Source organism: Metopolophium dirhodum, chromosome 3, assembly GCF_019925205.1.
Source record: "Metopolophium dirhodum isolate CAU chromosome 3, ASM1992520v1, whole genome shotgun sequence".
Lineage (NCBI taxonomy): Eukaryota > Metazoa > Arthropoda > Insecta > Hemiptera > Aphididae > Metopolophium > Metopolophium dirhodum.
The window spans coordinates 30,701,450-30,773,538 of record NC_083562.1 but is presented as its reverse complement, the minus strand read 5'-3'; the positions used below and the strand labels follow the sequence as shown (position 1 = coordinate 30,773,538).

General features: G+C 30.2%; 6 protein-coding genes and 1 pseudogene across 8 annotated transcripts; 2 read left to right on the top strand and 5 right to left on the bottom strand.

Annotated features, from left to right (window-relative positions):
- Positions 1–5,944: 5,944 nt before the first annotated feature.
- Positions 5,945–6,415, bottom strand: LOC132940232 (histone H4). The gene has a single exon (XM_061007707.1). It carries the CDS (start codon positions 6,369–6,371, stop codon positions 6,060–6,062), a length of 312 nt encoding a protein of 103 aa, XP_060863690.1. The 5' UTR covers positions 6,372–6,415; the 3' UTR covers positions 5,945–6,059.
- A 111-nt stretch (positions 6,416–6,526) lies between these two features.
- On the top strand, positions 6,527–6,954 carry LOC132940222 (histone H3). Its single transcript, XM_061007697.1, has one exon. The coding sequence runs from the start codon at positions 6,531–6,533 to the stop codon at positions 6,939–6,941; it is 411 nt and encodes a 136-aa protein (XP_060863680.1). The 5' UTR covers positions 6,527–6,530; the 3' UTR covers positions 6,942–6,954.
- Positions 6,955–12,385: 5,431 nt separating this feature from the next.
- Positions 12,386–18,352, bottom strand: LOC132940628 (uncharacterized protein MAL13P1.304-like). Its single transcript, XM_061008345.1, is given in 9 exon segments — positions 12,386–12,451; positions 12,512–12,596; positions 12,598–13,705; positions 13,795–13,861; positions 14,408–14,617; positions 14,675–14,919; positions 14,982–15,630; positions 17,539–17,676; positions 18,029–18,352. Coding segments are annotated over 9 exon segments (2,892 nt in total).
- Positions 18,353–34,379: 16,027 nt separating this feature from the next.
- LOC132940262 (DNA mismatch repair protein Msh2) lies at positions 34,380–51,468 on the bottom strand. The gene is made up of 16 exons (XM_061007752.1): positions 51,120–51,468; positions 47,999–48,048; positions 40,801–40,924; positions 40,598–40,731; positions 40,415–40,528; positions 39,244–39,600; positions 38,427–38,608; positions 38,147–38,344; positions 36,763–37,108; positions 36,522–36,696; positions 36,235–36,456; positions 35,905–36,137; positions 35,330–35,421; positions 34,984–35,206; positions 34,832–34,900; positions 34,380–34,773 (listed from the first exon to the last, which is right to left on the bottom strand). Exons 1-16 carry the CDS (start codon positions 51,151–51,153, stop codon positions 34,651–34,653), a joined length of 2,676 nt encoding a protein of 891 aa, XP_060863735.1. The 5' UTR covers positions 51,154–51,468; the 3' UTR covers positions 34,380–34,650.
- LOC132940264 (uncharacterized) lies at positions 34,660–45,698 on the top strand. 3 transcript variants are annotated; one of them, XM_061007755.1, is made up of 3 exons: positions 42,935–43,116; positions 43,203–43,469; positions 43,833–45,698. In XM_061007755.1, exons 1-3 carry the CDS (start codon positions 43,099–43,101, stop codon positions 45,546–45,548), a joined length of 2,001 nt encoding a protein of 666 aa, XP_060863738.1. In that variant the 5' UTR covers positions 42,935–43,098; the 3' UTR covers positions 45,549–45,698. The 3 variants fall into 3 exon arrangements, with proteins under 3 accessions (XP_060863737.1, XP_060863738.1, XP_060863736.1); XM_061007754.1 differs by lacking the exon at positions 42,935–43,116 and adding an exon at positions 34,660–34,792 and having other exon boundaries at positions 43,203–45,698; XM_061007753.1 differs by having other exon boundaries at positions 43,203–45,698.
- A 2,361-nt stretch (positions 51,469–53,829) lies between the features above and the next one.
- Positions 53,830–61,973, bottom strand: LOC132940485 (uncharacterized). The gene is made up of 5 exons (XM_061008127.1): positions 61,789–61,973; positions 59,814–59,867; positions 57,727–57,903; positions 57,430–57,621; positions 53,830–54,043 (listed from the first exon to the last, which is right to left on the bottom strand). The coding sequence occupies exons 1-5, from the start codon at positions 61,917–61,919 to the stop codon at positions 53,830–53,832; spliced, it is 768 nt and encodes a 255-aa protein (XP_060864110.1). The 5' UTR covers positions 61,920–61,973.
- A 5,565-nt stretch (positions 61,974–67,538) lies between these two features.
- LOC132942214 (phosphoglycerate mutase 1-like) lies at positions 67,539–71,571 on the bottom strand (annotated as a pseudogene).
- Between the last annotated feature and the right edge of the window lie 518 nt (positions 71,572–72,089).

Sequence of the window (72,089 nt, the reverse complement as noted above, 5' to 3'; positions counted from 1 at the left end):
TTAAGTATGTTAAGTTTTGTTTTCAGCGGAACGGGACTGGTACGGTTAAGTAAGGGGTAAAGCATACCACGGACGCGGGTAGCTTTTTTGGTTACGTCTTGAATGTGTTGGTTGAATGTAAGTTTACGTCCAATCGTGACGCCTAAGTATTTGGCCTGTTTTGACCAGTTAACGGGTTGGTTATCGATGGTTAGAGGTGGAATGTGGGTTGTATTAGAACGCCCGAAGAGGACTCCTACTGTTTTGGTCGGGTTTATTTTGATTCGCCACCTGTGGAACCAGTTGGACGCGAGGTTGAGTTGGTGTTGTAGTTGTATGGTTGCACGTTTGGGGTTTTTGTTACTAGTAAAGAACATCGTGTCGTCAGCGAAGAGCGAGAGGTTGGCTTTAGGAGTCGTTGGAATGTCGTTAATGTACGTCAAGTATAGCGTCGGTGAGAGACAGGAGCCCTGAGGGACTCCTGCGAGTACGTGTCTGGTAGTAGAGAAGGAATGTTCGATTTTAGTGGTAAAAGTACGGTCGGTGAGAAAGGATTGGATGATTTTTACGATTTCTAACGAGATGTTGAGTTTGGAGAGTTTGTAGAGTAGGCCTTCGTGCCAGACGCGGTCGAAGGCTTTCTCCACGTCGAGGAAGACGGAAGCAGTGTTTAAGTCGTTGTTAAAGTTTTCGCTCAGTTGGTGGGTGAGTTTGGTCAGTTGTAGTGTGGTCGAGTGTTCGGGTCTGAAGGCGAACTGTTCGGGACGGATTTTGTTTTTGAGTTTGTCTTGTAGGTGGGTGAGGATGAGTCGTTCGTAAATTTTGGACAGGGAGGAGAGGAGGGCGATTGGTCTATAGTTTTCGGGTTGTTTATGGTCTTTGCCAGGTTTGGGAATGGAGATGATGACTGCTTTTTTCCAGGCAAGGGGAAAGTAGCAGATTCTGAAGGCGCTGTTGATGATCCGAGTAAGGGACAGTATAACGTTGTTCGGTAGGAATTTAAGAGCCGTGTTGGTGATGAGGTCGTCACCTGGGGCTTTCTTTTTGCGAAGGTTGCGAATTATGTCTTGTATCTGGCCGGGAGTGGTAAAGAGGTTAGATCGGGTGATGTCAAGGCCTTGTAGGTACTGGGAGTGAGCGGTTACGTCTGGTAAGTCGGGGCCGGGGTTTGTTTGAAATTGACGTTCGAGCGAGTCGGCTATCAGCTCTGCTCGTTCGTTGGCCGGAAAAACTAGGCCGTCGGGGCCGGTTAGTGGGTGAGATGCTGGACGTTTGTGTAAGAGACATTTGTTGAGTTTGTATATTGAACCGTCTTGGTGGTCTAGTGAGTTAAGAAAGATGTCCCATTGGTCAGTATTGTGCGTTGCGAGTAAGGTACGTATGAGAGATATTTTGGCGTTTAGTTGTCGTTTAATTGTCGGGTCGCGGTTTATTTGCCATTCACGGCGTATACGGTTTTTGTCTTGTATTTCCAGTTTAATGTAGTCTGGTACTACAGTGGACGGGTGTTTGCGTGTCGGTACGTATACGCTGGATTCAACCGCTTGTTGGATATGTTTTGTGAGGTTTTCGATTGCCAGGTCGATAGACTCGCGGTCGTTGGTCGGTTGAGTGGTTGAGTTCGGTAAGTTCGCGAGAGTTGTCGTGTATTTTTTCCAGTTAATAAACCGATTCGTAACCGGTGGAGAAGAAGAGATCGGAGTGCAGAGTGTATCTAGAAGAATGGGGTTGTGGTCGGAAGATAGTTCGTTGAGGTTAGTGATTTGGGTTTGATAGGGTAGTCGTACGAGGGCGATGTCGAGTATGTCAGGTCTGTATCGTGTGCATGTCGGGAAATGTGTGGGAGAAGAGGGAGCAGTTACAGAGTAGTCCGATTGTTGTGCGTGGTCAAAGAGGACACGGCCGGCAGCGTTAGTCGTGTGGCTATACCACAGCGGATGTTTGGCGTTGAAGTCGCCTGCCGAAATTTGCCATTCGGCACTCTTTGTCAAAAGGTCGAGGTCGTTTGTCGTTAGTAGGGTTCCGGGTGGTTTGTATACGGCTGAAATAAGTACTTCGTGGCCGTTGAGTTGTACGAGGATGGAAGAGGTTTGGATGGTTGTGTTTAGAGTAACTGGTTGGTGAACGATACGTCGGTTGACGAGAACGGCCGTGCCTCCGTGGGCGGGCGAGCCCCGCACGGGCGGCAGGTCGTTCCTGTACGTAAAAAAGTTAGGAATGTGAAGTCTGGCCGAGGGTTTTAGGTGGGTTTCGTTAAGTAGGATTATGTCGGTTTTCAGTTTTAGTGCTAAAGAGCGCAGTTCGTCAAGTTTGTGGTTAATGCCGTTTGAGTTCCAAAATAGAATTTTTAAGTTATCCATTTTGGGGGGATAGTATGTTTAAGAATGATTGTATTGCTGTTTGTATCAGGGTTTTGGGGTCCTGGTTGTTTACTATGGCTGTTAAGAGGTTGGTCAGGAGGTTTAAAATGAGGGACAGGTTAATTTGTGGGGCTTCGGGACTGGTCGGTTTTGGTGGTGGTGGTGGTGGTGGTGGGGGCGCTTGGCCGGTGGTGGCTGCAGCGTACGAGCGGGTTTGGGGTTTTATTGTAGTTGTTGGTGGGGGCAGGGGTGGTGTAAAAGATTGAGTTGTCGGTGGCAGGGTTTGGGGTTTGGTTGTTGGTGGTGCGATTTTGGGTTTTATCGTCAAGAGATGTGGGCATCCGCGGAAATTAGCCGTATGAGGCCCGCCGCAATTGCAGCATGTCGGGGTTTGGTCGGGAGTTTTTTGGCATTCAGATGCCAAGTGATTTCCTGCGCACTTGACGCATCTGGGTGGGTGGCCACAGTTACGGGAACCGTGTCCAAAACGTTGGCACGAAAAACATTGTGCCGGGCCGGAGGGTTTAAGGGCTTCTACCGAAATCGTAAGATAAAATAGGGAGTTGAGAAGGAAGATATCCTTGGCGTTCGGGGTTGCCGCAATGTGTACGAGGCACATGGGCATCGGTTTTTCGGGAGTACCGAAACGGCGGATGTATTTTGTTTGGAAGTTTAGGGTTTCTAGTTCGGATTTTAGATCGTCAGTGGTGATGTCGATCGGTATGCCCTTTAGAACGACCTTAAGGGAACGATCTTCAGGGAGGCTGAAGGTATGGAATTCAGTTTTGCTGTCAACTAGGACTTTCTGAATTTGTCGGAAGTGGGTGGGGTCGGTAGTTTGGACGGTTATTTGTCCATTGGATGTGGTTTTGGCTGTAATTGCCGATGGAGTGAAGTTCGGAAGTTTGTAAATGGTTGGTGCGATTTTTCGCCAGGACGCAGAGTTTAAGATTAAGGGGTGTGGCCTGATTTGCTTGGGTTTGGCTGATGTCGGGGTTTGTTGTTCGGATGTTTTGGCTGGTGGAGGTTCAGTAGTCGGGGCGGAGTGTTGGGCGGATTTGTTTGATTCGGTGTCGGAAGAGGAGCAGTTTGACGACATTGATATTGATGAGTCGGTCGACGGAGTTGGAGAGGGTGGGGAATCCCTCTGTGGACCTTTTAGGAAGGTGGACGGTGGGGATGGTGAGGCACGTGGACGTCCCTTCTTGGAACTCCCGGGTGTTTGCGCGGGGCCCTTCCGCTTGTTAGCTGTTTTGCCCATGGCAAGACCGTAACAAACTCAGGGTTTTAACACTGTAGCTCTGAAAAGAGCGATTTTCTGGTGGTGTGACGGGTGGGTTTTAGGGGGGTTTGGTTTGGTCAGGGATGGGATTCTGCGGCAATGAGAGGGCGCGGCCCCTCGACAGATAAACGGTGGGAGGTGGATACCCGTCGCTTTCGCGACGGCTTACCTTGGGCGCTAGTGCCCTGTCGGAGTAGCGGTGAAAACGGCTGTTTTGAGTTGAAGGTTCGTGGTGTGAACCGTGGGCGCTGGAGCCCTGTTGAAGCAGTAAGAACGGCTGTTTTGTGGTTGAAGGTTCGTGGTGTGAACCGTGGGCGCTGTTGCCCTGTTGAAGCGTTGAGAACGGCTGGCTGTAGAGTAGTTGGCAGAGGACGTCTTGCTCGGATGTGAACTGAACGTGAACTGATGAGTGATATGATTACCAAGTGTGTTAAAAAAAAAAAAAAAAATGTGTAAATATATACAGTGCACCGTGCCAACTAGTAAACCAGTGTGATTCGCGTCGTCCTCCGAGCTACGGTTGTACAATCGTTTTTCACAATATCTCAACGGGAAATGGTGGTAAAAATCTGGCTTTGAACTTTTTGGAAAGCTAACTAAATTCTAAACGATCGCCAATGATTATTGCATCGCCACCCAGTACCACGAAACCACCACAAGTCGTTATTTCCACACTTCCGACCGGGTTTTCGTAAACCGTATTTGAAGGTCTGCCGTATGACTGAAACCAGACGAAAATTTACAAAAATATTTTGGATTAATTCTCCACGAGTTTCCCGAGACCATAGAATTTGCAGATTTCCAATCGACCGATTTCCCGACGAACAGCGGCTGTTCGAATATGACGGTTTTAGGACTCTGCTACGGCACGGCGTCACCGGCGTTTCTACCTGAAATTTTAACGAGGCAGACTTTATCAATAAATCTCGTCTTCATCGTACTTAACCGAAATCATGTTGAATAAATAATTATAATGACACATTGTCAGAGGACTTCGGTCGAAACTCAATGCAGATTACCAACAATTTATGTTCATTTGTATGCACTTTTTGTCCCGACCTACCGATGGACCTGATAGCGTGATAAGACGTTTGAAAACTGATTTGAATACATTAAAATATTTACTTGAGATCGATAACAACACATTTTCTCGTTCCTAAACTCCTGACGTTAGGTTAGGTTAGGTTAGGTTAACGTTTCCTAAACTCCTGTCGATTTTGTTTAAATATTTAATGTTTTCCAAAATTTTAAATTCAAATAAAATAAATAAATAATCTTAAAATGTGTGCTGATCGACCTCAAGACAAGTAGTCATATTAACAACTGCAAATAGGTGTTCAGGAGTCTCATCGCGTTATATCTGGATAGACGAAAAGTTAAAAAAATAAAACAAAAAATGAACGTGAATTGTTTACGGTTCACCTGCGCAACGTCGTGGCCTGTACACGTACACGCATTTGTTGTGTCCGTCTTACAAGTGATAAAGTACATGAAAAAATTCACGCAATGCCCTCAGTTAATTCAAAGTTTCGTTGTAATTAGTTAAAATAAAACCATGGATTAAGAATTTCCCAAATGAAATTTTATTTATAACTGCATCAATGATTTAACTTATAATGACGTTTAATTACGTCGAGATATTATTATTATTCCCCGTCCCGGTATTTCTATAGAAACAAATTTTCTGAATTTTAGTTCCTACAACAATAGTTTACATTTTCTACGTGTTTGGACACCCTTTTTGCCAGTATTCTCAATATCGTTCTTTGAGGTTTTTCATTGGTGAGTTATTTTTAGAATGTTTTCACCAAATTGTTTGTTATCGACGGTAATACCCGCACAACGGCTATTAATAATATGAATATCTATCGTGTTTATAGCACCTATACTATTATACATGTCATCATGGTTAATCTATCGTATTATAGGAACCGATGTTTCTTGTAATATAACAATTATAATGTACATAATGAAATTCGAAAAATAACATTCTAAAAATAAATCATTAAACAAAAACCTCATAGCTTATTCATGGTAGGTTCACGAAACGAATGACGTAGTGAAATAGTGAATCACCACTGGAATTCGCAAAAAAGCTTTTTTTGTAATATTGAATTCGAAGTCCCGCAATATAATAATATCATAACAAGATTACGGTTATCAGCGTAACGTTATTTCTATGTTTTGACTTACGGTAGTATTTCAATTATAATCATGAAAAAAAAATATTATAGAATATAATCTATTATATTCGGAGCGTTATTCCGCGTGTTTTCTTAAACAAATTGGGAATTATCATTTACGCCTACGAATAACCACCAACTTGAACGGAATATTTCTTTATTCTAAGGTATTATAAACGACATATTATGGCATCATCATATGGTGGCCCTGAAAAGGGCCTTTTTAAGATGTTTTTAAACTTCAGAAGTAAGTATTTAACCTCCGAAACCGTACAGAGTACGACCTTGTCGTTTGAGAGCGTACACGACGTCCATGGCGGTGACGGTCTTCCTCTTGGCGTGCTCGGTGTACGTGACTGCGTCACGGATCACGTTTTCCAGGAATACCTTCAGAACTCCACGGGTCTCTTCGTAGATCAAACCGGAAATACGTTTAACACCGCCTCGGCGAGCCAACCGACGGATGGCGGGCTTGGTGATTCCCTGGATGTTATCACGGAGCACTTTACGATGACGTTTCGCGCCTCCTTTTCCCAGACCTTTTCCTCCTTTGCCTCGTCCTGTCATTTTGAATGTTGGAAATAGTGTTGGACAACTTGCTCGGATGTGAACTGAACGTTGACTGATACTTTTCTTGCTTGCTTTTTTTTTTTTGTTCGAACCACATCAGTCGTCCGACATCCACGTTTTGCACACCAACCCAGAACAATCTAATCCAGCAGCGCAATGGCACGTACCAAGCAGACAGCTCGTAAATCTACCGGCGGAAAGGCGCCCAGGAAACAGTTGGCCACCAAAGCCGCACGTAAGAGCGCACCCGCCACCGGAGGAGTGAAAAAACCACATCGTTACCGTCCGGGAACCGTTGCCCTCCGTGAAATCCGTCGTTATCAGAAGAGCACAGAACTTTTGATCCGCAAATTGCCGTTCCAACGTCTAGTGCGCGAGATCGCCCAGGACTTCAAGACCGACCTGCGTTTCCAGAGCTCCGCGGTCATGGCGTTGCAAGAAGCTAGCGAGGCATACTTGGTAGGTCTGTTCGAAGACACCAATCTTTGCGCGATCCACGCCAAGCGTGTCACCATCATGCCAAAGGACATCCAGTTGGCCCGTCGTATCCGCGGTGAACGTGCTTAACTTTGATCATCGTCATTAGTTATCATACCTTAAAAAGGCCCTTTTCAGGGCCACCAATACGTACTTGTATTCTGGCGGTGGGGATAAATAGTGATTGTTGATATTACACTAGCGGCAGTATAATTAATTATATTTATATATATAAAAATAAGTGTACATTTTGAATAAATCTTATAGCTCAAGATCCACTGAACCGATTTCGATAAAAATTTCAGGGCATATTAAGATTGATATGTAGATGGTTTCTGTGAAGTTTGTACGCTGTGCGATATGTGGTTCCGGAGTTATGGCCTCTTAAGTTAGTACGATGTTTCGCGCGCGCGGTTTCAGCGTACGACGTGCGTGCGTGTGTTTCCATGCGATAACGCGAATAGGTTATTATTATTATCTATTAATAATCTGTTATTTATCGACGTCGTACACGGAATGCGTACAATACTAATAATATGTGATAATCGAGATAATAATATAATTTGTATCGCTATGTTTGTTCGCTTCAATTTCATTTTACATGTAAGTAAAATTTAAAAACTTCTTTCTTTACAGCGAAATAAAAATTGTGATAATTGTTTTTTCGTGTTTTTTTTCGTCATATTTTAAAACGTTCGATTGTGAAAATCATATTGTTTTTTTAAAGATATATGCTATTACGATAATAATTAAGATTGATATGTTGATGGTTTCTGTGAAGTTTTTACGCTGTGGGATAAGTGGTTCCGGAGTTATGGCTATCATTTTATATATTAGTATAGATAAAAATGAATGTTTGTGTGTAGATTAGACCTCTGGGGAAAAGATGGGCTAATTATAAAAAGTGTTAAATTTGTTTTTTTTTTATTCATCAGATTTCAGTACGGTTGCGTTAGGCTTTTGCATTAATTGATTATATAAATCCTCCGTATGTGGAATTTAGTAAAAACGACAAACTTAGTACTACAATTTTGATACTTTAGAGTTAAATCGTACACTTACGTACAAACAGCACGCCGGGGTCCGCGATCTACCGCAGGTAGATTGCCTACCTGATAATGTACTGCCGCGAATCAGAACTTTTATCCCGGGCAACAGAAAAGTTAAAATAAATTTTGAACACCATACACCATACGCCGAATATTAAATAACGAATTGAACAAAGTTTGAGTAATATAGAATTGGTACATTTAACGGGCAACGAAGTGCCAGCGGGATCAGCTAGTTATTACATAATTATTATACCTGATATGAGACAATAATAAATAAAAAAAAACCCTGGCCAGAATTATTAGATTGGGAATCGAGTAAATTCGACGGTGCCGACTATCGTCTGTTTATTTATAGATGTTCGCGTCACGCTCTCTGGGGAAGTTTGATAAACAGGTACGCCATTTACCATGTAAACATTGACGTTTTTATTACTGATTATCGATGTTTATGTGGCTTCAATTAAGTAAAATTCCGAAAGACCCATGTTGACATTGTAGACGGGTATAATATGGTTAGGTATAACTTACTCAGTCGCTCACGTGTTAATATTAATATTTTCATAACCACGGATCGACAGACAACAACACATAATAATGGAATTGTCCCGTGTCCATACAAAGGGGTTATTTTTAGAATGTTTTTTACCAAATTTCTTGTTATCGACGGTAATAGCCGCGTCACGTTATTTACAATACAGTTAAGTGTACTAATCACGATACTTAATCGCGTCGTGATTTCCCAAATAACCGAAAACAGATATTAGAATAATATACTTCAGAATATATTTCATTGTTTAATTGCTAATCATCTGATTACCCCGATAATTCGTGCTATATTCATTTCTTGGTTTATTCGATTGACGTCTTGTCAAATTATACAATATAATTATACTAGCTTTAATTGTAATGTCACAATCGAACCAAAAGTGAACAATCGTCGTTGCTAGGCTTTAAAATATTATTGTCTATTTACAGTTAATACCGAGTGATTCTTTTATCAAACAACAATCAATATTTCATAAAGTGTACATTTTTTAGTCTTTTTTATTTTTACATTCCAAAGCGGAATCTTTTTCTTTGTATTTTGATACACGAAAATCGAATTTGGGGCGAGTAGTTTATGAGTTATACGTATTTAAAGTTTTTGATGAGCGGAGTGGAGTGGAACGGGGTCACCCAGCGAAATGTTTATCCACTTCTATGTATCGAAATGCTAAGAAAAATATTCTGCTTTGGAATATAAAATTAAAAAACACTATAATATGTTGTCATACATAAAAGTAAAAAACTTAAAAAATTATAAGTATAAAAAAATATTTTTTTTAATAAAAACGTTGTTTTATGAGCGACTTGAAAAAATGTAAAAAAATATTTTCAAGAAATTTACACTTTACGAAGTATTGAGTGTTGTTTGACAAAAGAATCACCCGGTATAGTCAATGCCTACAATAATATGATACAAATTTAATGAAAACCCGTAAAGGTGTAACTATAAAATACTAGTCTACATGGGTTAATCAATTGCCTCATGATACATTTTGTTGATTTTGAATATACAAAAAAAAATATATTTTGATTATTCATAAAATAATCAAAACTCATCCTGGTCCGACTTATATTGAAACAAATTTTCCGATTGTTGTTGAAAGTATTAAGACGCTTGATACTTCAGGTTTGCTACTCATGGATGCTTAAGTACCGTTATATCACTCGCAGGTTATCATTATCACTATGTACACAAGCTATAAATTGGTTAAGGACAGCCGCCAGTGGTCAGCGTAGCTATATTTGAATAAAATTAGCGTTTAGAATGTTTGACGATGAGCCAGCTTATTTTGACAGTGTACCTATTAATTCGATGTGATAATTTTTTAATACGATTATAGGTTTAGGGCCAGAAGTGACGGCTTCATCGAAATATGAACGAAATGGAATCAAGTCACTTTGATTCGGATCGCTATCGTGGTATATTATTGTCCATGCATATTCAATTTAAAATCGTGCCCGGTCTCGATTGAAAAATTTCAGGGCATTCGCTTTAACTGTATACTCGCTGCGTACCCATCTGAAAACAACAACAGCTACTAGTACCACACACTATCTAGTGTAGATACTGGAAAAAAATTCAAACGACGTTTATTTTAATTTTGGTGGCCCTGAAAAGGGCCGTTTTAAGCCGTGTCTGAAGGGTAAGGTAGGTGCAAAGTTAAGCCTTCTTCTCGGTCTTCTTGGGCAAGAGCACTGCTTGGATGTTGGGCAACACACCGCCTTGAGCGATAGTCACTCCGGACAACAATTTGTTCACCTTTTCGTCGTTCCTGATGGCCAATTGCAAATTCCGATAGTATCCAATTAAAAATTCCGAAAGACCCATGTTGACATTGTAGACGGGTATAATATGGTTAGGTATAACTTATTCAGTCGCTCACGTGTTGATATTAATATTTTCATTGTCACCAGCGCCAATATTTTGCAACTGATTTGCAACACAAATTTTGAAATCTGCAACTTCCCCCATTAACCGGAAAATCCGATTTCCCGATGGTAGTACCATCAACATTACCACGGGCATTTTTTAAAAATTATTTTTATGTATCAATGTTTTAAATTATTAATCAATAATACCTAACTCGAAAATAATGTTTAATACCTAGGTACTGAATTATAAAATATAATATAATTCATAAAAGTTATAAAAAAAAATCAATTTGCCATCAAATAGTACCATCAATTACCACGGGCATTTTTTTTTAATTTTTTTTATTCATTTTTGTTATAAATTATTTTTGAGTTGTTAATGATTAGTGAATGCAACTAATAAAAATGATGACCAGTCAAATTCATTTTTTTTATAACTTTTTTAATTTATATTTATTATAGTCATTATTATAAAAAATGTTCAATATTTTTTGTAAGAAATCATTTATTTATAATTTTTAAGCAAAATAACTCAAACCTAATTTATAATTGAAAATAAATTAACATTCTGGTTACCATTTTTATTATTTTATTTTAATTTTAATAGTATAACCTAATTAATCAATATTATAAATTAAGTTTGAGTTATTTTTCTTAAAAATTATTAATAAATTATTTCTCACAAAAATTAATAAAAATTATGTTTATTATAAAAATTATTCATAATTATGATTAATAAATACGATAAATAAAAATAATAAAAACAATTTATACAAATGTTAGATAAATTATAAATAAAATCAATCAATTAAAAAAACAAATAAAAGTTGTTTGAGAAAAAATATTTTATAAAAAAATGTAAAATCTAAAAAATGTTCAATAAAAATTATTTTGAAAAAATATGTAAATTTAATAAAAATTTTACTAAAATTCTGTTAGATAAAAATCAATAAAAAATCATTATTTAAATTTTTTGATTAAAAAAATCGATAAATCATAGAAAATATAATTTATAATCTAAATTTGTTAAAATAAACTATATTTGATCAAAAAAAAAATGCATATATTGTAAAATAATATAAATGATGTAATAAAAAAAATGACAACAAATCTTCATTTGATATACAATAAATATTTGATGAAAAATCAATATTAAATAAAAATGGAATAAAAATGGAATAAAAATCCATAATATTTAAAAAATCTATATTTGATAATAACTTTAATAAAACATGTTTGAGAAAAATTGTTTTACAAAATATTTAAAACGAAAAAAAAATGTTTTAAAAAATTACATTATATTTTTAAAAAAACAAATAAATAATGTTATATAAAAATTATTTTATAAAAATTTGTAAATTTAATATTAATGTTACTTCAAATTCTGTTAGATAAAAATCAATAAAAATCTTTTAAAAAATCAGTTTGACAAAAAATCAATATTTTACATAAAAAAATCCCAAGAGGAAAGAATCGTACATCGCATCACCGCCGAATCCAGTCGTCCGACACTTGTTACCCAGTGAATTGGCCAAGCACGCCGTCAGTACACCAGCTCCGAATAAGTCCCTCGTTTTGAATAATCATTACTTGACTAAAACGGCCATTTTCAGGGCCACGAATCGCTATAAAAGCTCTGTTCTTTAATAACCATTATTTTGAACTAGGAATTATCGCATGTAGATATGACATTTACAGTGTACATAGCAGGGAGCTTTTTGTGATCATCAAGGTAATTAAAAAATAAAACAACGAAAAAAATGCTGTCAAGTTACGTAAGAAATATACTGAACTACCGGGTTGTATGATAGAATAACCTAACCTATAAATGCGATGGATATTAATAGACGTTGTGCGGGTATTACCGTCAATAACAAGAAATTGTTTTTTGATCGATAATCAGTAATAAAAATGTATTTATAACAATGTCAATGTTTACATGGTAAATGGCGTACCTATTCGTCAAACTTCCCCAGAAAGTTAAAATATTTATAAATAAACAGACGATAGTCAGTGTCGTGTATTATAATGTATGTTTTATACGTCGTGGTCTCGTGGATAGTGTTACACTGTTGAATTATTCGATTCCCGAAAAAGGTGATCATTAGGTAATGGTGCGTTTATTTGATTCTATAAAAAACAATTATCAGAATAAATATGTATTTATTAATAAAAATAGAAATGACTTACATTGGTGGGTGTATTTAATGTATTTCTTTTATCCAGTTTTAGAATTGTACTAGTCGGTCTTGTAAGAAGCTTATTGAACATTGGATGATGGTGGAGATAAATTAGGTTTTAATGCTCGTTTTACTGCAACTGGAAGACAAGAATTTTCATGTAATATAGTATTTTGTGTAAATATTGTCAAGTTTTTAGGGCTCTTCCAATGTGCTTGTTTTATTCTATTTGATTTCATTGTCGTAAGTTGTGAATCTTTCTGAACCACAAGTACCTCTACATTTTGTCGACCAAGCAAAGCAGGACTACCGTTCGGAGTAATTGCCCTCAGAGATGGACTTGAAAATGTTGGACTATTACTACTTAAATCAGTGGACAGTGATGAAATCACCTTAATACCATTATTATATTGAGTGAATATATTATTTACAGGTAAATCAATGGATGCTGAAGTAGAAGGTTCATAACACTCAAGTTGAGTATTGCATTGAGTCAAACTTGATTGACCATTTAACATATTTGGGTTTACACTTGAAGCTCTCATATCTGGTGGACTGTCTACAGTTAAATCAATGTACGCAGGAGTAGACTCCATTATTTTTGATTTAGTTTTCTTGATATTTGTGTTATGTTGTGTCGAAATAGTTTTTTGATTACTTAACAAATAATTGCATCCTGAAGTTGTTATAACCTGTGGATTGTTTACAGTTATATCAGTGGATGCTGGAGTAGAAGGTTCATAATAATTAATCATATTGGATTCAATTATTTCAGATATTTCAATTTCTTGGTCATTTTGAGTCGAACTTTGTGGATTTTGACATAAATTCGTAGACACTGAAGTAGACTGTTCATTAGACTCAATCGTTTTAGATTGGGTCATCTTAATACCAGATTCAAATTGAATTAAATTGTTTTGTTTAGTATATAATGATTTTGGGCTTATTCTTAAAGCTGTTGCATCTGGAGGAATATGTACATTTATATGATCAAAAATTGGAATAGAAGAATGTTGAGTTTTTTTTATTTTAGCTTTAGTTCTTGTAATACATGTGTCAGATTCGGTTAAATTTCTTTTGTTACTTTTTAACGATTCCGGGCTTAATATTGAAACTGTTGTACTTAGTGGAATATTCGTATCTGCCATCACCTGTGTGGAAGGTATATTTGTTTTGATTTCTTTGTATTTAGTTGTCTTAATATCTGTAACAGATTCAGTTAGAATTTTATTTTTAGTTTTCCTAAATCCTATGCAAGTGAGAGTTATTTATATGCAAAATAGTTTGATTTACCTTTTTTGTTTACACTCGAATTGCTTTCTTTCTCTTCAACTCCAATATTTTTACATAATGTTGTATCCTATAACACAATCAAGACAATTTTAAGTATAACATTAAATTTTAAAGAATAATTAGCTAGTAAAACTGTATGGATCATTTTATTGTTATCTCCTTTAAACAGTAAAATAAATCATTATAATAAATAAAGATTATTATTTTCTAAAATTTAAGTTGGAATATAACAGTGGAAACATTTTGTAATATTTTGGTTACAGACTGGATTTTTGTCTAAAACTAGTTGTCAACCTTTAGTCCGGCTATTAAACCGTTCAGCATAGGAGACTAAGGGATTTTTTTACACCTAAAAACACATATTGTTATAAAAGTGCCTATGTTATACACATTACACATACACATATATAACTAAAACTGATAGGAAATAATAGAGATAAAAAAATATAATAGGTGCAAATCAATTGGATAAAATCATTTGATCTTAAATTTAGGAGAGATAGAGGAAGCTTGTTTGACAAGGCAAAAACTCTAAACTGCAATATACATAAAACTATATAGATATTAAAATTATTATTTTTATTTAAAATGTAAATAAAGTGTTGAAATTTACCATTTGATTTTGATTTTGAATACCGGTATGTCTTGTATTTGTATCACATTTTGTACTTTCTATAATTTTTTTCATTTTAAATGCCAAGCATTCAAACTTTAATTTCCAATTAACGTTAAGGCCTTTCATTTTATCAATATGTAATTTATTTTTAGTAGATTGACGCATCATTAGTTTATACGCTTTGTTAAATAAAATACTTTCAAACACCTACAATATTAATTAGTATTATTAGTTAAATATATTTTCAATGTAAAAATGTATTACCTTAATTCCTTTCAAAGGATCACTCAATTTGTTTAAAATTGTGGGCCAATTTTCTTTACAATAAATAGATATCATATTATCTTTCACCAAATTAGGCTCTCCATCACGATGGTCTGTATGATTTTGATCGCTATCGTTGTCAATATTTCTAATATCATCCTCAACACCAATAAACTTGTTCACACAGCTTTTAATTGAAGGTGTAATATTAATTTTAGATGTTACAATTGTAGGTGTATTAGTACCTATAATATTTTTATTTTTATAATTATTTCTAGTCAAAACATAGTATTTTTGCTTAAATTACCAGTGAAAGTATTTTCATCTTTATTTATATTACTAATCAGTGCATTTTTTTCTTTGAGAGTAAGAGTATTACTAGTTAACGTAATTATTTCTTCATGTGTATTATCAGTATTACAAGCAATTAAAGTATTTTTATCTTTGATTATATTACTAGTCAATATTTTTTCATCTTTGTTTTTATTACTAAGAAATGCATTTTTTTCTTTGCTTGTTTGAGTATTAGTAGTTAACATATTTATTTTGTTATGTTCATTGCTAGTCAAAATATTAGTAGTCAATGTATTTGTTTCTTTATGAGTAATACTAGTTGATGGATTTATATCTTCATATGTATTACTACAAGTCCAAGTATTATTATTTTTGTTTATAATACTTATCAAAGATTTTTTTTCATCGCTTGTATTAATAGTCTTATTATTTATTTTTTTGTCTGTGTTAGTATTCGAAGCATTTTTTTCTGTATCTGTATTTGTAAGCAAAGTATATTCATTCATTTGTTCATGATTTTTCTTCTTCTTACTGACAATAAAGTTTTGTTTTTTTCCCAATTTTTTCTTATGTGCTTTGTTAAAATTTTTTATCTTGTCATTGAAAGAAGAACACCTTATACTATTCTCTGTTATGTTATTTTCCACATTATTCATGTCAATCTAAAAAACAGTTTAATTTATAATTATGGTTATGAATAAAGACCGGATTTATATGTTTTTACATATCGTTACTGGGTCTATGCAGTCTTATGAGAGTAAAAAATGTGGATGATTTGTTCAATTCTGAATGCATAGAAAAAAGTTTTTTTTGCATATTTGAGAATATTTTATGGGTTAGAGAATATTTAACTCATTTAGCATATTTTGGAATATTTCGTAAATTGTGAGAAAAAATTTGTATTTATTTTTAATTTTAATATTACGGTACCCAGAAAAAATTTTTTTGAACATTTACAATTTTTTATTTTATCATTTCCAACTCTTACTAAAGTGCAATAATATTCCATTAGAATACAAAACTTTAAATACCTAATAATAAACTCACTATTAATATAAAATTGAAAAAAAAAATTTTTAAATGCATATTAAAGTAAATATAATGATGTTTATTGATTATTTTTGCATATTTTTGCTTTTTTTTATATATTTTGCATATTTTAGCATATTTTTTAAATTTTTAAGAGAATATAATGAGAATATTTTAAGGTTTTTTCGAGAATATTAGCATCATATTTAAGGTATTTTAAGAGAATATAAATCCGGTCTTTATTTATAACTAAGAAGTGTCTTACATTTTTTTTTTTACTTAGACTTAATAACATTTAACTTATGTTTAAATGATTGTTACTTAAATACAAGACATTTATTTTGTAATAGACAACCAATCCTTCGGTCAAATTAGTAAAATAGTTAACTTAAATTAAACTTAAGAAGTACAAGCTATATTTAAAATATATATATTTATTTGTAAACCGCACATCAAGTACTTATGAAGCAATTTTCTTAGCCCACTAAAGAAACCATAAATGGGCTTTTACTTAATTATTGTTTAATATTTCAGATATAAAAGTTATTTAATATTCAACAATGGGATTGACAATTAACCAATATTGTATTGACTCTTTGAGGTTGACAACAACAATTTATTTAATTATTTTTGACACATTATTTTATGTACACATAGCTAAAATCAGATAATATACTCTATTAACCATGTATGAATGTCACCGTTTTAGATATTACTTGAGGAAATAAATATCTTAAGGTAATGTTAATAAATAAGTGAGTGATAGATAACAGTTGCTATTATGTAGTTCTAAATTATATCATGGAGTCTATGTATATTTTAATAAATAATTCTAATTTACACAATTTTATTTTACTATTGGTAACAACCACATAATATTATTTAAGTAGTAATATTTCAATAAATATAATATATAGATAATTAAAAAAATTATAACTGGCATAATGATTTATTACATAGGTATGTAATTTTACTTGTAAATGAAGTGAATAGTGAATTTAATTAAAATTATCAATAATTAATTTTATGTTGTAAAGGCATTTCTTATATTATAATTAAGAAGTGTTTTACATTTTTTTTTTTTTTTACTTGGACTTAATAATAGTAACTTATGTTTAAATGATTTGTTACTTAAATACAAGACATTTATTTATTTACATATAAACAAAAAATCTACTTGACACCACAATAGTGCCAATTTATATCAGAAAAAGTATTGGAAAAAATATATTTATTAATTATTGTGTATATAAATTATTAAAATGTGCAAGGAGTCTTATTCTTGGTTTTTTAAGTTTTAAAAAAATTATATAACATATTAATATATTTAACTTTTTATTTAAAAATGCAAGCATTTTAATGATATTGTAAAAATCCAAGTTATTTTTTTATTGAAATTACAGTCACTAATTATTTGAACATAATATGCAGCTATAATATATTTAGCAGTAACAATACGCAAGAACAATTTTTTATTAATAATACATCTATTACATGCAATTTAAAAAGTAAATAATTAAATGAAAATTTAAATAACTTACTTTTTTTTGTTTACTTGTATTTCTTGTGATTTTAATTTTTGGACATTCAAAATCGAAACTTATATCATTTATGTTTTTATTTTTGATTATTTGTTCACGTTCATCTGTGAATCTATGTTTGTAATCAGGATCAGAATTCTACAGACAAGTATTAGAAATAATATATACAAAAATAAATTTATCAATTATTGTGTATACAAATGATTTGAAATGTACAACTTCCTTACCAAAATGCAAGAAGTCTTATTCTTGTTTTTAAGTTTTAAATAGATAAAATAACATATTAATATATTGAACTTTTTATTTAAAAATGCAAGCAGCTTAATGATATTGTTAAATTCCAAGTTATTTTTATATTGAAATTACAGTTACTAATTATTTGAACATAATATGCAACTATAATATATTTAACAGTAACAATACAAGAACAAGATTTTATAAATATTACATCTACTACATGCAATTTAAAAAGTAAATTTAAATAACTTACTTTTTTTTGTTTACTTGTATTTCTTGTGATTCTAATTCTTGGACATTCAATATCGACACTTTTATTTATGTTTTTATTTTTGATTATTTGTTCACGTTCACCTGTGTATCTATGTTCGTAATCAGGATCAAGTGGCTGAACAAAAAAATGTTGATCATAAGAAGCACAAAATGTAACAAGTTTATTAGGTTTATCTTCTTCATCAACATTAATGTCAGCATAACCATTCTTCGGTTTAAGCATTTTAAAGTTTGCAGGTATATCCTCTACAGCAATTTTAAGTTAAATATAACCATTCTTCGATTTAAACATGGTATTATTCATAAAAAAAAATTTTAAATAAATAAAACAATCCAACTTTTATCTTTTAAATAAATTTCCGAAATTTTATAGGAAAACAATTTCTGTTACTATATGTATTATTATGTTTTATTACTAATCTATCAAAATATTTTTGATTCTGAGAAGAGCATCAATGTACAATGATCTGTTTTTTTGGCTGCAGAGACACTTTTATAGTAGAAAAAATGCTTTAATCTCATCTTAAATATATTTTCTTTTTTATTGATTCTGGTTTAGCAACTTTTCGATTTTTAAAATGTTTTTTTTTTCAAAATGTGTATTTAAGAGTGATTTTTTAAAAATCTAAATAAAAAAAGACCGGACCAACATCGTTTTGAAATTATTGATGAAAAACTTCAAAAACTACATTTTTTTCGTATAAAGCGCATTTTTTTTAAAATACATAGAATTGATTATCGCTCGGACAAAAAAATCGAAAATATCCCCCGATTTGCTAATCGTATGTAAAACCACCTTGGCAAGGTCTCGGAATTAAACAAAGTTGTTAAAAAGCACATAATCTGCTAGCGTTGCCACTCGCTCGCTACGCTGCGCTTGGATAAAAAAAATCGAAAATATCTCACGATTTACTGTGTAAAACCACCTTGGGTAGGCCCCGGAATTAAACAAAGGCACACAATGTCTAGCGTTGACACTCGCTCGCTGCGTTGCGCTCGCACAAAAAAATCGAAAACACACCAAACACGAGTTTAAGGACGCCACACACTGCAGCGGTGGCGGTAAAATTCATTTGTCTTGGCGGTGCCGGTAAAATTGTGTCCGGACTCATTTTGCCGTAAACACTACCGCCACAGCCAACCGCCACAGCCCACAGCTACAGTGTGTGCCCACCTTTACTCCGCGCAGCATTAAAGCACAGAATAGATTAAATCAGAATGGACACTTCTGCCGCCTGAAAAACAGTCCGCCATATTGAATGCAAGCACCAGATTGACCACAAACTGAATATTAATGTTTTTTCAATTTTATGTTGCTTACGGTGACACTGTTGTAACGATGTTTACAGTTTACTTTCCAATCTCCTAACCAAACATTTTATATTTTACCGCCGTTGTTGTTGTTTGGATGTCGCGGCTTTTTGTACCTTATTATATGGTTTTAAAAATTTTTGACTGTAATTTTCAAGTTTACTGAATTGTTCACTTGCATTACTGTGTAACTTTGTTAATTTATTCACAATGGAGTTTATTGTTAATAAACGGGCCAAACAGTATTCAAAATGTTGTTTGATCAATTGTAAAAGCCATCTGAGTATTTCATTTTTTTTTTAATCAAATTTCTATCAAGTAGTTATTGGCGATCATAAACTTATCAAATTGATCTATATTCCACTCATCTCATCTGAAAATACTTATAACTTCTTAACAGAAACTTGATTTAAAAAAAAATGAAATACTCAGAGAATATGATTATAAAAATGTATGGTCTCAATTAAAAATGTAAAAAGTTTACAAATTATAACGTTAATAGCAGGTACATAAAAATAATATTTTGTTCAGAAATGTTATAAAATTACATCAAATTATATAAGGTTAATTTAAGGTAAGTTTAAACTTTTTCAAATAATCAGTGTTAACACAATTTATGGATCACTCGGTATTATTGGAATATAAAAAGTCATGTAAAATATTATTTTTCACAATATGATATTAAAAATGTATGTTGACTTGTAAAATAGAAAAATACTTAGAATGATAAAAAATTGTAAAAAGTATTTTTATAGATTTTAAAGAAGATATTAAGAAGACAAACAATTGCATTTTTTAAATATCTGATTTTCTTAATTGTATTCAATTTTGAAATAAAAATAACCTATTATTATTATTATTATTATTATTACTACTAAGTAACTCTTTTTATTACTTGTTTATAAAATAAATTATTACTCAATGATGAATTATGTTTTATTTGTATCCTAGAAGTGTGTCACCTATATTCTTTAATTATATCAAATTAGTGTATATTTTTTTAATTCATTAAAATCTATTATTGATTTATAGTTGTGTTACATTTGGTTTATACCAATATTATAATTATATAAAATATAGTACAGAAAAAACCAGTATTTTACCACATAAACTATTGAATTTATTTTGAATATTATATATTTATGTGTAATACATTTTAACATCTTGTTGGATATTTATGAGTTAATCCAAATCTCAATAACGTTACCAAATTACCAAATATGGTATTTAAAAAGAAAAGAAGAATATTAAATAATCTGTTAAATATAAATACAAATATCTTGAAATTTGAATCATACATTCTAAAACAGATCAGTATTTTGATGCATTGATCAGCTTTTTAGAACAAAACCCATAATGGAACCGTTAAATTTATGATATTGCTGAGTTAAAAGTGTTTCTATTCAGCCCGTCTTACAACATAATAACTAGAGACCGGATTCTCGTGCAATTGCAACTTTTTTTCCTTTGCTTTAAAACATAAAAAAACAAATTATAAATCCGAATCATGAGAAGTAGATTAATTTAAACGTAGTTTTATTTTGCACGTAATTGCAAACGAAATTGCACAAAAGATTTTAATAACAGTATTCATAATTACAAATATGAATAAATAAAAATAAAACTTATAGCTGAACTATTGTATAGTAAGAGGTAAATTTAAGATTTTTTTTTTGGGCAACACTGACGTATGCATTCAATATGGCGGACCTTCTTATCAGCTTCCCATAAGAATAATGTAATTTTTTGAGATGTGACCATTCTGATTTAATCTATTCTGTGATTAAAGTACTGTTGCACACATGCGTATAAACGTAAAATCACAAACTGGATGGCTATAACTATAGAACAATATAAGGCGGGTTTCCACTAGATACGTGTACGTGTACGTGCATAAAAATACTTTTTTGTGATTGGTTGGTGTACATGGTAAGCTTTTGGTATACCAGAGTGTTATACGTTCTTACCACAGGCTTGACGATGATACCATGAAGTTGGATCCAATTAAACTTTTCACGTGTACACGGCTCTCTATCTTGATAACAATATTGATAACATAAGAATATATGAGGTAACTAAATATATGCTACCAATCTTAATCGATCTAACCCATATTAACTGATGAGAAACGTTTTTGAGACCGTTCATTGCGAACGTATCCGGTCAGTGTATGCACGCAAACGTACACGTATGTAGTGGAAACCCACCTATAGAAACGAAACTCGATCAGCTGATAGGGGTCTTCCTAACCTAACCGGGAATTCGGCCTTGAAATATGGGTCCTAGTTTGCCAGCCAATGAATGTGATACCGTCAGTGGGGGCCAGACGTTATCTCGTTCGCTGTCTGCACGTTATCACCAGGATGGTACGGCGACGGCAGCTACGGCAGTCATAATATAATAATATAAATTATAAATGATTCCTGATTCCTTATTCCTTTATAATATTATTATCCTATCCAAGGCAGTGGGGGCACGAGAGGCCATTGTTTAACCAGCTCCCCGATGTAGGTGGCCTGTCAACGTTCTAACTTTAGTTATTGATATGAATTCATATGATAGTAACAGGGATCGAAATTGTAGTTCAACGACTGGACCTACGATACGAGTTTATGATTCACACGAATACACGATGATTAAAATTATAATATTAAAAATCTTCTCCGTCGCCGCCGCCGTTAGTATATAATATCATTTTTGTTGTTCTCGTCGTTGGGGGAATTTATCCAGTCACTTTTACGGAATATTACGACGCCGTCGAGACGTTTGTTCTCCGTAGTGCATTCAACACGTACAAACGATGGAAGCGACGAAAATGCCGTTTTTGTTGATGTACTATAGAGTATAGTAACTTAAACGTTAGGTGTTATTTAAATAAAAAATTGTTGATATTATTTAAATTTACTATATTTTCTTAAAAATATAATATTTTATTAAGTACCTGGGTACAAACAAGGTACTTGATAAATACAAATTTTGGTTTTAGTTTTAAAGCATCTGTTTTGATTTAGATTAGATTTTTTCTTACTCCTTTTACCTTTAAAGGTTTACTTAATTTTTAAATATCTAGATAAAGATAAAATATAATTGGTTCTGAAAAAACTGTTAACGTTTTTTAATTTAATTTTAAATACATTCATTGCTCCTCTCAGAATTTAAAATTAAGCTAATGGAAATTTTTAAAAGACCATACAATTTGGTAGGTGCCTATCTAAAAACAAAAGTTAAAAAGGTGGGCAAGTGGGCTTCGCCCCCCACACCACTGTATATACTACGTTATTATTAGTTTTATATTTATAATTAAATACACTTTATTACTAGGTACCTTACTACAATTGAGCCTCTATAGTTTACAATCATACTCCTAAAATATATCTTTATATATAAATGTGAAAATGAAAACCTTTGACGCCTAAGTTCTCGGAAACTACAGAACCGATCGTTATGAATTTTTTTAAAAAATGTAGAGCTCATTGCGGAGAAGGTTTATGGCATTTGATCGATTTTCTAACTTAATAAACAGAGGAGTTATCAATTATTATAAATAATAGCCTGTTCCGTAGACTTGGCGACATGGCAAGCATTCTGGGTTTCCACAATCACTACTAATTCGATCCTCCCTCGCCCCCCCCCCCCCAGCGTGTCTGACGGCCGACGGTTATTCTTATGATGATCCGGTTTCCCCCATTCGTACAGCAACAAAAACAACGACGCCGCCGACAACGGGCGTTATGCGCGGTGAATGCATTTCGCGGCTGCCGGCTTCTAAGGACGAACCGACCAACATTTTAATATGAAGCCGAGTAAAAGTCGGAACGCTGTCCAATGTTTGTGCACCGATGTATTGTCGAATATTCAAGATACCTTTAAACAGTAAGTAATAATAAGTAGTAGTATTTAATTTAAAAATTTAATTTAGTTTTTTTAATTTTTTAATTTTAGATTCTGAGCGAAGCGATGAATGTATTGATTTTACAATGATGTGTGTTTTTTTTTTATTTTTGTGTTTATCATCACCTTTTAGGACAGTTAAAGTGCTTGGATTTTCTTCAACAGTAACATTTCTGATAGAAAAGTGAATCTAGTTGGTACTTTGGGGGGTCAAAAGTAAAAATTTTCCAGTAGTTTTCAAAAGCGACGTGAAAAATAAAATAAAAATAAAGGAAAAACGGGAATTTTTACGCAAAATCTGTTTTTGAGAAAATCGATTTTGGTTTTTGGTGTAACTCTAAAACAAATTACCGTAGAGACATGGAATTTTGACTAAATGTTTATAATTGCATTTCCTATACACCATAACATTTTCCAAATATTTTGACTCTTTTTGAGCTGTTTACGGACATTGTCAGTTTTCAATTTTTTTTAGTTTTTTTTTCTATAAATATCAATAAAATTTTATCTGTTGAGTAAAAAAACTTGAAAATTTAATAGAAGGCTCCTAGGTTATTGTTTCAAAGGCAGATAAAAAAATTAAAAATCCTTAGTCGCAGTTTTTATTTATAAGCATTTAAAGTTAAAATTTTGACAAAATACGGAAAAATCACGAAAATTAGCAAATTATTTTGAGTTGTGAATTCATAAAAATTTTTCTTTTTAAATCTAAGATTTGAAAATGTAATATAAGATTACTCATAAGTTTGTCTACCATTATCAAAAAAAAATGTCTACAAGAAACTTAAATTAAATTTTTATGAGCATCTGAAATTCATATTTTTACAACATTTGATATTCACTCGATATCTCATGTAACAATTTTCTTATTTTATTGTAATTAAAAAACGAATGACTGTGGATACTTGAAAATTTCACTGAATGTTTATATTAGTATTTTCTATACACCATAAAATTATTATGTGAAAATATTTTGACTCTTTTTGAGCTGTTTACGGACATTGTCAGTTTTCAATTTTTTTAGTTTTTTTTTCTATAAATATCAATCAAATTTTATTTGTTGGGTAAAAAAGCGTGAAAATTTAATAAAAGGCTCCTGATATATCGTTCTAATAGCAGTTGGAAAATATTAAAAATACATAGGCACAATTTTTTTTATAAGCATTTAAAGTTCAAATTTTGACAACATTTATCAAATTTATAATACATTAATTATTTTGTAGTTAAAAATGTACAAAATGTTTAACTTTTATAGCTAAAGATTGAACATTTAAAACAAGGCTCCACGTAAATAGGTTATAACTTATAATATATAAATTACTTTATTCACAATAATATCATCAAATATACTTGGTAATATCATAGGCTGACTGACTGTTTTCGCTCAGAATCGTTTTTCTTATACAAAGATATTATATCGTTTCTTTTAATTCTAAGATTGTATTATAACCTCTAATCACGTCTTCCATCATTTTTTGCACATTTTAATTCAATTCGCTGATTTTTTGTCGTTGTTTATTCAATAGATATATTCTGACCTGCGTAGCCATTTATCACAATGAAAAGAAAAATTAATTGAGGTCGTTCATCGAATAGAATAAAACGTCAACGTTTACTGAGATTAAGTCAAAATAACAATGGCTCGCCAGATAACTGCAATATTAATAGCGATAGTAACAATATTAATAACAATAATGATGATAATATAAATAATATATCTATTACCATATAGTGTTAGTAGTATTAATGATAACAATATTAATAACAACTTTGCATTTAATGATAGCACGATTTAAGATATACTTATTATATATTTAAGATATAGGTATATCTTAAATCGGTTGGTAGTGGTGCGGTCATGTCTTAAAACGAAGTTTCGGTAGAGAGGGAAATCTTGCAACCGAAGCGATCGTAGTGTTATTTTCATGAACTACTAAGTATCAACTATTCAACTGTGTTCCACTGTTCCGTTCGTTCGCTGGTCTTTTGTTATCTATTATTTTTACTTATATTCCATCGTAAATAATAATATAAATATTAAATCGTGTTTATTATTTATTATTAGTATTAGTTCATGCTAAATGCTAATACTTATACGGCTATAATACAATATACTTATACAGTTTTACACATATATAAATGATTGTAACCTTATTAATCAAAAAAATAAAAATTTTATTTTAACTGTTATACACCCAGACAGTTTTTCAGTCAAGCCGTGTTGGCCGGTGCACACTGAGCGTCTGGGCGTCTTGTGCTTGAAAGTGGCCGTGGGTACTTGATTCTTGTGCAAGCATGTACAATTTTAACTCATTGTAAGATGTAACACTTTAAGAGAATGGTTAGTGAGTCGTGAATGTTTTGACTGTGTTTATAACTATTTAATTAAAAAATATTTTTTATTTTTATACGCTGATCAGCAAAGTTTTAATAAGAAATCGAGAATCTGTGGCTTTTTCAAACCATTTTAATACGTTGTATTTATTTATATAATTTGAAAGAGTGTCAATACTTTCAAATAGATAGCGTTTCAGTCGCTAAATTTCTCCCACTACAGAAATACCGTTGAATAACTTGACAGCAAATATTAACACCGTGGCCAGTCCGGCAGTCCATACTATGTTAGTTCATGAATGATAGTAATATAGTCGATATTATTAATGATATTATTAACAATATTCACGATTTTCCTATTGACGAAAATTTAGATGAACCACGTGTTCCATGGCATCTCCGTGAAATGTCGGCATTTCCTTATGATAAATTAATCTCTATATATAAGTTTGCCTTGGACACTCCATCACGCGTAAACGGCTGCACCGATTTGGCTAATTTTTTTTTTGTTGTGTTCGTAATATTGTCAGGAGAAGGTTCTTAACTCTTAAGTAAGATAATTTTAAGAAAATCCACCGGAAAAGTAGGAAATTTGGATTTAGGTGCCATCTGTCCAGTAAGAACAGAAACTAAATAATAATATATTTTTGTCTATTGTAAGGTTGCTATTGGTCATGATTAGGGCTACGCGGTTATTTTATATAATCGAAATTCAATTAGTCGATTAATCGATTTTTTTATAAATAATCGAATAATCGAATAATCGAAAATTAATTATAATCGAAAATAATCGAAAATAATTGAAAATTTATTGTAACTGAGATTTATTTATAAATTATAGTGAAAAATATTTTACAAATATACCTGACATAAAATATAAAATGTTCTCGTTAGCGGTCACAGTCCACAGTATTGTTATTGAAGTATTTATATTTATAGCTTAAACACCTCATTTACCATTAAAATAATTACATTATCTGTGCTTAAGAGTTTGCTTTTATTCGATATTATCTTAATTTTCAAGCGAGATATGAGAATTTTTAATTTTTGATATTTTACATACCCATATTTTGCTTGAAAATGCAAATTTCGAAAAATCGGCAACGCTTAAACACAGATAATGTTCTTACTAAAAGTTTTATAATAGGTAAATTCAGTATAGTATCAAAACTAACAGCACACTATTGAAACTAGTGAACGACAATTTGCTATGTCGACTGCGTATATAAGACGAAGACAACAAATGTATGGGTAGCGTCCTAAGTGTAATAATTATCAAATAATCAGTGTTTAGTTGTTACAGTTAATCTCAGATTATAATGTATTAATAATTGATTGTAAAAATTAATATTATCTACCAATTATAACCGATTATAATTTATGTCTAATTAATAACCGATTATAATTTTTCTTTTGATAATTATCGATTATAATTTATGAATACAAAATAACCGATTATAATCAAAAAATTTTCTACATATCGATAAAATTAATATAAAATAATCGCGCAGCTCTGTCATGATTGAATAATGAATATAATTTTAGACCTGTAGCTATGTAGCTTAGTAAAGACGGTGTTCCCAAGATTAATTTATCGACACATGCACAACGTAATATCAACGTGTTAATAAAACATTCGTAATTACGTACGCACCTCGAGGAGTCTGCAATCCACCGCAGGTGGATTTCCTACCTGAAAACATACTATGTGTCTCACTCAGTGGTGTCATTTGGGGGGGGGGCAAGGTGGGCATTTGCCCCTGTCTGATTTTAAAAGCAGCCCTATGGGCCGGTGTCCAGTTGTTGCCGTTTTACCATTATTATATTTTATTAGTGCAAAAACGTGCCTATAATAATGTTATAATAATATTTTTAGTCAAACATTTGCTGTCTGGGAATTTTATAATATTTTCAGAAAATATTATAGTATGTACTAAGAAATTATTGTCACAATGATACATTTTTACTAATTGATAGTTCGAATATATTTAGACGTGTGCGGGGACGTACACATTGTATGTATGTATTTATGTATGTTTGTTTGTGTGAGTGTGTTTTGTGAAGGAAAATGAACAGTTAGTATCATAATCTCGTATAGTTTAATTTCTAAAATCTAAAATGATTACAAATTCTAAAAACAACAACCGATTGACGCTCTTATTATTTATCATTGATCACGGACTTCATAACTTGCGACAGTCGTGTACTCGTGTATGATTCAACTATTCTGCGTATTGTGTTAATTTAGTTGAGTACCTAAATTAAAATTAATTTTTTTCGTGACGCATGTTTACATTAATCTTTTAATTTGGGAAAAATATGATCTAAAAAAAATAGATGGGTGGTTAAGGGGTGCGACTAAAAATATAAAATTACCGCAAACTGCTCGAAAAGTATCGAAAATAATTTCTAGCATGTTAATAAACAGACAAAACTTGAGCCGGTAAGCAAGTAATAAATAAAAAATATATTATAATTTAAGATAATATTAATTTGTAAATATATCATATACTTATATAATATATATATATATTATATAATATATACTTATATACTTATAATGAATCAGGTAAAATTGATTTATAGATTATGCTGTTAATAGATTTTCAAAAATAAAAAAAAGAAGATATCTTAATAAACTATTAATATTTTTGCGGTTTTTTTTTACCCATTCGGGCCGGTCTAAACCTTTGCCCCCCTCTATTGAAAACTGAAATGACGCCACTGGTCTCACGCATACAATACATACAATCGTGTCTCTCGGGTAATTATATATTCAAGATGATCGATTAAAATTTTTAAGTTTTGAACATCATACACCGAATATTAAATAAACGAATTGAACAAAGTTTGAATCCTATAGAGTTGGTACATATTTTAACGAGCAACGCAGTGAACGGGATCAGCTATAATATATATACAATTAATGCATTTTTGAGTCCTTGAACTTATACACAAAAGTTATAAAATTGGCTATTTCCAACTATTTCACCTGAGGTAACTTTTGCCTGGGCAACGCCGGGAGGGACAGCTAGTAATATATATATATATACATAATAAATATAGATCCATGCAATGAAGTTAAAAATAGATGTGTAAAATGTAAAAATAATAACCGTTCCAAATGAACGTGATAACAAGGAAATATTATGTTTGGTTATTCGTTAATACTATTTAAACTATAGATTTATAGCTATTTAGTATTATACCCCTATGGCCGTATTTTACATGCGTATCACAAATTATATTATAAGTATACGCATCAACCAAAAACTGACACCTAAACGAATCGTCACCGTGAAGCGTGACTGTACAACCCCTATGCTGTTGACTTATTCTCGGTATTATGAAACATTAGATTCCGAGCTGAGCGATGAATGAATTTATTTGACAATGATGTGTGTCTATGTTATTTTTTTTTGGTCTGTTTGTCGATCATCACGGGGGGAGAGGGGCAGTAAAAGTGCGTCGATTAACTACTTCGGCATAGTTTCTAGTAGGAAAGTGAATCTAGTTGGTACTTTGGGGGGGAGGGGGGGTCAAAATTACAACATTTCCTGTAGTTTTCAAAAGCCTAGGGGAAAACCAAGAGTATATTCGTCTGGCTGAAAAGCGTAACTCCGCCAGCATCCGCTGTGGTGTGTCCCAGGTCATCGCGTTCTGCACGTTCACTGCGTAAGTCCGCCAACACGTTAAGTGTGTGAAAGGCCACCAACATCAGACCAAAGACTTCCTTTATTTTTAGTTAAGTTTAAGTGTTTTTATCTATTAATACATGTGAGCTCTGTGGTCATTGCACCATACCGATTTGACCACAGAGATCCCCTACCCCATAATTAACTTGCATTTTATTTAATCCCATGGGTAATCTCCCGTCCTCGTCACAGTTGTCTTCGTGCGCATTAGGTTGCCTACCCTCCATGGTAGAAGGCGTATACAGAAGTAGATAGTTTGTTTGCCACAATTGTTTTTTTAAGGTGCCAATAAAAAAAGTATATTGTTCCAGCAAACACAATAAGAACACTTCTTTCTGAAAGTTACAACGGTAGGTACTTTTCTCATAATATATTAACGTACGCACCTATATAAAATAATCATGAGAAATATCGCAGCACTGCAGATGTCGTCTGATCCGGCACCGTACGCCGCGAACTAATTTACACAGTCCACATTTCCCCTACATATCCCCTCCCCCACCCAATTCAACTTGTTACAACGCCAATATTTAGTTCTCCGCTCCTGGCGATTCCAGTGCAATCCTACCGTAACTCCCCGAATTTCTGCTCAACCTATACGCTCCCCAAAAATTAAAAAAAACTGTTGGCGGGCGGGGGAGTCGTTTCTACGCGTCATGGTATAAATACGTGTATTTGATGTGCATAGTGCATAGGTGCAACACCATGCATAGGACTGAAGGTTTATGTTTTGTATAAGGGATATGATTAATATTATGATGAATTATAGAAATTTATTGGAAGTTGGAAATATACAGGTAGCTTTTGTCATGATATGCATACCAATAACATCATACATCCTTCACACATATTATGTTAGTTATATAGGTACGCATTATGGTTTCTATAATATTATACTTTATATTTTGTAAATCGGCTGTCGGAGCGTTTGTAAATTTAATGGCGAGTCGCAATAACTAATATGACGCAGAAAAAATTAAAGTGCCTAATAGTACGCAGCCAAATGGCACCTCTGATCTTTAGATTATTTTGCATTCGTTCTAAATTCTCTATAGCGAAACAATTGTTTTACTAGGTATTTAGGTACATAATGTTTTATTTTTTTTTTATCATTGATATTGTAAATTATGAATACACATTTTATTTATTATAATAATATCATCCACTCATTTCTATATTTTATAATACCTAATAAATAATATTAATGAGGTAGGCACCTATGTTATTTATTTAACAACAATAAACGGCTTATCAGCGATATGACGATATAGTTCAGTAGGTACCTATAATTAGTATTGAAAACGGCGTAGTACCTCAATCTGAATAACAATTATTGTTATTCAAATCAAAATTAAATTATATACAGGGTGATTCACCAAGCGTGCTCGTCAATCATTAAAATAAAATATAGTAAATACCTATGAATTTATTCAAATAATATTATGTTTGGAATTTACCTAGCTGGACGCTGCAATTGTATACCTATAGGTATTTATAAGACAATATTATGATCTGATGTTCAGATGCTTCGATCTTTGTACTATTTAAGGGGATTCCACCAGGTAATTTTCTGTCATTGTCCAACACACACGCGACATAAGATTTTAGACGTGTTCTTTGCCAAACATACCAATTAATCTAATGAAGCGATAAGAATTATAAAAACGGATTTGAATATAATGTCGTCAGGTCTACTTGAAATAGACTTTCCCATATTTTTGATTTTAACATTTCCTAAAATTGAAATATGACAATTTTTTAATTACTCATTTTTAATAGGTAAAACGTTTTTAGGAATTTGGGGGATAATATCACGGAGTTATGATAACATTTTTTCAAATGAAACCATCCTTTTTCCCTGAAAATAATTAATGACATGATTTTTTTAGAATTGTTATTATTAGGGATAGAATTTACATGCATTGGTATACATGGAACCCATGTTGTTTTTTTACAACGTCCTTCTAAAAATGTCATCAGTAATCAGTTTAATGTCCATGAATCACCTCATAATGATAGGTACAACGTACACGTCATGATCTATTTTTTATTTTGCACATAATTGCATAATGTTTTTAGATAAATACAAAATTCATATCTTATGGAATATTTAGATGAATTTAGTGTAAAATGCTGGATACCACTGATACCAGTATACCAATACACGTCTATACCACATTACAACGTCATACAATTAGAATTTAAATAATAAATTTAAATTTAAATATTCAGTAAAATAGATGGTGCTTATTTGAATGGTGCAATTTCGAACATATAGTATAAAAAAATCTAAGCAGATTTCTGAAATTTTGTTTTTAGTAGGTACCTACAACCTTAAGCCCTTAACATATTCTTCCAAAAATTAAAATTTGAAAAAGCTCAATACTGTTTTTCAGTTTAATGGAAAAAATTGTGGTAAGCATATTTAGTATATCACTTTACAAACCTACTAAAGTAACTAGAAACTACACTCATTATTTTGAAAAAAAAATATTTAAAAAAACGGAATTGCAAAACAACATTTTTATATCATTATTAGGTAGGTACCTACATATTCCTCGTATTTATAAGTTTTACTTTTTTGAATGACAACATACATTTTTAATTTAATATTCTGAAGGAGAATATTTTTCAGATTATGTATTAGTATTTCTATACACAAAAATCCAACTCCTATATTGAGTAGGTAGTTAAATAATTACGTATGTAGCCATATATACCTACCTATTTAAAGACTTAAAGTTGTCTCATAAGCTACTCGTATAATTTTTTTATGTATATATCTATAAAAGTATAGGTTCTTCGAAAAATATTCTGCTTTGCAATAAGGAATTAAAAATTCATTAAGTCATAAATAAAATAAATAGGTAGGTACATTTTTCAAAAAGTCGTGTTTTAATGTAAAATAATATTTTAAGTTCTAAAAATAATAAGTGTTCTTCTAAAAACTAATCATTTGGTATTTTTAAAAAATGTTTGAATTGTCATTTGTCAAACCATTTTCCCTTTTCAAAAATCAAAACGGTCACTTTGTTAAAACTATAGTATTATAACCTTATTAACCTAGGTATATACTATATTCCAATAATTATTATGTCAACCATTGAGCCATTTCATATTAGGTAGGTAGGTAGTTGTTAATTGAATAATTAACTACCTACTCGTTCAAAATTCTATTTGTATCTATGCATAGGTGTAAATTGTGGGGGGGGGGGGCTTGGACCCCCTAAAAACTCCTGAGATCTCACAAAGTATTTACTAACTTGACCTCATAAGTATAATATTTTATGTTAATACGTGTTAATTAATATTTCTAGCCCTCCAGATTTTAACCAAATTTACGCCTATGTATATAATATATACTTCCAAAAAATTCTGCATCAGAATATGAAATTGGAAATAAAAATTATAAAAAAAACCTAAAAACAACAGAAATGTTTTTAAAAAAAGTTATAACTTTTCGAAATAATGAGCAAACACTTAAATGAACCACTCTGTATAATGTATAATATAGTCAATAGTCATAGCCCATAGGTTATAAATATAAGAATAATTGTTTGAATATATTATGCATAAGTAGTCAAATATATTTCTGTCTTATTATGTGATGGGTGAAAAGTCTAAAAAGATCAATCTGTGACTGCTGCAGCATAGGTAAAGATCCAATTGCATTTTAAGAGGGACCACTATTTAAAAAAAATAAAGCTTCATAAACTAACGCTCATGGCTCATCAATGTTTTAAATATTTTTGTACTCTTTATCTTAAATAGGTAGGTAGGTACCAAGTCACTACCTACTGTGCAAAAAACTACAAAAGGTATATTATATATTTATAAATTATGATATAACTATACAAAACATACAAAAACAATATAACATAGGTACTTGTATAGATAATGATCAAACATAATGTTTCTATAGAAGCCAAAAAATAAAAAATGAGTGTAAACTTCTATCGAAATTGAATACCTAGTACCTTCAATAAAATTATGTTATTTACAGGTAGTGGTTAAGTCAAGAAAACATATTGACTTCAAAAATGTATGAAAATAGAATACAATAAATTATAAATAGTTACATATCATTTCAATGATAATACTATTTTTTATAGTCATATTATATATTCATTTCACTAGAAAATATACCTAATCATAATCTATAATGACTCATTATTAATGAGTTAAGTATTATAAGTTTACTTGTATATTACGCTTAAGTTTTGCAATCTAGTATTTACTTATGTACCTATCTATTTCTTCATTGATCACGGTTAGATTAGTAATCTGCAACAATAAGATTTATCTGCATGTGAAGGATGATATTTTTAACCGTAAATTATTATTTATTACTAAAATACATAAATTAAAATTCTGATTTAAGGAATTTTTAAGTAGGTAATTATACACCTGTAGGACCACCAGAATTTATTTCATGACTACTTAACATTCTTTACAGTAGGTATTTTGTTCTGTAGTTTTAAATACATATAACATAATTTGAAAAGCATAACATTTTAAGGTTGCATCACGTTAGATTATTTTAAATTTAATTATTAATCATTATAAAAATATTTATTAACATTTTAATTAATCATCAGCTACCTACTATAAAACAAAAATGTTAACTATTGACTTTTTGTAGTGAAATTTAAAAATTTAAAGTATTATTTGAGTAGTATGTATGAGGTGAGAAGTCAATGAAGCTAGATATGCATGTATAAAGTTGAATTGTTATTATTTTTAATTTTACTAGGATTGATGTCTAACTTTTATTAAACATTTTAACCAAAATAGAAGCATACTCATACATTATGGGTTCGATAATAAGTAAATTCAATAACTAAAAAGTTCATTCGAGTAGAGGATAAAGTACATGAATAATTAAATAAATAACTTTGAAGGTATGGCTTTCAAAACAAAAATTACTTTTTAAGTTTTATTTGGACTCATTATTGATGTTTTGTCTGAGAAAATTAATACAATTGAAATAATGACCTCATAATACATACGGAATTTAATTGTTCAATATCACTAAAATAATAGATAAATGATAATCTATTATAAATTTATTAACATTAGGCAAAAATAATGAATTGCAAGTTTTGTTCAAATAATTGTTTATGTATTCATATACAATAGTTCTAAAAAATAATTAAGTACATCTATTATATTTCAGTATAAAAAGATAGGTAGTATGATTTAATTTAATTGATAAGCACAAATAAATTAATGTTTATATTTTGTTACATTCATAACATTAATTTTATCTTTACCAAAATGAATTATGAAAACAATATAATTATTAATTAATGAGATATGTATGTATAAAAAAAAATATAAAATAGTTATAATCGTTAATTTAATACTTATATTATAGGAACTCAGTTCTTAGTTTTTTTATGCGATTAAACAACTCATCGTCTGATGAAGTACACTCTTGTGCACAACGTTTGCATTCGTTCAGAAATTTTTCTTTATCAGCTTCGTTGATTTCCTGAAAAATGATAGCATTTGTGAGTACTAGTTTTAATATAAATAGCATTTTTAACTACTTTTTGATTGTCTTCCAGTATTTGGTTATTTTGAAAACTCTCTAACAAAGCAAGTTTCTTTGCAGCATCCTAATGGGTTTAAGACAATAAAAAATTATTATTTATTACAAGAAAATTAGTAATTATTGATTATAATGATAACAAGTAGATACTTGAATAACGTTTTTTGGAAATTTTGCCATAGCAGCAACATGAATACCAAAGCTTTTATCACACGATCCTGGTTGCACTTGATACAAAAGCGTTAGGCTATCATCTGTAGTAACGGCGGAGACGTGTTTATTGGTAATTGTTGGTATAGTCTCGTGGAGTTTAGTTAACTCGTGGAAATGAGTCGCAAATAAAGTAAATGCTTTGGTTTCAGCTGCCAAACGTCTATAGAACATACAATAATTTTCTTAGCTTTAATCTTAAATTGTTATGATTTATTTTATCGACTTATGCCACTAATATCGATGCTAGAATTTTACTAAGAAAATAAAACACAGTCTCACTTACTCTGCAATAGCACAGGCGATTCCACATCCCTCATAAGTTGATGTGCCTCTACCTAATTCATCAATTATCACTAACGATTCTGAAGTAGCTCTCTAAATTGTTCATACAAGTTAATTATGTTTTTGATGTTTAAAGAGGACGCTACCCATGAATTTATTGTCTCCTTATAAACGTATGACATACCAAATTGTCATTCACTAGTTTCAATAGCGTGCTCTTAGTTTTGATATTAGAATGAATTAACTTATCATCAAACTTTTAGATCGTCGTGTCGGAGATTTTTTGATATTTTTATTTCCAAGCAATATATGGGTATGTAAAATATCAAAAATTATAAATGCTCATATCTCGCTTGAAAATTAAAATGTTGAATAAGAGCCGACACTTAACCACAGTTAATGTTCTTATCTAAAAATTTGATAATAGATCAAATCTTTCTAATATAAAACTAACAACACACGTCTATTGAAACTAGTGGACAAAAATTTGCCATATCGTACGTGTGTAAGACAGAGACAAAAATACACGGGTAGCATACTAACATCTTAAGATTTATATATTTATTGGTTACACACTTTAAGTATAGATACAGTCTCTATCATTTCAACCATGAACGTAGATAATCCTTTAATCTGAGAATCGTTTGCTCCAACTCGAGCTAAAATAGCATCGACCACACTGATTTCAGCGGCGTCACATGGAACAAAACTTCCCATGTGAGCCATAAATACGGCCACAGCAACACTTCTGATGTAAGTACTTTTGCCACCCATGTTTGGACCAGTTATTACATTAAATGTGCATTTTCCTGAAATTGTATTTATTAAACATATTATACATTAATTAAATATCACTAAATAATAAAACTAATACATTATAAAATATCTGAATTATACTTAACTAACCTTGCTTAAAGGTAGCGTCATTAGGTATATAAGACACCGAATCTTGTACCTCAACACAAGGATGCCTCACTTGTTTCAAGTCTAATAAACCAGTACCTTGGGGATGTAAATTCGGTCTTACATATGGACGCAAAGAACTGGCCGCCAGCATGGAAAAGCTTGTTAAAACATCTAATTGCGCTAGGGTTCGACTTAGGTTTAGTATGGTTGCACTGTAACTGCCTGCATATTATCAATGATTAAATAGGTAGTTGCGGAATGTTTTTAATATTTAAAGTGTTTCATACTAGCTGTTTGAATGACTTCGACTACAATAGACTTTTGATGTTCCAAATAGTTTTTGTGTATACTCTGGTAATCTGTGTTAAGTTCAGTTAGCTTAGATGATCGAAAACGCATACCGCCTCCTTTAGTGGTATCTAAAACTTCGTATGATTTATTATTTGAGACAGTCTTAGCATCCTATAACATATAAGATTGAAAATTATAATTAAGTATCAATAAATACACATAAAAACTGTGCATTACTTTTAAAAACACTTTAAAGAAAAATCCATATTGTGAATTTGAATCCAATTTCACAGAAATTCCCAATGCCCCACTAGTTTTGGTTAAATTTGATTTCATTTTTGATTCATAGTCATCCATTTGATTTCTCATTTCTTGTAATTCGTCATCAAATCCAGATTGTATGAGAAACTCACCTCGTTCGACTAGTTTTAAATCTATTGTCTCCTCAATCATGGCCTGATATTTATTCATGTCGTTGACAAGTTCTTTTAACGGAGTTGTAATTACACTATTCAGAGTTTTATCATCTGAATTGCTCAGTGTTTGCACAAGGTCTGGAAGCTTTTGTATTGCTTGATATATTCTAAATTATACATAAAATTTTATTGTTATTATACAAATTATGAAACAACAAATGTAATAATTAAAGGACACACTTTTATGAATTATAAAATTTTTATATAATATGCTCTATAAAATGTTAAAATATGCACTGAACTATCAGCTAATATACATTAAAACTTAAAAACATAAAATAAATATAAAAATTTCTGACTAAAATATCAATATAACCAGTTATAAATTATTTGAATAAAAATAGGTATACTAAACGTGCTAGGTATTGGAATTTATATACAGTTTTAAGTTACCCAAAAGCATAAACATATTAACATTTTTGAAAATGTTTCATGCACACGTGAAGTGAATGTACTTTGAATTTCTGTATTAAAATTTAAATAATCATAAAGTGCACAAAATAAATATTCTTTTCTTTTATTGTTGATTTAAAACTTCATAATATGCATATAAAATATCAACATTTTTGATAAAAAATATACAAACATAATATGCAAAATAAAAATTTTACCTCTATTTTAAAGGTTGCAAAATAAATTTCTTTCCTACTCTGCTACTTTTATTATTAAAGAAAACAAATATGCAAATGCGTATACATCCTCCCTTTGAATGCCGTAGCCAGAAAAAATTTTGGGGGGGAGGGCACCTAATTTTTTTCTCCAGCCTTTGAAATGCTATAATATCTAATTATGACCCCTTTGTTCATAAAGTGTATCTACTCTTTTTATGAGTATATTTATGTTAACAACTATGGTACCTACATTTAATATAACAATGTATTAATATTATTGTAAGCCATAGGTTAGGTTAGTACACACAGCACTAACGATGGATGTACAATATTTCCTAAATCTGACCACTTCAAAATGGTTCGCTTTGACAGCCTTAACTTTTAATTTTTATCAAACATATAATATAATATAAGACAAGCCAAAAAGTTTCAGGGGGGGGGGGCACTTGCCCCCAGTGACCACCCCCTGGCTATGGCACTGCTCCCTTTAGTAATAAATATTCATCTTTTTACATCAAAAAATATTTTTATTACCTGTAACAGTCTTGTAGGTTGGCTTTTTTTCTTTGGATTTTGCGCATAAGAGCTTGGAGGTCAGGTATTGTACGCAAATGTTGATCATGTAGTTGTTGTCGAATATCTGTATCCGTAACAAGGGTTTCAACAATATCCAAACGTTCATTAATTTTATTCAAATCCCTCAATGGTTGTCTGATCCATTGAGTTAACAATCTAAATATTTAATTATTGAAATTTAAAATTTTTTTCTAAGTATGGTTTAACGTTTTATTTGTGAAAAAGAAATACAACTAACCTCTGCCCGTGTGGTGATCGACATTTATTAAAAATTCCAAGAATAGAATCATTTTTGGACATAGTACCAGAATTGGAAAATAAGTTAAGTGCTTGAACACCAGCACTATCTAAATGAACAAATTTGTCGTATCCGAAATTATCTACACTGTATTGATTTAAATTATCCGAATCAGATGACAACTATAATTTACATTTTTAATAGATAATAAAATAAGTTTTCATATAACATTATGTGTATTCTGGGTTATCAATTTAACATAAGACAACTATTATATCAACAATTATTAACATTTTTAAATTCCTTACTCTGTAGTATAATAATTTTTAGAGTACTTAAATATACAAAAATCAAATTTGAACATTTATTTATAAGTTATAACTGAATTTATAAGTATTTAAAGTTTAGAAGATCAGAGTGGAGTGTGGGACAACCAATTCAGCTATTCGTACTAGCCGTACAATTAGTATACCCTGCAAAATGTAGGTCCACTATACCGCTCATCACTTTAAAGTTTAAATACCTATAAGTATAACTAATAACTACTTGTACGAAATATGATTTTTATGGAACAAAATACTACAATTAATATTCTGCTTTATAATATGAAATTAAAAATGTATTTTGTCATTTAAAAGAGTAAAATTTTAAAATATAATATTAATAAAAATATTATTTTTTACTAAAATTATTTTGTTACAAATTAGAATTAATATTATGTAAAAGAAATATTTTCAAAAACATTGTTTTCTCATTAATATGAGTGTCTTACGTTAAATAGATCCCTCTGCATAAACAATATAAGTATATAACATACTTCAAGATATTTTATAACTGCTGCTACTGCAGCAGAAGCAATTTCAAGTTGTAACTGAGGTAAAGTGTGAGCATTTGGTTGCTGTCCTTCTTCAAACATAATAAGCTTGTTTAAATCTTGTATCAAAGTATCCGTGCCAAAATCAGACTTCTTTCTCATTGTTACAAGCACTCCACAACGCTCTACTACTTTTTTCAATTGTTCCACATCAGGATTGTTGTTATCCCCCATAAGAATACATTCTTTTGGCGAAATTTTAATTACTATTGATTCAGTGTGAGAAAAATATTCATCATCAGTAAATTCACTTAGTTGGAATTTATTTTCTACTGTATCTACTGCTCCTAATCCAATCATCTAAAATATAATTATAAAGGTAAATAATTTTTCCGTTTTTATTATTAAAGGAGCACAAAACACAAAACATAAGTTTTTTGAATTTGAAAGAATGTCCAATTCTAAGAATAATGGTTTAGGTTTTACGTTTATAGTCACATTATTCAATAAGTTATGAGCAATTGAAAAAGACGGGTAACATCCTTGGGCCTTGCTCCTCGTAATTCCCTATCTTATATGTGTAAAAGTTCCTCGCTTCACACAACAATTTACCAACCCACAAATTTTATTTTTGAAATTTAATTTACAAATAATGTTTAGAATTATGTGTTTAAGTCAATACAAGAATCAGAATTTTAATACGTTTAGTATTTTAAATATTAAAAATCTTTAAAGATATATTTTTATTTTTATTTTATATTTAAATGGCTGTGACAACGCCATTTAACAAAAATATCACTTTAAAGATTTATTAATATTTAAAAAACTAAACTTATATTGAATTTCTAATACTTTTATCATCTTAAACACATAAAATCACACATTTAACTAAATTTCAAAAATAACATTTTTAGATTGGTAAATAGTTGTGTGAAGCAAGAAACTTTTACACGCAATTACAATGAGTCGAGCCCAATGACGCCACGCGGCTATTCTATATTTCTTAATATCTCTTAAAGTAATCATTTTTTTTTACATCCGATTTTCATCAAATCATTTAATATAACTATAGCCACAATAATTTAACATTAAAAAAAAATCTAGAAAATTTTTTTTTGTGTGCTTCTTTAATATTATATAGTATCAAGTCGTTTGTGTATAGATTTAGTTAAACCTTGTTATTTCTGAAATCAGGACTTAGCTTTAAAGCAATAACAATATTTGCTTCAATTTGTTCCACATTTCCAAACAGTAAATCTTCAAACTGAGATAAGTTGCCAGGTGAACCCTGAAAAAATATATTGCATTAAAAAAATGTTAAGATCTCATAGGATAAAATCGCCAAAAATAAACATACTTTGTAATCTAGAGCCCATTTTCCACCTTTGTTGACAAAAATTTCTACTCTATAATGATTGACCAACAACAGTTGTTTAATATATGCTTCGAAATTGGCTTTATTGAATATCAATGATTCCAGCATGTCATCATCTAAATTAATAAAATCAAATTTAATTTAAGATTTATTAATACTTAATAACTGATTACTAGAAGCATTACCTGACCCAATAATTTTTATTGAATGATTTGTCTTGTAAAAGTCTTTAGCAGCAAAAGTAGCATCTTGACCATGAACAGTATAATAATCTTGCCGATTGAAAAAACGAACAGTCGTTAAAGGTTTCTAAAATTAAAACCCCGAGACATGAGTTCAAGGTAATACTATTAAAGATTAAAATGTGTTAATTGTATACCATTATCTTTATAACTGAAACCTGTGATTTTACATTTTCATTTAAAGGCTAAATAAACTTATTTTATACAGATAAAATGTTATAAAACGCAATCACAGTAATTTAATACAAGGACATAATATTAGTTGAAGTCAGTAGGGTCATTACTCAAATATTTATTTATTTTTAAATAAAAATTAACTAACATTACAGGAGAATTGTATTTCTTAAAAAAACTTTTCAATCTATTAAAAAAAAGCCTATTTATTTGTTTATAATATACTATATTATACTATATTAGTTATTTTAAATACTCAAATAATCTACTGATAATATTTTAACATTAATAATAGTAAGAAACAGATATGTAAATTGAATGTTTGTCATAAAGATGCAAAATTAACATTAATTATCATACATTATGGACATTTAAAATTATTAATACATTTATTACAATACAATTAAAATTCAATGATTAAAATTTTTTTTTCTTGCCGCCAAGCTCTAAGTAAGCATCATTATAGATTATACATTTCCAACTAATAGAGCATAATATAATTGAAAAATAAAATAATAAATAAAATAAAAAATAAATTAAATTAATAAGGGCTCAGATGCTCTATAAAAATGCAGCATCCAAAATTGAAAATAGGTACATACAAATTTATTTTCCTAATATTATCCCAGGGTAAGCAATGTATTATTATTTATTATTAACTATTTATTTATTTATAATTCATATGGAGAATGTACAATATAGTAATAATGATAACAGTAATAACATAACAATACTTGATAATTAATATACTTTTCTATTAATATCTACAAATTTAAATGAAACTATGGTATAAATTATTAATTACATAGATATAGGCATAAAACTGGAAGTAAGATTAAAAATTATGTAATATAAAATTATTAGTAATAAAGGTTAAATTAGGTATGTATAAACTATAGTAACACAAAGATTATTTGAATAAGTTATTAAGAATTTAATTGTTTCCAGAAGACATCAAAATATTAAAGGGGTAATTTAACATGTAACTTTGAGAGTAATGTGGAATATAGAATAAATTACTATTAAGAAAGTTATGTGTATTAATTTGAGTAGAGGTTAAGTGAGGTTGAGTAAAAACATATCATTGATCTCGTTATTTATTAATTTAAAAAGAAAGGTGCTAAACGTAATGTTTCTGTTTTTAAAGATTCTAGGTTTGAAATTTTTAAAATATTTTCGTATCCAGGGGGGTCCTTGGGATATTAGATTTAAATTTTAAAGCATATGAATATGACTTTGTTTTGTACTTTTTCAAGTTGGTCACAATGGCCAATGCTGTTATTTTCCCAAATTAGAGGAGCATAATATAATCATAAAAACAATTCTGAATACAGCTAAGTTTACTACAATGGTATTTAGAATTTTAAGTTTCTTATACAAATTACAGTAATGAATAGATAAGTATAGATTTCTAAAACTATAGTAAAGAATATGATTTAAGTAATGGTGTAACAAAATATTATATGAAGTGATCCATTTATGTGGCTACAATTTTTTACTTAATGTTTGCAAACAGTCTTACTTTTTAAAATTTTTAATTATAGACAGTGATTAGGTATGCAGGGTTTAAAATAGGTATTTCTAATGAGCTCCAGGAATGTCAAATTTATTTATCAATTGAAATATAAGTTTCATTAGTATAATGTAAGTTACTGCCATACAATGTGACCCAAATTATGCCTATGAATATAATAACAAAAAAGTACCAGTTAGTATGTCAGTACCAGTATAAAAATATCAAAAATTACTAATGTATTGTTTTTACTTATAATTTAATGGACTATGTACAAAACATAATTCTCAGACAACTTTGGGGTTAAGGTTATCTATAACAGTTCAAGGTCCAAACAATACAAACTATTTTCCATTTCCTCGTAATTTATGATTATTATTTATTGGGTTTTAGCCTTTAGCAAATAAACACACCAGTGTATTATATAAATTCGAAAAGATTCTTTAACTTAAATCATTCAATAAGTTTCACTTTGTGCAATCTGGTTTATGTGAATGGTGTTTAATACAACAATTATTTTAAGTTTATAAGTACAAACAACTTAAATTAAAAAAATGCAAACAATGTTTAAAGTAAGAATACATTTAATTTAGTGGTTGATGAAATATTATACAATTTAATTTAATGTTTAGTTAAAAATAATTAATTAACATTTCAGGTTTGCAAATTGTATATGCTGTTATGTCTTGGATTGTCAACAAATGCCAGTCCAATATTAACTGGATTAAAAACAACTTCATCTGATTATCAACAGAGCGATTCTTCACACCATGAATTCTTCACTCAGTTTCCCCCTAACTCAAATTTTGGAAATATGGATACAAAATTCAATTTACAGTCAGGTACAGCTGTTGACCAAAGCTTGAAAAGTAGTCCAGGTATTACTACAACATACAGAGATCAAAATGGGAATCTTGTAACACAGGTAAAAAAAGAAACTTATAATAAGGAAAACGGCCAAAGCGCTCATGCATTTGAAATCCAAGAGAGTAAACAACTTCCAAACGGGTATTCAAAAAGTTTCAAGAAAGAATACTCGTCATCTAGCGTAGTAGGATCTCAACCTAGTACATTTTTTCAAAAACCATTAAATGCAGAAAAATATTACAATAGTGAACAAATATCAAACGGGCAATTTTCCCAAAATTACCAAGGACAATCAATACCTGTTAATATAGGAAACATAGAAGTTCAATCAAATTTTAAATCCACAGTAGATCAAAGTTTGACAAATGTACCCGGAGTTACAACAACATTTAGAGACCAGAATGGAAACATTGTTACCCAGGTAAAAAAAGAAATCGTCACCAATAATGATGGTCAAAATGGACATGCTGTGGAATATGAAGAAACAAAACAACTTCCAAATGGATATTCAAAAAGTTTCAAAAAAGAATATTCATCGTCTAGCGTAGTAGGATCTCAACCTACTACATTTGTTCAAAAACCATTAAATGCAGAAAAATATTACAATAGTGAACAAATATCAAACAGCCAATCTAATTCATATGGGCAATCTTTCCAAAATTACCAAGGACAATCAATACCTGCTAATATAGGAAACATAGGAGTTCAATCAAATTTTAAATCCACAGTAGATCAAAGTTTGACAAATGTACCCGGAGTTACATCAACATTTAGAGACCAGAATGGAAACATTGTTACCCAGGTAAAAAAAGAAATTGTTACCAATAATGATGGACAAAATGGTCATGCTGTGGAATATGAAGAAACAAAACAACTTCCAAATGGGTATTCAAAAAGTTTCAAAAAAGAATATTCATTGTCTAGCGTAGTAGGATCTCAACCTACTACATTTGTTCAAAAACCATTAAATGCAGAAAAATATTACAATAGTGAACAAATATCAAACAGCCAATCTAATTCATACGGGCAATCTTTCCAAAATTACCAAGGACAATCAATACCTGCTAATGGAGGAAACATAGGAGTTCAATCAAATTATAAATCTACAGTAGATCAAAGTTTGACAAATGTACCCGGAGTTACATCAACATTTAGAGACCAGAATGGAAACATTGTTACCCAGGTAAAAAAAGAAATCGTTACCAATACTGATGGTCAAAATGGTCATGTTGTGGAATATGAAGAAACAAAACAACTTCCAAATGGATATTCAAAAAGTTTCAAAAAAGAATATTCGTCGTCTAGTGTAGTAGGATCTCAACCTACTACATTTGTTCAAAAACCATTAAATGCAGAAAAATATTACAATAGTGAACAAATATCTAACAGCCAATCTAATTCATATGGGCAATCTTTCCAAAATTACCAAGGACAATCAATACCTGCTAATGGAGGAAACATAGGAGTTCAATCAAATTTTAAAACCACAGTAGATCAAAGTTTGACAAATGTGCCCGGAGTTACATCAACATTTAGAGACCAGAATGGAAACATTGTTACCCAGGTAAAAAAAGAAATCGTTACCAATAATGATGGTCAAAATGGACATATAACAGAATTTGAAGAAACTAAACAATTTCCAAATGGATATTCAAAAAGTTTCAAAAAAGAATATTCATCATCTAGTGTAATTAGTGCTCGTCCAACATTAATTAAAGATACTACTACTGAGAAAAATACTTATTTACCACAAAAATTTACACAGGGGGACACAGAAAAATTCAATGGTTACAACACATTTTTTAACAACCAAAAATATACATCGGAGCCAAATAGCCCAATTAGTTCTCAAGTATTTAATAATAAAAAACAAACAGAAAGTGGTCAACAATCAATAGACTTACACGGTTATTCAACACCATCTCGAATAGGACAACAGTCTGTAGACATTAGCAACCAATATAAACCAAAAAAACCAAGTAGTCAACAATTTGAAAAAATTGAGTCAGTTTCAACACAAACCCAAGAGGAAGTTGGTCAACAATCAGTAGACTTACCTGGATATTCAACAACATCTCAAATAGGACAACAGTCTGTAGACATTAGCAACCAATATACACCAAAAAAAACCAAGTAGTCAAAAATTTGAAAAAATTGAGTCAGTTTCAACACAAACCCAAGAGGAAGTTGGTCAACAATCAGTAGACTTACATAGATATTCAACACCATCTCAGATAGGACAACAGTCTGTAGATATTAGCAACCAATATACACCAAAAAAACCAAGTAGTCAACAATTTGAAAAAATAGAGTCGTTTTCATCACAAACACAAGAAGAAGTTGGTCAACAATCAGTAGACTTACCTGGATATTCAACAACATCTCAAATAGGACAACAGTCTGTAGACATTAGCAACCAATATACACCAAAAAAACCAAGTAGTCAACAATTTGAAAAAATTGAGTCAGTTTCAACACAAACCCAAAAGGAAGTTGGTCAACAATCAGTAGACTTACCTGGATATTCAACACCATTTCAGATAGGACAACAGTCTGTAGACATTAGCAACCAATATACACCAAAAAAACCAAGTAGTCAAAAATTTGAAAAAATTGAGTCAGTTTCAACACAAACCCAAGAGGAAGTTGGTCAACAATCAGTAGACTTACATAGATATTCAACACCATCTCAGATAGGACAACAGTCTGTAGATATTAGCAACCAATATACACCAAAAAAACCAAGTAGTCCACAATTTGAAAAAATTGAGTCAGTTTCAACACAAACCCAAAAGGAAGTTGGTCAACAATCAGTAGACTTACCTGGATATTCAACGCCATTTCAGATAGGACAACAGTCTGTAGACATTAGCAACCAATATACACCAAAAAAACCAAGTAGTCAACAATTTGAAAAAATAGAGTCGTTTTCAACACAAACACAAGAGGAAGTTGGTCAACAATCAGTAGACTTACCTGGATATTCAACAACATCTCAAATAGGACAACAGTCTGTAGACATTAGCAACCAATATACACCAAAAAAACCAAGTAGTCAACAATTTGAAAAAATAGAGTCGTTTTCAACACAAACACAAGAGGAAGTTGGTCAACAATCAGTAGACTTACCTGGATATTCAACAACATCTCAAATAGGACAACAGTCTGTAGACATTAGCAACCAATATACACCAAAAAAACCAAGTAGTCAAAAATTTGAAAAAATTGAGTCATCTTATGAAAATAAACATAATTTTATAGGACAACAGCCAGTGAACATTAATGTAAATGACAAATCAAGTCAACAATATGGGACAGGTCAACAAATTTTCTCTCAACCAATTACTGGGCAACAAATTCAAGGATCAGAATTTTTTAAATCAAATTATGGCGGAACATCACAATTATTGGATCTAGGGGTACTAGGACAACAAGCCACAGGATATATAAGAGCACCAGGTCAACAAAACTTGAATAATAACAAATATATTGGTCAGCAAAGTATAGGAGTGTTTGAAAGTCAAAGCACAATAGAAAAAAATATTAATTTAAGTAGTGCAGAACAGTTACAAACTGATGTTGACGGTTACCAAGGAAATGTGCATCATAATTATCAAACCTATCATGATCAATCAATGAAAAATCCAGTATTTCAAGGACAACAAACTGTTGACTATACAAGTGATTTTGACGGACATAAACCAATATACCAAAAACAATATGGAAATACAGACTTTCAATCATCAAAATTGTCGTCACAAACTGGACAATTCTCAACAGGTAATAATGAACCTATTAACTCTAAATATAATAGTGTGTTCGATAAATTAAGTCAATTGGAACATGAAATTCTTGGTGCAAAAAGCACAGTGAATATAAACAAAGGTAATGTTCAAACAGCCTATTCAACTAACCATAATGTAAAAAGCATGCCTGTGCAAACAAGTCAACAAGAGTCCCACTTTTCAAAAACCGTAAATGAAAACACACAATATATAGAGCCAGAATCTGAAATAGTTTCCAAATCATTAAAAAAAGATTCAAAATTTGTACAACAAGATACAATTGAAAATCATCAGACTTCAAATAATGATAATTTCTCAGAAAATCCAACAACACCATCTTCAGTTTGGAGAAAAATTGGAGATAAATTTAAAGGTACCATTGAAAATGCGAAAAACAAAGCTCAACAGTTAGCAACTAATATTAATGATAGAGTAAGCTTTTCAAGTATAACTGGAAACCCATGTTAAATATTATTACCTATTGTTTAAAATATTTAAATACTTAACAATATCTTATAAGTTGTTTTAATTTATTTAAAGTTTTTTTTTGTTTTACTAAATATTTAACTGTTATACATTGTGTAAATATTTAAAGTGTATTTAAAAATTTGTTGTACTTATTTATTTTACTAATTTATTGTATGAGATGTACCTATTCATTTATAAAAATATTATTTATACCTATATTTAAGGTTGGTTATTTTTTTAATTAAAAATTATTAATATTTATTTTCTTATTTAATAGGTACTAGATTATAAACTAGAATAAACAGATACTATTAATTGAAATATGTCATCTTACATCAGGTAGTGATTTATGAAACCGAACAAATGTCTTTTGCTGTTCTGGATCTGAAAATAATAAGAGTATATAAATATAAGATATGATAATAACGAGGATAATAATATAAGTAGATATAAATAATAGATACAATCATTCAACTACTAAATAAATACTAATATATATTATAAAATATATAATTGAATATTAAAATATCAATTAAATAACAAACAGTGTATGCTGACTATCGTATTGTACACATATTTTTCAGATATTTTAATAACATACATAAAAAAATACAGTTTAATAGGTAGCGTGATAAATGATAATGAATAATGATAATAAGAAGTAGGTAAGAGGTAAAACTATATATACTTACTGAGTAAAGGTAAGTGAATCTAGGAAAAAAAATACCCTTACTAACAAACACTAAACATTCAAAGATTATGCTCTAAATATTCCATGAAATATTCCTAATTTCCAATTGTTCAATGAACAAACAGATTTATTGATATTATTAGATTCTGAGCGGAGCGATGAGCACAATGGTGTTTTTTTTTTTTTTTATATATCCAGTATACAAAATTTCTACCGGAAGGAGTGCTTAGACTTCTACATATAGTACCTTATTTTAATTTCTAACGATTTGTTTAGATTTGTTTTCACCATAGCAACGAATAAAAAATTATAATATTATAATATTAATTCAACTTAAAGGCTATAATAAAAAATTTAAAAAATCCAGACTGATAAACTGTCTCCGCTCAGAATCGTTTTTTTATAAAATGATATTATATCATTGAATTCAAGTTTAATACAGTCCATTATACATTGACCCACTTGTAACCTACTGTACAGCAGAGCGACATCCACTTACCCACTTTTTATTAATTAATAATTATGTAATACCTAATATCAACATTATGTACAGTATATTCGTTATTTAAATAAGTTTAATATAATTCAGGCACGTACCTGGCTGTAATTCAGGCCTGGGGTAAATATTTACAGGTCACTCCATTATATTATTAAAATACTCAAGGCACATATAATTGAGTAAAAAAGTTAAACCATATTAAAAATTGTATATTATGATATTTGTTATTATTAAATAATTATCTTAAACGCTGTATTCCACGACGATTACAAATATGAACATAACAGCTTGTAATTTATTGCATTTTTTGCAATTAGATTTTCGAACAACATGGTCCAAATAGAAATCGTTCATCGGTACTCAATATATTTGTTGTGTTTTATATTATTGTGATTATGAGGCCATCTTAATTGTGTAATTCTAGCTACGTGCCTGATATAATTATTCATTATTGTACTTTTATAACATATTAGTCGATAACAATAAGTAAGCCTGGTAAGTACACTCAACATTGTTTTTCATTAATCATATAACATATTTAAGTAATTGTACCTATATAATATTACTATAACTTTTGTAAACTACCTATCATATGAAATAGAAATAAAAATATAGGAAAAATAGGAAAATAGACAATAGTATATTAAAAATATAGTTCCTACCTAAGTTAGTTGGTAGGTATAATTGCACCTAATTTATTACATTCACTATATTTACTATTTTGATCAGCATTTCCCAACCAGACTGTCGCAGCACATTGGTGTGCTGCGAGACTTCCATAAGTGTGCCGCAAAATGTCATGATAATTAATAAACGCTTAGGTAAAATTTTGATATTAAGTTAAAATATATTAAAAGGAAACCAGTCCTAAATTTCTCACTAGGACTAGATTTTTATAATATAATCGTAACATAACCGTAATGCAATATCTCTGTTTTACCATAATCAATACCATTTTATATTTGTACCTAATCAATTGAAATATGATTTTACAAGTTTTCCTAGCCTAAATAAACACATAGTTTTAAATTATTTGATAGTAGTTTACTACTATGCTACTATTTTGGTATTAATATGATAAAAGCCTAATGTCCAAATATTAAAATAAAATATATATATATATCAAACATATATGTCAGTTTCAAGTGTCTCACAGCTAAATATGATTAGGACTAGTGTGGGATAAAGGCTGATTTAGATAGTTTATTAATTAATTATAAAGCAAAAAAATTAAATCTAATATAATGTGACGAAGGCTCAGCGGGAGTAATACTCCGGTGTATCTATTGTAAATTAGTAATTACTAAGGCCAACAATTATATGCCCTATAAATCTATAAAATATGTATGCAGTTATACCCTAAAAATTACCAAAATATGCCCTTAAAATATGCTCTAAAAAAAAAGATTAAAATATGATTAATTTTTTTTATGTATTATATAATTTATACTATAATACAATTATTACCAATAAATAATGATTTACAAAAATGTGTGGTATTAAAAAATATTAAAAATTAAAATTAAAGTAATAATTAATAAATAATAAGTTAAATAAAAACATGAGACATGTAACTATTGATACGACTAGTGTTAAACGTTTTTACTTTTACCTTTTTTCATAAATGAGTTGAAATACCCATAATCAGGTATATGAGTGAAACAAATTAATATTTTGTAATTCCTGAGTTTTTAATATCTTAAATATGCTCCAAAAATATACTAAATGCTAAAATATGCCCTAAAAATGCAAAAATACCATAATATGCAAAAATATGCTAAATAAAATTTGGTATACAGTATCGTTAGGTTATAAAACAAATTTTAGTATAAGCTAGCTAAGATTTCATAATCAGGAAATAAAAGTCTGAGAAACAATTAAACGCACGCAAGTATTGACCATGTAAGGTGTACTCAGCATCCGTAAGATCTTTTTAAAATTTTTTCCCCTTATATCAGAGATAAAATTTTAATGAAACATTATGAATTCAACCTTCACAGTCTACAGGAGCACATTAAAAATCTTTGTGCCTGGGGTCCCTGATGAAGGGCTGGACTAACACTACCAATGGGCATTTGTCATAGGATTTCACTAATTTGTATGTCAACTAGTACGGTCGTACAGATCATAATATCAGGTTTATGTTTCATCGATAGATCAATATTTTTTAGCTGGTATATTATTTCGCCCTGTCTGGCAAACAAAGCGTATCTGCTGGTTGGGGTGCCGTTTAAGTGTCACTCATAATTCGAAATATCAACTTACCCAGGTTCAAATGATTGATCGGTTTTTTGGACATTTTGTCGGAAAATGATCGACGATGATTGTGCAGCAGGTACGAGTCAGAACCGATCGAATACAACGGCGACAATATCTAAAATGCACGTGTTTCTAGTCGGCAACAGCCAACAAGTAAATATTTGCAACTTGTCGGTCAGTAGTCAGTAGTACACTAGTACCGCACTACCGCACTCCTCACCACGGTTGTAAGTTGTAACTTGTAGATATAGTATAATATAAGCGTATTAAGTATATTATATGGCTTAATAAAGAATAGAAAGAAATAAAAATGTGAAAAGTGAAATACTGAATAATAACCAGCATCCGCACACAAAATGCCCTTATCAATTGGCGCCAAAAAAGACGACGGACCATGAATGTTAGGTTTGATATCGCACAGAACAAGTGGGTGCTGTAGAACCTCTTTGCCCTTAATTGGTCAAACCCCATAGACCTTATATAGTATAAGGAGTAAGGACTATGTCAAACCCATAGTCAAACCATAGACCTATCAACTAAGTTAAACTAAGTTTATAAGTCTATGGGTCAAAGTCAAACACCCAAACTACAGAATAATACTCAATTCGACTTTAAAATATTTCCGGATTCGAAACGAGACCGCAAAGCCAGTTATGAGTATTTAAAAATTGTACATTGTTTGTACATCTTAAAATACTCATAACTTGCTTTAAAATTAAAATATAATAAAAAGGCCATGAGATTGCCTAGATAATAATCTTACATTAAAATTGTATAAGAGGTCAATCCACTCAAATTTTTAAACTAATGGAGCTAAACGTGTTTTGCTGAGCGTACAATTTGCTATGTTACGCACTTGAAAGACAGATACAGCAAATGCCGGTGTAACGTCCTCTTCATAAATTCGGTCACTTGGAGTGGACATTTTATTTGAGTTTTTCGGCGCTATTTAATTAGACACTACCAAACGTAAGTGTCACTAATAAGTAATGGATGGCTGCTCTCATCAAATGTTCATCACTATATTATGTATAATCTACTGTTCATTTTTTTTTATTTTTTTTCAATACCTTATATTTTGTCATTTCTGTATCATATTTACTTATTGTGCCTTATTGTACAGAATGTAAATTTTCTTAAAAAAAAAATTTCAATACTTTCTAATTTCAATGTCTTTTTATACTTACCTTTACCATTTTAGATTCTGAGCGGAGCGATGAATGTATTGATTTTACAATGATGTGTGTTTTTTTTTTTATTTATTTATTTTTATTTTTGTGTCTGTCATCACCTTTTTAGGACAGTAAAAGTGCTTGGATTTTCTTCAACAGTAACTTTTCTGATAGGAAAGTGAATCTAGTTGGTACTTTGAGGGAGTCAAAAGTAAAAATTTCCCAGTAGTTTTCAAAAGCGACGTAAAAAAACAAAAAAAAAATTAAGGAAAAACGGGAATTTTTACGCAAAATCTGTTTTTGAGAAAATCGATTTTGGTTTTTGGTGTAACTCTAAAACAAATGACCGTAGGGACATGAAATTTTCACTGAAAGTTTATATAGGCATTTTCTATACACCATAATATTTTTTAAATATTTTGACTCTTTTTGAGCTGTTTACGGACGTAGTCAGTTTTTAATTTTTTTAGTTTTTTTTTTCTATAAAAATAAAATTTTATTTGTTGGGTAATAAGCGTGAACATTTAATATAAGGCTCCTGATGTATCGTTCCAATAGCAGTTGAAAAATATTAAAAATACATAGGCACAATTTTTTTTTATAAGCATTTAAAGTTCGAATTTTGACAAAATTTATCAAATTTAAAGTATAATAATTATTTTGTAGTTAAAAATTTATAAGATGTTCAACTTTTATAGCTAAAGATTGTAAATTGAACACAATAGGCTCTTAGACTCCACGTAAATAGGTTATATATAAATTACTTTATTCACAATAATTTCATCAAATATACTTTGTAATATTATAGGCTGACTGACCGTTTTCGCTCAGAATCGTTTTTCTTATACAATGATATTATAATATCATTGAATTCAAATTTAACACCATCCATTACAGTGACCCACTTGTAACCTACTGTACAGCAGAGCGACATCCACCTACCCACCTTTTTCGATTTGCATTGTTTAAATTCAAAGCAGCGACGGCAAGCCATCGGCGCTACCATTTAAAAACTTTTTAACAATTAATTTTTAACTTTAGAGAACAATTGATCATTTAAAGATGTAAATATAATTTTTTATGACATTGTGTGGTTGTATATGGTTAAACCTATGCTCAATTTTCTAAAAAATAATTCATTCACACTTTCTTCTAATTAATGCAAGCAAGGATCAATTATATAAAATTAAAGATTTTAAAGATTTTAAGCTGAAATAAATCATTAGTAAAACACTTAAAAAAGTACTGTCTTATGTTTCTGCTTAGATAGAGAATACTTTAAGACGGCTTTGCCTTAACCACTTGTACGCTCCTTAAATGGTGTATAATATGGATACATAATATACGATATACATATACGGCTATTGCTATACCTATCTACATTATATTATATAATTTACCTAAAAATGTTACTAAAAAATGTTTAATGGGAAATATGAGATGATACTAGGTGACTATGGGAGCATACCAGTCACCAGGACTAGATGAATAACCTTGATTCTATTACAATAATTATCGTACTAACATAATTTCCTAAATGTAGTTTATCGAAATAAGGTTTTAAGAAATTGATTTACGTTGTTTACACACATAACATCATTTTTTACAATCCGAAGTGTATCGCGTTCTAAGTATTCCATCCTCCAGTTTGGTTTAGAAACATCTGGAACAGATACATACTTTTTGATTGAACAAGGTGATGCGTTTTTGATTGCCATTTGCTCGAGATTCTCTCTTGGCTCGTTTGGAAAATCTAATCTAGGAGGGGGGAGGTAACGAAAAGTTTAATACAAATGGAAAGAAACGATTAAATTTGTAATAATTATTGATTTTAATTATATTGTTTTCATAATAAATTATACGTATAAACTATAAACATAATAATAAATAACGCTTTTATATATAGCGTAGATGTATTAGTAAAGCCCAGTTTATACCTAATTTATATATAACCTATTTACGTGGAGCCTAAGAGCCTTGTGTTCAATTTACAATCTTTAGCTATAAAAGTTGAACATTTTATAAATTTTTAACTACAAAATAATTATTAAATTGTATTAATATATCAGGAGCCTTGTATTAAAAGTTTACACTTTTTGGCCCAACAGATAAAACTTTATTGATATTTATTGAAAAAAAAACTAAAAAATTGAAAACTGAAAATGTCCGTAAACAGCTCAAAAAGATTCAAAATATTTTCAAAATGTATGGTGTATAGAAAATGCTAATATAAACATTCAGTGAAATTTTCAAGTATCTAAATTCGTTCGTTTTTGAATTACAACAAAATAAGGAAATCCCTACATGAGAAATCGAGTGAATATCCAATGTTGTAAAAATTTGAATTTCAAACCCTCATAAAAATTTAATTTGACTTTCTTAACCTAACCTAACCTAACCTCAGAATCTAAAACGAAGGAAATTTTTACGCAAAATTGGTTTTCGACAAAATTTTGATCTTTGAAGTCATTCAAAAAAAAATTAAAATAGATAGGTACATGCAATTATCACTGAATGTTTTTATTAGTATTTTAAATACACCATAACATTTTAAAATAATTTTGACTCGACATGTTGAGTTATTTATAGGCATTACAAATTTTCGATTATTATTAGTTTTTTTTTTTAACTAATGTCGATAAACAAATTTTCGCTGGGTCAAAAAACTTGAAAATGCAATACAGAAGTAAGTTGTTGTTCGTGGAAATTCCAAAAAAAAGTAGAGCGTAAATTCACAATAATGTCTTTAGAGCGTCTGTATTTCAAATTTTTACAACATATTTTGTCAAATTGAAAATTTTCAAACTATTCTTTGTTACGCCTGCACCGAAAGTTTGGTTTTCAATAGTGGTTGAAGCGTTGGAAAGCGTCCTTTTTCCGTCCAGCGGGCGGTAAAGTGGGAATCCTTAATAGTACCGAGCGGTAAAGTGGAAATCCCCAATAGTGCCGGGCGGTACAATGGAAATCTCCAAGACTCAAAAGTGCTGGTCGCACATATCACGTGCTTATCTCCTGCACAACCAGACACTGAAATCTAAATCACGGTCCTTACAAAACATAAACTTTTGGTTATTTCTTATATTATTCATATTATAACCCCCATGCGTGACGCTTAAAATAAATAAAACCAAAACGTTTCTTTCATGAAATATTGTTGTTGTCGAATTATGGTCTAGTTGTTGCATAGATCCCTGCATTACCTCTGTCGTGATCGATGAATGCAGAGGCGTGACAACAAATAGTATGTGTGGCTCGTGCGGGAAGGCAATTCCAGTCTTGGGCGAAATGCGGCCCGCGACTGAAATACCTCACTTCCCGCCCTTGACGCACAATATACTATTTTGTCACGCCTGCACCGAAAGATTAGTTTTCGATGACGGTTGAAGCGTTGGAAAGCGATGTTTTTCCGTCCAGCGGGTGGTGAAGTGGGATTCCCCAAAAATGCCGGGCGGTAAAATGGAAATCCCCAAGAGTACTGAGCTCAGATATCACGGGTATTCTCTGAACAAACAGACACTAAAATCTATACTACGGTAGTACGGTCCTCATAAAACATAAGCGTTTGGTTCGTCTTTATATTCATATTATAACCTCCTTGCATGACGCGTAAACATTTTTCTTTCGTGAAATTGTTTTCGTATAATAATTATAGGCTGTTGCATAGATCCCCGCATTACCTTTGCATTGATTACAATTTTTTATTCTTATTTTATTTTAATATAATAATATTATTATTTATACTGAAATCTATACCACGGTCCTAACAAAACATAAACTTTTGGTTACATCTTATATTCATATATTATTATAACCTCCTATGCATGACGCTTAAAATAAATAAAACCAAATCGTTTCTTTCATGAAATATTGTTTTCGTAGAATAGTCGGGTTGTTACATAGATCCTAGCCTGAATTACCTTAGCCGTGATGGCGCGATCAATGAACAAAAAATAGTATGTGTGGCTCGAGCGGGAAGGCAATTTCGGTCTTGGGCGAAATGCGGCCCTCGCCTACAGCCGCACACGTCGCACGCGACTGAAATAGCTCACTTCCCGCCCTTGCCACACAATATAGGTTATACTATTGTAGTTAAAAATTTATAAAATGTTCAATGTGGATAGCTAAGGATACAAAATGTAAAACAATGTACCGCGTAAGTATAGTTCATTCTGTAACCATAGAATTTAAAAATATATAAACACAATTTTTTTAAATAGTTATTTTATGTTCAAATTAGGACGAAATTAATATTAAAACCAAGAGAAACAATTTTGTTTTTTTTGTTGTTGTAATTTAAAAATATTATTCGTGGGTACTTGAAACTTTTAGAGTAGGTATATTATTAATTATTATATTTTATACACACAATGATATATTTCCAAGTGCAAATTTTTTCGACAAAAATGAATTTAACCTCTTATTGTAGTATTAATTCCTAATAGTAATTTAAATTATTTTAATCAAAATAATAGAAATATAAGAGATATAATATGGAAAATTGATGTTGTCGTAAACTGATTTTGTGTAAAAATTCCCATTTTTCATAAATTTTTTTCTTTGTGTTTCTCAGCACATAACAAAACTAATGGAAATTTGTAATTTTAATTTCTAGAATCTGCCTGCAACTAACTTTCCTATCAGGAAAATAGACCACGGGACATGGGTCTCCAAGCTTGATGTTTTGAAAATATTAGGTACATTAGTTTTAATTGTATTTAATATTATTAATTTCCGAAAATAAGTCTTATATTATATATCTTTAATTGTATTACCTCTCTATCTAAAATGTGTTGGCCCGTGATGCCGAAGCGTATCACAGATTTGAGCACTGGCCCGCTGTAAAAAAGGATGGAACCCCTTGGTGTACAGACACAAAAAAAATATGGCTCCACTCAGAATCTAAATGTTAAACACATAATGTCATCGTCGTAAAATAAATACACGTTCATCCCTCCGCCCAGAATCTCAAATGTGATGGTTATAGCTGCAGGTAACAGCTATGCGCAGGAAAATACCTATTGTATGTGGTACATAAACATCGTGGTGATTACGAAAACATAAATGTATTTTTTGGACTGTTATTACTATTATTATGATTGTACGATATAATATATATTGTTATGTTGTAAATTTTATACTTATACCTATGACGAAGTTTTCTTATTCGTTCCATTGCTGATTTCTCCACGTTCGTGATTGAATCCACCACAGGCTCAGGAATATTATTTATGGTTGAACAAGCTGTAGCCTGTTTTATTGACTTCGTAGCTGGTTTCGATCTGGGCTCGTCTTTATTCGTTTGTCCCGGCTTGTCTTGTATCATTACACGACGATCACTAAGGTTTAGTTTTTAAGTAGTGTTAAAGCATCGTGCGTCTTCATAAACGTAAATCTATGAAATTATATATGTTATTATAATTTCCTCTATGGTTTATTTATACCTATTCCATAGTTTTCTTTTCTGGTCTAATTCGTTTTTTAAGTTTTCCTTCCTCGTATTTGATACCAGCATATTATACACTGCAGAGCAAGTACATTCATTTGTTATTGACGTCGTGGCAGGATTCAACCACTCGTTCGTATTCGTTGGTCTCGGTTTGTCTTGTATTACTTTACCGCTAAAGCGGATGATTTAAATAATAACGATAAATTATAATTTATTATAATATGGTATTTTAAAGGCTACCATTACCAGTGTTGGCAATAAATAACTAAACAATTATCTAGATAAGATAAGATAAGATAATTTTAACAAAATATTATCTAGATAAATTTCATTTTTTTACACTTATTTTTATTGTTTTTTAGTATTTTTGTAATATTATATTTATATCAGTATAACGACATAATATTTATAATAACAACGAATTGAGCCTTTGAAATACACTTCTACGAAGTTAATTTTAATTTATTTTTAAAATGAATGGGGAAATAAACCTATACCTAATTAATTTTAATATGCTTATTATGGCTACAGGAGTAGAGAACGATGTAAACTGTAAAGTGCAAGCCCGCATGCAGGTTCTCGTATTATCGTAATATTGTCGTTGGCAATAATAACAAGAAATATATTCTTCTAATTTTATAAATAATTCATATTATATTAGAATTATAGTAACATTGGTTTTATAATATTTTAGGGGCACTTTAATATTTATCTAGATAAGCTAAACACTAGATAAATCGTAACATAACTATCTAGATACTTTAAAAGATAATTTATTTCAAAAAATCTTATCTAGATAATTCCCAACACTGACAATATGATTTTGTTTAGTTTTCTTATCAAACTATATGAGTATATAGTTAAGTTGTAGCCAAGCCATACGAGCACTGAGCAGGGCAGTTGGAGACAATATAATATGAAATTCATAATAATATATATAATAATATGTTGTTATAAAATATAAACTAAATATTATATGTTAACTACAGAAAAGTAATTTTGTTACAATTGCGTTACTTTAAGTAAAATGTAATGAAATTACTGCTGCTTTACTGAAAAAGTAATTGCGCTACAGTAATTTGCAATTTGCGTTACGTTACTACCCAGCACTACCCACACTGCGAGCTATATCGTAATTATTATACATTGCAACAGGCTACTTGAATCATATATATAGTACCTACCTACTATAGTAAATTATTTTTTTTGCATTTTTGCCATCAGAGAAAATCAGGCACGTAGTCAGAAAATATTCACTAGGTGGGCCAATGTTAGATGGGCCCCCTACCTAAATATATTACCTTGTACAGTTGTAGGGGTGTTCGACAGACGAGTTGACGACCATAATAATAATATAATTCTATATGAATCAATATAATGACAATACCCTTACTCAAAAGTATTTTAAAAATAGACATAAAAGTATACAACAGTCACTGTCTAGATAAGATAAGAATAACATGACATGCTAGTATACTGTAATAATATGGTACCAGTGTTGGGCTTTAAATAGCAATTATTTCCTAATCAATCGTTGACGATATTATGATTTATAAAAAATAAATTATCACCGATTCTTAGTAGGAACAGAATTTAAATGTAATACAATATACATATTTTATTCCAGAAATGGACATGGATTGAATTTAGTTACGTAACTTATTTTAGATTCTAATTAAAACCCGATATATTTGGTTTTATTTGTGTAATATTTAGACAATATTAAAAACTTGAAATTTCATTAAAATTAAAAGCCCCCGTATAATAATGGGCCCCTCTGAATACTTTGGGTGGGCCGGCCTACGGCCGGACACATAATAGGGTGGGCCTGGCACACCCTGGCCCCCCCTTAGCTACGTGCCTGGAGAAAATAAATAAATACATAGCTGCTATCAGTTTATACGTATACATTATACCTATATTGCTTATTTCGAAATTTGTTGCACATATTGTTGGATAAATAGTAATTTTTACAATGCATATTTCATATTTGCATTATATTTAGGTCCTTATTAGTGCGTAATATAAGTCTGGTCTGTAATTGAGTAATAATATATTAATAATATTCTAAATAATACTTACAGACTTATTGATTTGCGCAATGACTCCAAAAGATTCAAGTCTTTGACGCTATTCCTATAATCAATTGTATTTAATTACTTCACGATTAATTTTTATCACTTAGAAGTTAAAATACAGTATTTTTTTCATTTTTTTTTTTTTGTGGAGGGGGAAATGCATTTACTGTTATAGAATAATAATGCACAATTATTTTATAATTTACCTTCTATTTTATCGTGTTTAAGTTTTCCTGTACAGTATGCTTACAATAAAAAAATTGAGTTGAGTCATACTAAATTATTTAATATTTACATGCTACAAAATTCTGAACACATATAGGTCAGTTTATTCAGTAAATTAATAATAATATTTTATAACCTACAGTTACCTAAATTGGTTGGTTCTCATTTAAAAAAAGGTGGATAAGTGGATGTCGCTCTGCTGTACAGTAGGTTATAAGTGGGTCACTGTAATGGATGGTGTTAAATTTGAATTCAATGATATAATATCATTGTATAAGAAAAACGATTCTGAGCGAAAACGGTCAGTCAGCCTATGATTTTACCAAGTATATTTGATGATATTATTGGGAATAAAGTAATTTATATATAACCTATTTACGTGGATCCTTGTTTTAAATTGTCAATCCTTAGCCATAATAGTTAAAAATTTATAAATTTATAAATTTTTAAATTTTTAACCACAAAATAATTAATAAATTATAAATTTGATAAATGTTGTCAAAATTTGAACTTTAAATGCTTATAAAAAAAAATTGTGCCTATGTATTTTTAATATTTTTCAACTGCTATTAGAACGGTATATCAGGAGCCTTATATTAAATTTTCACGCTTTTTACCCAACAAATAAAAATGTATTGATATTTATAGAAAAAAAATCTAAAAAAATTGAAAACTGACAATGTCCGTAAACAGCTCAAAAAGAATCAAAATATTTTCAACATTTTATGGTGTATAGAAAATGCTAATATAAACATTCAGTGAAATTTTCAAGTATCTACAGTCATTCGTTTTTTAATTACAATAAAATAAGAAAATTGTTACATGAGAAATCGAGTAAATGTTGTAAAAATATAAATTTCAGACGCTCATAAAAATTTAATTTAAGTTTCTTCTAGACATTTTTTTTTTTGATAAAGGTAGACAAACTTATGAGTAATCTTATATTACATTTTCAAATCTTAGATTTAAAAAGAAAAATTTTTATGAATTCTCAACTCAAAATAATTTGCTATTTTTCGTGATTTTTCCGTATTTTGTCAAAATTTGAACTTTAAATGCTTATAAATAAAAACTGTGACTAAGGATTTTTAATTTTTTTCATCTGCCTTTGAAACAATAACCTAGGAGCCTTCTATTAAATTTTCAAGCTTTTTTACTCAACAGATAAAATTTTATTGATATTTATAGAAAAAAAAACTAAAAAAATTGAAAACTGACAATGGCCGTAAACAGCTTAAAAAGAGTCAAAATATTTTGTAAATTTTATGGTGTATAGAAAATGCTAATATAAACATTCAATTAAAATTTCATGTCCCTATGGTCATTTGTTTTAGAGTTACACCAAAAACCAAAATCGATTTTCTCGAAAACAGATTTTGCGTAAAAATTCCCGTTTTTCCTTAATTTTTCTTTTGTTTTTCATGTCGCTTGTGAAAACTACTGGGAAATTTTTGACCCCCCAAAGTACCAACTAGATTCACTTTCCTATCAGAAAAGTTACTATTGAAGAAAATCCAAGCACTTTTACTGTCTTAAAAGGTGATGACAGACAAAAAAATAAAAAAAAAAATAAAAAAAACACACATCATTCTAAAATCAATACATTCATCGCTTCGCTCAGAATCTAAAATTAGAATTTCAATTAAATTATTTTTAAAATTACCTAATACAATATTATTGTAAAGACGTTAACTTTCCATTATATACCTAATTGTAGTTTATAATTAAAATAATGTGTTAAATTGCATTTATACTTATTCTGATCTGTTCTTATCTGGTCTATTTCGTATTCTGAGTTTTCTTTCCTCACGTTTGGAGTATCAGAAATCTCTGTCACATAATCATTGTTTATGGTCAAACAAGCTGGTTTGTTTATTAATGACATGATGGCCAGCTTATTCACTCTTAGCTCATTTGTATTCGTTTCTCTCAGTTTGTCTAGTATCGTTTCACTGCTAAATTGGACGGTTTAAAGTACGATAGATTATATGATATGAAAGGTATGTTATACGACGCTACTACACGTTTTGATTAAGTTTAATTTTCATTTCAATTATATAGGTATAGATTAAATTGTAGACTATTGTAACCAAGCTATGGACATGACTGTAGTAGAAAATATAATAATTTAATATGAATTTAATAATTATATGTTGTCATCTTGATGTAAAAATTAATAATATTATACCTAATCATACATATTGAACGTAGATATATATATAATATATATATAACGATATATTATTATATTTTCCAAAACGTGTTTTATTTATACCTTTTTTGAAGTTTTCTTTTCTGATCTAATTTATTTTCTAATTTTTTATTCCTTCTGCTCGGAGAATCAGCTACTTTTGGAACAGAAACATTATTTGTGGTTAAAAAAGTGGGTGCATTTTTAATTGATATCATGGCAGGTTTTGCTCTTGGCCCATTTGTATTCATTTGTCTCTGGTTGTCTTGTATCGTTTCAACTCTAAATTGAACAGTTTATAGTAGTGACGATAAATCATAAGATTTTTTCAATAAGTTCAAAAGTATAGCCAGTATAGGTAGGTACATAATTTGATTTGGTTTAGTTTTTGTATCAATAACTGATTTACATTACATATATAGTTGTTTTATGTAATGTAACGTCTTACCTATTATATTATGGACTATTGTATAAATTTGAATAGCGCAATAATTATTTAAGTAGGGAAAGATACATAAAACATACTCAAAAAACGGAAATGTTTTTAAATTAATTTTAATATTGTATTACGTTGTCAGAACGTTTTTAATTAATATTGTCTTAAAAACATTTTTTGGCCAGCAAAGAAATATTTTTAACAATATTTTACTTTCTTGATTTTTAATCAAGTAAGTATGAAAATTGAAATAAAAAAAGTCTGAATTTTAAAAACTTCAAGAATTTGTGTTAAATAGGAAAATAATAAAAATGTAACTCAGTAATGATGAGTAGGTGGGTAATTTAGCTATCTTTATTATAAAATATTAATGTGAGAGATTTGATATCACACCCAAGCGGTATAATCACTTGAATCCATAAAAACGACGGCGTGAACTGTCCCAAAATTTCTATTTTTTAACTTTTCTCCTAAACTATGATAGCTAAAAAGTTGGTTGATAACTCATTAAAAAGGGATTATCAAGTAACAACTAAATGTGGAATTAAAATTTTTTTAAAAAAATTATTTAATTTTTCACAGATAAAAAATAGTTATTTTTCAATAGATTTTCATTTAGCGAGGTAGATTTCCGAAACTGGAGAACGGATTTTGTTGTTTGGGGTCTTGTTAGATTCACTTTGACTAGGAGAAGTGCAGTGAAGATTTTCAGAACTTTATCTCCAATCGTTAATTCACCACAAAGCTGTATAGCTGAAAAACATCCAAAAATGTCCAATAAAATTTGTTTCTTAACTTAATTTTTTTTAATGTTCTGTAGTGAATTAACTATTAAAGATAAAGTTTTAAAATCCTTTACTGCACTTTTCCTAACCAATGTGAATCTAACAAGACGCCAAACAACGAAATCTGCTCTTCGATTTCGGAGATCTATGTCTCACAAAATGAAAATGATTTTTTGTGGGGCTGTTCACACCAACATTTTTCTGGATTCAAATTGTTATACCGCTTGGGTTAGGTTAGTTAATATCAGTTAATAAATTTCTAAAAATTAAAAACCTAGAAAGTTTACATACCGATCCCTGACTTTTTAACAATACTTTTTTATAAAATTTAAAAAACATTTTCAAATAATAATTTAAATATTTTTTTTTGCATGTATGAGTCATTTTTATAATTAATATTGCCTATATTAATTACTAGCTGATCCTGTGCACTTCGTTGCCAGTTAAATGTATCAACTCTATATGACTCACACTAATTTAATATTCGGTATTTGGACCAAAATTTTGAACAAAATTTATCTTAACTTTTCTGTTGCCTGGAATAAAAATTCTGATTCGCAGCAGTATATATTATCACGTAGGCAATCTATCTGCGGAAGATCGCGGACTCAGTGCTGTTTGTACGTAAGTGTATAATATTTAACTCTTAAGTATCAAAGTTATACCAAGTTTATTTTGATATAATACGGTGGATTAATATAATTAGCATTTTCTATACACCATACAATTTTGAAAATATTTTGACTCTTTTTTGAGCTGTTTACGGACATTGTCAGTTTTCAATTATTATTTTAGTTTTTTTTTCTATAAATATCAATAAAATTTTATCTGTTGAGTAAAAAAGCTTGAAAATTTAATAGAAGGCTCCTAGGTTATTGTTTCAAAGGCAGACGAAAAAAATTAAAAATCCTTAGTCACAGTTTTTATTTATAAGCATTTAAAGTTCAAATTTTGACAAAATACTGAAAAATCACGAAAAATAGCAAATTATTTTGAGTTGAGAATTCATAAAAATTTTTCTTTTTAAATCTAAGTTTTTAAAATATAATACAAGATTCCTTATAAGATTATCAATCTCAATCAAAAAAAAAATGTCTATAAGAAAGTCAAATTAAATTTTTACAAGCGTTTGAAGTTCATATTTTCACAATGTTGGATATTCACTCGATTTCTCATGTAGTGGTTTTGTTATTTTATTGTTATTCATAAACGAATAATTGTAGATACATGAAAAATGTACTGAATGTTTTTATTTTCATTTTCTATAAACCATACAATTTAGAAAATATTTTGACTCTATTTGAGCTGTTTACGGACATTGTCAGTTTTCAATTTTTTTAGTTTTTTTTTTCTATAAATATCAATCACATTTTATTTTTTTGGGTAAAAAAGCGTGAAAATTGAATATAAGGCTCCTGATATATTGTTCTAATAGCAGTTGGTAAATATTAAAAATACATAGGCACAATTTTGTTTTTATAAGCATTTTAAGTTCAAATTTCAACAAAATTTATCAAATTTATAATTTATTAATTATTTTGTAGTTAAAAATGTACAAAATGTTTAACTTTTATAGCTAAAGATTGAACATTTAAAACATAATATATAAATTACTTTATTCACAATAATATCATCAAATATACTTGGTAATATCATAGGCTGACTGACCATTTTCGCTCAGAATCGTTTTTCTTATACAATGATATTATATCTTTGAATTCAAATTTAACACCATCCATTACAGTGACCCACTTGTAACCTACTGTACAGCAGAGCGACATCCACTTATTCACCTTTTTCAACTTCTTTTTAGAATAACTCACTGCACTACTGCAGTAAGTGCAACTCAGCCACCCTGGTAGGCAATGTGTGAAAATTCGATTTGATGCATGCTTGTAACTGATCAACCCGATTAACCAATAGCAACCAATAATAAATAAATACTATTTCTATTCATTATTTCTCCTACAACCATTAGCAACCATTTATAAACAAATATTTCCATCGTAATTCTCAAAATCCTTGTTTGAGCACTTCTATTAATTGGTCGACGTAGCGTGATGTTATATAGCCTATAGCCTTCCTCAATGAATGGATTATCCAACAAAAAAAATTATTTTTGAATTCAAACCAGTAGTTCCTGAGAATAGCGCGTTCAAACACACAAACTCTACAGCTTTATATATTAGTATAGATAGGTACCCAAGGTACTATCTATACAGTGTACCAGTGGCGTGGTGAACAATTTTAATTGAAAGAGCCAAATATATTTATTCCATCCACCCATCAAAACAGGTTGTATACCAAAATTTCTCGCTTCACTCGCAACAAATACCATGTAGAAAACATACAAATTAGATAAAATAAAAACATTTTAAGCAGTACATTCTAAATACTATAAAGAAAATAGTAATCATTTTAATTAAATATAATTTATAACAATATTTAAACAAAAGCTTCTTTACACATCTTGTGTAGAAAAAAAACATTAATACAAGCATTTTATTTATAATGGTAATTTCCAATTTTATCCATATTATTATAAATAAACTTGCTGATATCTCAACTCGTGTGTTCATAATTTAGAAGCAATACATTTTACAAATCTACCACCACCGGCACCGATAATGTTCTTATATGATGTATATTACTTATTATTTTTAGATTCTGAGCGAAGCGATGAATGTATTGATTTTACAATGATGTGTGTTTTTTTTTATTTTTTTTTATTTTTTAGATTCTGAGCAAAGCGATGAATGTATTGATTTTACAATGATGTGTGTTTTTTTTTTATTTTTTTTTTTATTTTTTTGTCTGTCATCACCTTTTAGGACATTAAAAGTGCTTGGATTTTCTTCAATAGTAACTTTTCTGATAGGAAAGTGAATCTAGTTGGTACTTTGGGGGGTCAAAAATTTCCCAGTAGTTTTCACAAGCGACATGAAAAACAAAAGAAAAATTAAGGAAAAACGGGAATTTTTACGCAAAATCTGTTTTCGAGAAAATCGATTTTGGTTTTTGGTGTAACTCTAAGATTTGAAAATGTAATATAAGATTACTCATAAGTTTGTCTACCTTTATCAAAAAAAAAAATGTCTAGAAGAAACTTAAATTAAATTTTTATGAGCGTCTGAAATTTATATTTTTACAACATTTACTCGATTTCTCATGTAACAATTTTCTTATTTTATTGCAATTAAAAAACGAATGACTGTAGATACTTGAAAATTTCACTGAATGTTTATATTAGCATTTTCTATACACCATAAAATGTTGAAAATATTTTGATTCTTTTTGAGCTGTTTACGGACATTGTCAGTTTTCAATTTTTTTAGATTTTTTTTCTATAAATATCAATACATTTTTATTTGTTGGGTAAAAAGCGTGAAAATTTAATATAAGGCTCCTGATATACCGTTCTAATAGCAGTTGAAAAATATTAAAAATACATAGGCACAATTTTTTTTTATAAGCATTTAAAGTTCAAATTTTGACAACATTTATCAAATTTATAATTTATAATTATTTTGTGGTTAAAAATTTAAAAATTTATAAATTTATAAATTTTTAACTATTATGGCTAAGGATTGAAAATTTAAAACAAGGATCCACGTAAATAGGTTATATATAAATTACTTTATTCCCAATAATATCATCAAATATACTTGGTAAAATCATAGGCTGACTGACCGTTTTCGCTCAGAATCGTTTTTCTTATACAATGATATTATATCATGGAATTCAAATTTAACACCATCCATTACAGTGACCCACTTGTAACCTACTGTACAGCAGAGCGACATCCACTTATCCACCTTTTTCTTAATAATCTCCTTATCTCCTTACCTTTAAACTTTTAAGTTTAATAATAGGTCTTCTTTTTATTTACAGATAATTTACAGTAGCCTAAATGCTCTTGGTGTGTCTTCCATTTTCTAATTATTTTCATAATTTGAAAAATTATAATCAGAATCAATTGTTAATATAAGCTTGTTATCCATCAGTTACAAAAGTAATAAAATAATGTCTATGCTAAGCTACAACTTTTGAAGACACTTTTCACATAATATATTATATAGTATTGCCAATTTAAATTGTATATTTTTGAAATAATCATAATAATTTTTTTGGCCATAATACAGTTCAAACATTTTTAAAATAATTATAATAATACATACATACAATAACAAATTATTATGATAAAAATAATATTTTGGCCCAATTCTATTTATACGTTATACCTATGTTGATTCCAGAACTAAGAAGACGGGTGTGGCGTCCTCACACTTCCATCTTGAAGAAGACCCAAAACGCTTTTTGAGTAGGTGCCATTATTATTCTAAACCTACTACCTAGTAGATAAGACAAAGTACAAAAATCCTGGTTCGCATGACTTGGTGACTGAACGGATGAGTACGGCCACAAGTTCCTTCGTTTATTCATTTTGCTTTGCCCTGAGAAGCTACGGCATCCATCGCTTTTTTGACAGTTTCTTCGTCACCCAAAAACTTCATGGAAACTAGGGGTTTTAAATTCTCGTCGAGCGAATATTCAAATGGTATACCCGTCGGTAAGTTTAACCCCATAATCCCTTCGTCTGTGATATCTGAAAAACAATATAATGCATATTTTACGCATTGCTTGATTACTCATTAATAGAGCTGATAATGAAATGCCCTAAAAAAATCCAATAAAAAAATGCTTGTATGTCCTAAAAAGTCAAAATAATAGTGGACTAATATATTTAATATATTTTTTTTTTTATTTAAAAACAAAGTTTGCAATTCAAGTCTTTTACATGGACTTAGAATCTCAAAAAATCATTATTCACATTTAATTTGCTACCGCCACTCGTAAGTCTAACCTCGATTTTTACATCGTACGAATCCGTTTGAAAAATTAAGACTATAATAATATTTGATTATGTGAAATCTTGTTAACGTAAGTAACAAAGTTATATTTTAATTGAAAATCTTAAAACTAAATTTAAAAAAAACCCTGATTTTAGTGTCCTAAAAGTTTTAAAATGCTCTAAATAATAAAAATAATGAAAATCAAAAATTATTGTCAAAAAATGTAAAATAAAAACTTATTATTCTGATTTAAAAATGTGAAACTTAAATGTTATTAAACGAGCATCGAGTAGATTAGGGAAATAATATATATAGATACGTGTATCGAAATCTCAGCCTTACTTATTTAAAATAAAACTTATTATTTTCGTTGTTCTGAAAATGCACTCGAATTTTTGTAATTTCAGTCAGTCTATAATATTGTTATAATATTGTTACACGCGTGGAGGTCTGCAGCGGTGGTAGTAAATTACCACTGCAATTTGCGGAGACCTTAATGATACTATATTATGGTCATCGCGAGGATAAAAAAAAACAAGTCACTTAATGGAGTCACCGTATTCGTCGTTGAAATCGATAAAAACGATATTATTTCACTCACTATCTAAATGCTTTATTATGCCCCTGAGGCTGTTTCCGTGAGCTGCTATTATAATCCGATACCCTTTTTTGATCTGAGGGACAATCACGTTGTCCCAGTACGGCAGTGTTCTTTGTATCGTCATTTTTAACGATTCGTGTGTTGGGAACTCACACTCGGAGGGACCGTCTACGTAACGGGGGGTCGTATTTTATGTGACAGTAGTGGGGGTGATCAACCTCCATTGGCGGTGGTGGGATGTCAAAACTGCGCCTCCACAGTTTAACCTGCAAAAATTATTATGATCATTTATTTAAATTATTTTATCCCCTCGCATATAGTCCAGAAGAAAAAACAAAGGAAATTGCATTCATCATATAATAATAAGTAGGTACCTAGGTAATTACGATTATGATGATATAACTAATAAGTAATAACGATCGTTATCTCGAGATCGCCGTGCACGCGTTAATAATTAATATACCTTGTCTTCGCCGTACTTCTTTGCTGTTTCAGACTTATTGAGGCCGGTCAGACTTCCGTAATGCCGCTCGTTCAGTCGCCAATTTTTGTGTACCGTGCAACTGTTTTTTGGATCTACTTGGTTTAGAATGTTACACAGAGTGTCTTGAGCCCTCTTCAAGACGGAAGTGTGGGCGACATCAAACTCGTAACAAAGTTGTTTTAGTGTTTTCCCAGCCGAAATAGCTTCTTCTACGCCTAAAAAAATCCAATAAAATGTTAACAAAAATAATATTAATATACAACACCAGTCGATATCGATCAATTGTAAATGTTAACGATGAATTTGACTAAATTTGACATCTGATTCCGAACTATTGTAGCTGGTATTAGCTACTATTGTATTGAAAATGACGACAATCAACAAAATTGCAATAAAATTGAAAAAAGGTCAAAAATTGCAAAAAGTTGCACTTAAAATTTGTATATATTAATTGGTACTCGTTTGAAACAAATTTATAACCTACTTAGCAACGAATCCGAACAATAGAAAAAAAGTTGCAAATGCAACAACATCCGAGCCCTAGTCATAATATAGCCTAACCTATTATGTCGTATTATATAGTCAGCTATCGCGTAAGACCTATACCTATTAATAAATAACACAGCTAAGGCTATAGTTATGATATAACTACGACACATTTTTAAACGTTAACTATATACATACCTATAAATTATAGGCTATAATAATACCTATAGTAACCTACTATACATTCGACTATAATAAATATATACCTATATGGGTTAGTATCTAACCTAACCTAGTACAATAAATAATAATCGAGCAACACTTTCATGGCCCGTTAGGAACCCGTTTTTTAAATCTTACTCTATTATAATAGTCAATAGGACAACTCGGCCGTAATGGTGTAGCGATCTTAAAATTAGTTATTAGTTCTAAGCAACATTGGGATTAGGTAAATATAGGTAGGCGTATATAGTCCGGTACTCCGGTAGCCGTTAAGGTACCTACGTAGTATAGATACAAAGTTAAATATTAATATAACTTGAAAGTTATAATAATATAGTTACCCTTGGCCTTAGCCCCTATCTTAATTATGGTATAGGTAAGTATTTTATTTACATTCAAATTTGTCACAAAAATGTTTTTAGTTTCAATTTGGTTTGAAGAGAATCATAAATTCATAACACTGAATAAAATGTAAAAGAATTTTAAATCATATATACTAATAATATTATATATAAGAGCGTCGGAAGTGTATTTTCGGCGTAAAAACTTATCTAATATTAAAAAAATTAAAATTGCCTTCATTCTTCAAGTAAATATTTAAATAATTGTATCAATATAGGTACATTTTAATATTTACCTTTTGGACTCAGGCTGGAATCATACCAACCACAGAACAAATTTTTTCTATTCCAATCGCTCTCTCCGTGGCGTATCATTACAATTTTATAATTTTTGCATGTCGACCTCTAAAAATTAAAAAAAAAATTTAAGGATATCACCTTAAATAAAACCTCTGTGCTATGTAGACGTGTAGTATATTATATTATATTACATAATATACCCCATTATGGATGGGTGGTATTCAGTGGTGGATTAAAGGGGGGAGAGGGGCCCGGGCCCCTCTCTCATTGGCCTAGCATCTAGGTTAATAAATTGGGCAGTTTTAAAATATTTGTGTCGCAAAACTTGAAAAAAGACATTGGACCCTCCCCCCCCCAAAAAAAAATCTAGATCCTCCACTGGTGGTATTCCTAGAAATAGTATTCCCGTTAACATTTCGCCACGCCACACCAGTTTGTAAGACATAATAATATTATTAATATTGTTTGACTATAATTTACTTTAGCAATATCGCAATAATTTTTATGAGAAATATTCTTGGAGGTTGTACGCCATATTCTTGATCGTTCGATTGTTTTAACAAATTGTTTTGAAAGTGAGATAAACATTATAAATGACAAACTGTATGTAATAATATTAAAAACTTTAAAATGTTTGGACTTAAAGATTTACTAAATTAGTATTAGGTGTAATAACATATTTTATAAACATTCGACAAACATTAATCTTTAGCTATTGTTGGCCACTTGTTTCTATGGAAATAAATTACGAATACAACCATACATTCAGCTTTTCAATATTTGAGATAGTCATTATCTATATACATAATATATAAATATATAATAATGAATATTGCTGTCCGTTAGTCTCGATAAAATTCAAAAACGGCTCTACCTATTTGAATAATTTTTTTTTCTTCTGTTCATAATTTATTGTCAAGGCAAGGTTTGTATAATTGAATGAAATAATATTTTTGAATGGAATAAATTAAACAATTTCAAAAAAATTGCAGGGCTTGAAACCGATTGAAATAATTTCGGTTTCGGTTTCGGGTTTGTATACCGGTTTCTAATTTTCTTTTGCGAATAATGAAATGGTTATCAATATTTTAATCATGATCTTAATTTTATTATGAGTATTAATGGAATTTACGTATTTAAAAACACGTCAATTAAAAAAAAATAACGATTTCCAATTTTTTCAGATTTCGGTTTTGAATTTAATACCGGTTTCCAATTTTTTACGGTTTCGATTTTGAGTTCAATACCGGTATATAATTTTTTTCGGTTTCGTTTTTGATTACGGTTTCGGTTTTAAAACGGTTTCAAGCCCTGAAAAATTGTATCTAATGATATCTAAGATTTTAACTCGATAAC

Bases quoted from the DNA above. Each gene is read 5' to 3' on its own strand.
- LOC132940222 (XM_061007697.1), top strand. From the start codon at position 6,531: ATGGCACGTACCAAGCAGACAGCTCGTAAATCTACCGGCGGAAAGGCG.
- LOC132940262 (XM_061007752.1), bottom strand. From the start codon at position 51,153: ATGTCCAAAAAACCGATCAATCATTTGAACCTGG. The intron at 35,422-35,904 runs GTGTGTAACCAA...TGAACAATTTAG, and splicing joins AGACTGTATCTATACTTAAA to AGAGCTACTTCAGAATCGTT. The intron at 34,774-34,831 runs GTAGTTAAAAAT...ATCATTTTTCAG, and splicing joins TACTGGAAGACAATCAAAAA to GAAATCAACGAAGCTGATAA.
- LOC132940485 (XM_061008127.1), bottom strand. From the start codon at position 61,919: ATGTCATTAATAAACAAACCAGCTTGTTTGACCATAAACAATGATTAT. The intron at 59,868-61,788 runs GTATAAATGCAA...AATTGATTATAG, and splicing joins ATAAGAACAGATCAGAATAA to GAATAGCGTCAAAGACTTGA. The intron at 57,904-59,813 runs GTAAGTATTATT...CATCCGCTTTAG, and splicing joins TTGCGCAAATCAATAAGTCT to CGGTAAAGTAATACAAGACA.
- LOC132940232 (XM_061007707.1), bottom strand. From the start codon at position 6,371: ATGACAGGACGAGGCAAAGGAGGAAAAGGTCTGGGAAAAGGAGGCGCG.